The 57007-nt window shown below is 31.7% G+C and overlaps 6 protein-coding genes and 1 long non-coding RNA gene across 9 annotated transcripts; 2 read left to right on the plus strand and 5 right to left on the minus strand.

The window, feature by feature from the left end:
* Nucleotides 1-403: 403 nt before the first annotated feature.
* On the plus strand, nt 404-3852 carry HSF-28 (heat stress transcription factor 28). The gene is made up of 2 exons (XM_003541397.5): nt 404-885; nt 2563-3852. Exons 1-2 carry the CDS (start codon nt 643-645, stop codon nt 3682-3684), a joined length of 1365 nt encoding a protein of 454 aa, XP_003541445.1. The 5' UTR covers nt 404-642; the 3' UTR covers nt 3685-3852.
* Nucleotides 3853-6540: 2688 nt separating this feature from the next.
* On the minus strand, nt 6541-7264 carry LOC121173304 (uncharacterized). The gene is made up of 2 exons (XR_005887854.1): nt 6903-7264; nt 6541-6768 (listed from the first exon to the last, which is right to left on the minus strand). It is a non-coding gene; the product is annotated as an uncharacterized lncRNA (long non-coding RNA).
* Nucleotides 7265-9085: 1821 nt separating this feature from the next.
* LOC100814010 (ribosome production factor 2 homolog) lies at nt 9086-11754 on the minus strand. The gene is made up of 6 exons (XM_003542512.5): nt 11595-11754; nt 11302-11505; nt 9973-10218; nt 9639-9881; nt 9485-9550; nt 9086-9340 (listed from the first exon to the last, which is right to left on the minus strand). The coding sequence occupies exons 1-6, from the start codon at nt 11661-11663 to the stop codon at nt 9224-9226; spliced, it is 945 nt and encodes a 314-aa protein (XP_003542560.1). The 5' UTR covers nt 11664-11754; the 3' UTR covers nt 9086-9223.
* Nucleotides 11755-18858: 7104 nt separating this feature from the next.
* On the minus strand, nt 18859-20248 carry LOC100781363 (putative phytosulfokines 6). Of its 3 annotated transcripts, none has more exons than XM_041008145.1 (4): nt 20080-20248; nt 19877-19906; nt 19702-19760; nt 18859-19213 (listed from the first exon to the last, which is right to left on the minus strand). In XM_041008145.1, exons 1-4 carry the CDS (start codon nt 20135-20137, stop codon nt 19106-19108), a joined length of 255 nt encoding a protein of 84 aa, XP_040864079.1. In that variant the 5' UTR covers nt 20138-20248; the 3' UTR covers nt 18859-19105. The 3 variants fall into 3 exon arrangements, with proteins under 3 accessions (XP_040864079.1, XP_040864078.1, XP_025980699.1); XM_041008144.1 differs by having other exon boundaries at nt 19859-19906; nt 20080-20244; XM_026124914.2 differs by lacking the exon at nt 19877-19906 and having other exon boundaries at nt 20080-20244.
* A 7182-nt stretch (nt 20249-27430) lies between these two features.
* LOC100499884 (60S ribosomal protein L24) lies at nt 27431-29375 on the minus strand. The gene is made up of 5 exons (NM_001250467.3): nt 29319-29375; nt 28793-28868; nt 28530-28631; nt 28151-28299; nt 27431-27766 (listed from the first exon to the last, which is right to left on the minus strand). Exons 1-5 carry the CDS (start codon nt 29327-29329, stop codon nt 27610-27612), a joined length of 495 nt encoding a protein of 164 aa, NP_001237396.2. The 5' UTR covers nt 29330-29375; the 3' UTR covers nt 27431-27609.
* Nucleotides 29376-36481: 7106 nt separating this feature from the next.
* Nucleotides 36482-39845, plus strand: LOC100815070 (fructose-bisphosphate aldolase 6, cytosolic). The gene is made up of 3 exons (XM_003542514.4): nt 36482-36696; nt 37980-38207; nt 38743-39845. The coding sequence occupies exons 1-3, from the start codon at nt 36669-36671 to the stop codon at nt 39561-39563; spliced, it is 1077 nt and encodes a 358-aa protein (XP_003542562.1). The 5' UTR covers nt 36482-36668; the 3' UTR covers nt 39564-39845.
* Nucleotides 39846-55429: 15584 nt separating this feature from the next.
* Nucleotides 55430-56751, minus strand: LOC102662161 (uncharacterized). The gene is made up of 5 exons (XM_041007933.1): nt 56697-56751; nt 56207-56611; nt 55991-56125; nt 55631-55855; nt 55430-55564 (listed from the first exon to the last, which is right to left on the minus strand). Exons 1-5 carry the CDS (start codon nt 56709-56711, stop codon nt 55430-55432), a joined length of 915 nt encoding a protein of 304 aa, XP_040863867.1. The 5' UTR covers nt 56712-56751.
* Between the last annotated feature and the right edge of the window lie 256 nt (nt 56752-57007).

Consider the following 57007-nt stretch of genomic DNA (forward strand, 5'->3'; position numbering starts at 1 on the left):
GTTGGCAAATTTTATTTATTGTCATTTTATTTACCGAGATACTTTATAAATTCCTTTGTTCAATAAACTGATGTAATTTAAAAACCCACTCACAAGCAACTAGCATCACAAAAACCACATAAAAACTAACAAAACTTGCTACTTTCTACTTGTTTTTTCTCACCACAATTATTATTATTATTTTCCAACAAAAGTTTAAAATAAAGTCCCGCGGGCCCAAGAAAAAGACAAGCTGTCTCCGAAAAGCAAAGTTCAGCAGCACGCGATTGGGTGATAGAGTTCGCTTGGGCACTAAGTATTTGACCAGACCACTTATGACACTCTGACACACAACACAAATACTAAACAGCAACAGTCCTAATAAGTGTGACAAAAAAATATCTACCCCAACACGCGGTCCCAACACACAAAGAAGAAGGAACCAACGTAACTGCCAGGAAACTAAACCAAAACCTCAAATTATCAAAACTCGTTCTCACACACACTCTCACTGTGCAATGGCCTTTCTCTTCCACCGCCATCATCTCTCCACCCTCCACCGCCCTCACACCCTTTTAATATCCTCACTCCCCCCACCACCTCCCACTCTTTTCTTTTCACACCCCTCCTCATTCTTCTTCTTCACACTAATTCAGAATCAACATGAACCCAAATGATGCTAACTCTCCTAAGCCGTTGGAGATTCTGCAGATGAACCCTGTTCCTCCGTTTTTGTCCAAGACCTTCGACCTCGTCGACGACCCGACTCTCGACCCCATTATCTCATGGGGCTCCACCGGTTTTAGCTTCGTCGTGTGGGACCCTCTCGAGTTCGCGAGAATCGTCCTTCCTCGGCATTTCAAGCACAACAACTTCTCCAGTTTCGTTCGTCAGCTCAATACTTATGTGGGTATCATCAATTCATCATCATTCATCGCTTTGCTTTTACTTATATGCCACTCATGGCTCCTTTGGTAACTATTTTTTTGGTTTTGGTTTTTGGTTTTTGGGTATGCATGTATGTATGCAATGTTTTCTTTGGGTGTTTTTGTAATTTGGTTTGTAAGTACTTTTTTTTTTTACCGGTAAATTTTAGTTCGTTATGTTAGTTTTTTCATTTTATGGGCAACTTCTCCAAAACCAAAAAAACCAAATGTCATCCTGCGACGTCTTCCTCCTTCTTTCTCCAATGGGTCAATCTTATATGTCCCTTAGTTATATTAGTTTTGTTAGAAGAGAGAATCAAACCTGTGACCGTTCCTTTCTTTCCTTTTCCCATAACCATCCAACCCATCTTATATCTCCGGTATGTATGTATGCATGTACCTTGATTGGATAAGTTGATGTATTGAGTGGGAATGTATATGAATGTAAAAATTTTGAGGCGTTTTGACGGTTTGTACTACTGATTCTTAAATTGGATTATCATATTGTTTCTTTGATTGAACGAATTTTCTGAATGTGTGCGAGTTTGTAATGGTCGGATAGAATGATTCTTAACTTTGTTTAAGGCCTTGTTTGTTTACTTATTTCAAAAATAGCTTTTGTTTTTTTAAATTTGTTTGTCCCAGCCCCTAATCACATTGGGAAGTGTTTGTCCCATGGACATATTTTTTGTTTTTTAAAAGTTTGATTTTATAGTACATGGATAGAGAGTACTTGAAGAAAACAAAAAAGATGGGGAAACATTTCCTAGTTTTTGCCTTTTGATTCTGAAACTCTTGTTTTAGAAACGATTTTCAAAACTTAATGGATTTTGGATGAGAAATTGATTGCTAGCTTGTATCAAATTGATTTAGAAAACAATTTTTAAAACAAATAGTGAGAAGAGAATCAAACAAGCCATAAGATTCTTGGCTTGTGTTTTCTCATTTGTTAAAGGCAGAGTTTTTTAATATTTGAATAAAGATTGTAGGACACCTCCACTCTAGTTGACACCTAGAGAGATAAATAGAGAGAAGAGAGAAAAATGTAGGTATAACAGGAATATGAGATGATTGGAAGAGAGAGATAGAGAGAAATGGTAGATGTTAATAAGGTGTTTGAAATGATAGAGTGTTCACATATCACTACTCTAATTTTGGTCTGTTGAATCTGCTCATTGTAATTGCTATCTTGAGGTGTACTGTTTTGAGTCTCTGGTTTTTTTGGTTATGCTTATTACTATTGTTAATGTGATTGAGTGATAAGAATATGGTATGGATGCTTACTGATTGCATTGTAGTTAGGATTGAGACTTGAGAGACTACTACTACTGCTGGAAGTTGCAACAGGAGAAATATTCCCCTTCCTGTAGAAGGGATTTCATATTCCACAGGTAGTACTCCGGGTTCTGTGGGTTGTTTGTGTCATTTTGACTTTTCCTTATGTCTGTGTAAAGCTTGCTTTGGATTCGCAGATTGCATTATCCAATACAAGCTTGCTCTCTCTATTAGCTCATAGTGCCTAAGTTTTGGTGTACCTAAACCATATATCTTGTTTTGCTTTGCTGATATTCTTCCCTTTTCCCTCCTCCTCATTCTTGTCTTGGGGCCTTCTGCTTCTGCTCAATTCATTCTCAGATAACTTGGTGTTTGTCTCCAGGGATTCCGCAAGATTGACACGGACAAGTGGGAGTTTTTCAACGAAGCTTTCCAGCGAGGGAAGAAGCACTTGCTGAAGAACATCCAAAGGCGCAGGTCATCTCAATCCCAGCAGGTTGGTAGCTATATTGGAATCGAATGTTCTACTGAGGCAGGAAGGTCTGATGTTGAGATTGAGATAGAAAGGCTTAGGAAAGAAAGGACTATGTTGATGGAAGAGGTTGTTGATTTGAAACAAGAGCAGCGAAGAATGGCTCACCGCGCAGGAGAAGTGAATCAAAGGCTCCAATCCACAGAACAAAGGCAGAAACAAATGGTTTCTTTCCTGGTCAAGTTAATCCAGAACCCCGCCTTTTTAGCCCGCCTTAGGCATGAGGAGCAAAAAGAAATAGATTCTCCAAGAGTGGTAAGGAAGTTTGTCAAGCAGCACCAACATGAAACTGGAACAGCAGAAACTCTCCAAGAAGGGCAGATAGTGAGGTACCAACATGATTGGAGAAATATAGGCATGTCTTCCGAAACTCCAAAACTAAGTCCAGTTTCCATTGAACAGTCTCCTCACTACCTTTCACAGGGTTTGGCAGGAGAAGTGAGTGTAGGCGCAGAAGATCTTACTGCTCAAATAGAGAATATTGTATCAAATGACTTGGCTGCAGTGCACGGGATCACAGTGTCTCAGGAAATTATGATTGGAGAAGGATTATCTAGCTTTGGAGCTGAAGACCCCCTTTTCAAAGGGAAAAGTGTCATGAGTCCAATTCTAGAAGTTCCTCCAGAGTATTTTGCTTCCTTCCCAGAGGGTTTGACCAAGGGGAAAGACTTTCAAGATTTTTCTGCTCTTGGAACTGAAGGCATGATAAAGCTAGAAGATATATGGGACTCTGGCCTTAATGTTAGTGGTGCTGCTTCAGGTAGTGGGAATGAGCTGTGGAGCAATCATGTCAACTATGAAGAGTTTCCAGAATTTGGAGTCACAAGTGGTATGTCTGACTCAGACATCTGGGATATTGGCTTAGGAAGTTTGGGAATTGATAAGTGGCCAACTGATGAACCTTCTCTTGGTGAAACAAATGGTCAAGCTGGTCAACCAAAAGAAGATAGGCCTAAGAATTTTGGTCCATAGGGTTTCATTTGCTCCTGCACTTGTTGCCCTTTGGTTACTTGCTATATTTATAGTTCCTAGGAGGCATATTATTGAATCATTTGATTTATAAATAGTATTCATTCACCTGCTTTTATTCATCATTTACTTTCAATTTTTTTATTCTTTTAGATGAATTCTTTAACTGTCCATGTTTTTCTTCGTAAATTCTAATTGTGTAATTATTGATAACTTCCACTCAAGTAAATCATACTTTTCCTTTCACCTGATGAATGATTTAAGTAAAGCACTCACAGGTCTATACCACATAAGGCAGGTATCATCAAACCCCTCTTTGGGACTTGTTTTCTCTGCTATGCTTATGCCCTGTTGCAAATAATCCTGAATTCCTGATATGGGTGATAAGGTATGCTGTTTAAATGAATTGGTTAATTTCTTGTTCTCTCTCCCTTTTATACTTATATATGCTCTCTATTAAGAGATAATTGATTTTATGCTTCTTCTCTATTTGTTATTTTTACTTTTATTTACTTTATGATAGTAATATTCTGCACACGATTATATAAATATGTTTCGTTTGGTTTTTGCTAAAATTAGTATTTTAGCCCATGATAAATATTAAATTTTATGTAATTAAAATTTATAATAAATTAAATATTTGTAATATATAAAGTATATATTATAATTAGTATCTTAATCTATGCAATGCACAAAAAATTATATTTTTTTTATATAACTAAAATTTATAATAAATAAATATTTTTTAATAGAAATTATATTTTAGATTTATGATAAATAACTATTTGATAATCTTTTTTAAAATACGAAGATTTAATTTAGAAATAAAGATGAAAAGACACGCTGAAAGATATATACGATTAAGAAAATCAAGTATATGATAGTGATAACTGGCTTAAGAAAGATTTCTAGAAATGTTGTGTTTCAATTGTTCTATTTTTTGTATAAAGAAGATTAAATGTATAATAAATAAATATATTTAAATATATAAATTTTATGTTAAATTTATATTGAATTATTTGATATAAAGTTATTTTTAATCATATTGATATTTTAAAAAAAATCAAATTTAATTAAAAATTAAGATATAAAAGGGTTGATTGAAAAAGATAGACAATTAATAAAATCAAGGTTAAACGTATAGTTTAGTTCCTATACATAATGCGGATTCATAATTTTGTCTTTATACGTAAAAAAAAAAATTATATTAGGCCTTATATGTGTAAACATTTTCAATTTGATTGCTATCACCGTTAACCCTCTTGCAAATTCTTAATTTGGTTTTTATATATATAGTATTTTCTTAATTTGGTCTCTATATGTATAATATTTTTAATTTGATTCCTCCACATATAGAGACAAAATAAAAAATGCACTGGACCAATTAAAGAAGTTAATGGTCAACGTATAACGGTAAGGACCAAATAGTAATATTTTTTAAATCAATTTAATAACTTTTGCATGTAGGGATGAAATTGAGAATTCATAACATGTATAGGGGTTAAATTGAAAAAAATTGGCTATAACAAAATTCAGTTTAGCCACCTAAAAGTGGGTGGATTCATATAAAATCTAAGATGAAGGGGACATAATTTCTTGTTTCCCTGCATCTATTTTTACTTTAGACGCCAGTTGAAGCCATCCATGGTAGTGGAACGAATAATATATGCATGTTTAGATCAACGTTATTAAAATTATTTTTGTAAAATTGATTTTGAAATTGTTTATATTTTTATTATAAAATCAAGTTAATAATAAAGTTTAATAAAAAGTTTTGAATTTAATATAAAAAGTTACTCAAAATTAGTTCATGTTAGAATCAGTTTGTGTTTGACGTCACCTATACAATGATTCACGTTTACTTTTCATGTTGATGGCAAACAATTTTTTTTTATAAGCAAAGGTATTCATAAAACGGTGCTAGAAGTACAAAAAAATAAAAGGCCATGATACAAACGTGTAACATAGTTACCAGAAAAGAAAGGAATTGTCATATTTCTCTCTTTACCATAACTCGGTACACGGGCCCTAATTACAAGCTGCTATAACACTGACACACAGAGACTAGAGACTGTTATTTTTTTTTTTTTTTATCTTTATCAGAAAAAAAAATCCTCACTAATCCAAAAGTCGATCAAGAAATAAATAAAATTTGATCAAAAAATAAATAAAATTTGATTAAAAATTATTTCTGTTGAAAATCAAATTTGAATGATATCGGATCAATTCACTCTTTAACTTCAATTTATTAATTAGTTATATCTAAGGTTATCAAACTCAAGAGTTTACACAGAATTCGTGAGAGTTTACTCAATTTATAAGTCTATTTCATATAAAAATAATAATAAATATAAAAAAATAATATACTAATTAAACATTTTAACAATATAATAAAGTAAAACAATAAATCATAAAGTTCAAAATATTTAAATAACTAAGTCTAGTAATAATATATCACTTGTAGTAGTGGTAGGTTATAGCAGTGCTAGATCATTCTCATTAAAAGTTTGATACTATTAGAGAACAAGAGTTTGATATTATTAAAGGTAAAAATTTTGTATTTGAGAATAACATGCTAAATGAATATATGTTGAATGCTAAACACACATAAAACAATAAAAAATGACTTACATTTTGATCTAATTTTTTTAATTTGCTAACTTGTTAACTCGGTGGTAAACTCGAGAATATACTGAATTTACTTAGTTTATAGAATTTACTTAGAGTCTAATAAAAAAATTTATTCAAGAGTCAACTCAGAGAAAATAAGTAGATTCCTAAACTCGTAAAAATTAGCGAGTTAACCGAAAAGTTTAATAACGTAGTTATGTCGATTCACTTGTTCGCGAGAGACTGTTATTTACTCCTCCCTGTCAAATGCGCATTTGATTTTCCTTTCCCCGTAATCCTCTGCACTAAATAACCACACCAACTTCTATATCCCCAAAATTCAAATTTATGCACTATAATTATCTTTTTCGAATGCACAAACTCTTTGCCCTTCTCGGAATCTCTGCACAAAACTATCTCACCAAATTCTGACCTTTCCATAACCATTATTGGTTTCATCTCAATAACTCAAGACACCTGCAGCGTGTAATTTGTTATTCTTATAGTCTAATCTTCTACACTTCCATGCCTTTAGTAGTCTCCACATAAACCTATACCCAGATTATGATAATCCTTGAAGACAAAATAGAGAAAGAGAGATCCAATCATACCATGCATATCCAAAGTTTGGTCGCTTAGCTACCAGCCATAGCCACGCTCTGGTTTTGATAAGTTTCCCACACCTTTCCTTCATCCTTCTGCTCATTGTTGAAGATGATTGCATTCCGCTGAATCCATAAGAACCAAACAACTGCAAACCAAGTCACCATCCACGCATCATTGGCTTCCTTACTCAGACCCTCTATGTAGTGTTGTTGAAGATGATTAAGTGGGTCACAAGTTTGGACAACACACATGGACTGTGCAAACCTGCAATTGAAAAATAAATGGTTAGCATTTTCCTCTGCCTGTTGGCAGAAGGAACACAAGTAGTTATCTCCTGAAAGCTGTATCCTTCTTCTTCTTAGATTACTTTGTTTGCACCCTGTTCAACAAAAGTCTCCAGGCAAAGGCTAGAACGCTTGAATGAATGGCAGATTTCCACAAGCTTTTGAAAGTGTTGTCCAAGTCTTCCAAGAACTCCTCTTTGATTAATCTGGAATATGCTTCTTTGACACTGTATAGACCTCAATTACTGGAAATCCATCTCCACAACTTGTTCATCTTCCTTTAATTGCAATCCTTCAATGTTGGCCTTGAAATCACGCCACCAAATTGAATATTTTGTGCTACTTGTAAGTTCTCTATTTAAAAGGGATTTCCCCCATAAATAGAATTTAGCACTCTACACCACATCATATCTTTGCAAAAAAACATCCTCCACCTCCATTTCCCAAGTAGAGCTAAATTAAAAAGATTGATGTTTTTGACTCCCAACCCACCCTCTTCCTTTGGGAGGCAGATTTTCTCCCATTTGACCCATGCTATTTTTCCTCCTTTCCCTCAAAGAAAATCTCTTTGTATTTGAACCAACATCTTTGTCACGCTTGATGGGATTCTAATAAAAGGATAAATAGAAAAGTGGCAAAGAGGATAACACCGAGTTGATGAGAGTGATTCTACCTCCGAAGGATGTGCCTATGTTTCCAATGAGTTTGCTTTCTCCTCAATTAGTTTACGACGAAGTTACTCTCAATAGTTTCTTATTTTCATGTTTTTAACGCAAGTCCAAAAGTTTGAACATGAAATCAAACACCCAGAACTCAAAATCAATTTAGAAGTCTTCTTCCATGTCAAACTAAACATGTAAAAATTTATACAAAATCAAAATCAATTCTTCTAAGACATTTATATCATGCACCTCCCAACTTGTATCTGTACCTCTCATTTTATTTGTGTGAACAAAAATAATCCTTTCACCAGACATTCCTATTCCAAATTGATCTATCCAAAATTTTATCCTATTTTAGAATAGAAATAAGAGTGATAACACTTCTTTCTCCTTTACATTCATGAGAACCCACTCCCCCAAAATCAATAACATCCCAATCTCCATCTTTTATGCCACGAATATAACATTGCCTTTGTTCTCCGTTCTCCTTACATTATTAAATGAAATATATTAATGTGTTAGAGGCACGGTGGTGGTGCGATAGTGTTGGTAGAGGCAGTGGTGACAAAGGAAGATGGTTGATGCAGGTCTGCCATGGTTAAAAAGGAGAGGTAGTGAGCGTAAGCTATTTTGGGATATTTTTATCCATACAAATAAAATGAGAGATGCATGATACAAGTTTGAAGGTGTAGAATTCAAATGCCTTCTTCTAAAAGTGAAACCAAACACACGCGTATGCTCTTATCAATTGGGCTTGTCGGGATGATAGCCATATTGGATATCAAGTATGACGTTTCATTACTTGACTATATCCCCCCTTTTTTCACATTACATTTTTTTTTCTCTTCAACCTTTACCTACTTTCTTACACCTTCAATTTAATCCAAAACAGAGATGGTCCCCCAAAGGAATCAGAAGCTTACATACATCATAATTTTCATAAACGTTAAGTGGGAATGTTTTCCACCAAGTACAACAGCGGGATAATTTGTTAATTAAGATCCAGTATCTCTGGTTCAGTTTGCAAAACTGCTCACGACCATTTAAAATACCAAAGACCACTTGCAAATAAGCCGCAAACAACAAAATGCTATAATCTAACACTACCTAATTAGAAATGAAATGCATCCTTTTGAACTTTGAACTAATATACGAACAGTAGAAGCTAAGACTCATGATTCAAAGGACTGCATTTCAATTTGGCAAAATATGAAGGATAAAAAAATACGCTGAATAAAATGATGACAAAACCCCCCCATATAGGGGAAATCATGAATATTCATGACGCCTAAACAACATGCAGTTTAATATCATATGATCTACAATTGATCATTCTATAATCAGATGCAAGGGAAAGACAACAGGTGTAATTTATAAGTATCAAGAATCTTCCTTCTTCCGTTTTGAAGCACTTCCATCACTCTCATTTTTCCGCTTGGCTTCTTGGCGCTCCCTCTTCACTCCTTTTGCTTTGTAAGGTAAAGGAGTTTCTCCAACCTAAACAATCACATTTTTGTAACTGGTTAGATATCCTTCAGGGAACCGGAAAAGAAAAATTACACATGCAAAGGCAATGTTCATTTAATTTTACTGAAAGGAGCTAATTCAAAACAGTCGATGCTATGAAAATAGTTCTCATACCTTCTGATCTGGGATATAAATACTTCCAATCTTTCCCTGTAATTCGTCCCTTTTAACATTCTTCTCCTGTGAGCAACAGCACAAGTACACAATTCAGATATAATTTCACTTTACATAAACAGATAAACCAAAGAGATTTAGACATGTTGCCAACCTTTTTCTTTGGCTTCTCCCTCGATGTTTTCATTGCTTCCTTCCTCAAACTTTCATTAGGAGGACGATGCCGACGAACAACAAAATCCATGGACGGGCCAACTTCTTCCAATTCCATTCTTGGTACAACAGTGCCTGACTTTTTCAGTCTCAATGCGCAGTGAGTAAAAAACACTCGATTCGGAGACAGGGCAGCACATACATATGCACGATCCACTCCAGCAAGATTTAGATTCTCCACAACCTGCACGATCCATCACATCACTTCTGTTAATATAATCTCAGCCAAAAGCATAAAGGATGTTGCAAGACAACAAAAAACAATGACAACACACCTCACCACGAAGAAGATCGAGCAAAACTTCCTTCAAATGCTTTAGCTCTTCCACAGCCTCAAATCCTTCTCCAATAAAAACAATAAAAGGCTTTGACCCTTCCTTAGGAGCCAACTTCTTATTATAACTAAAAGACTCCATGGGTTTAAAATTTTCAACTCCAACCTCCACTAAATCAAAGATATGATGATCATAAGTTCTCCCTATAACAAGGTTATCAGGCCGCTTCTTCGAGTGAGATCCATACTGCAACAATACAAACACCAAAACAAAAAAACCTTAGTGGTGTGTTTAGATGGGAATTTTAGACAGAAATTCAACTTTTTAAGTAAATTTAAAGCACCATACATCACAATGACTTGTATGAATATCAAATCGAAATAATTTTTATGATGTTGAAATTTTTTAAGGATTGTTTTCAAAGAAAAATAAAGGAATTTCAAACAACACCTAAATGAAAGAATTTTATGAATGTTTGCTTGCACGTTTGAAACATGCATTTCTTGGAATTTTCATATCAAATCCCAAGTTTACACAGACACTAGAGTGTATTCGTTGATCTTGACAGGGATCTACACTTAGTAGATGTTAAACCAAACATCCTGTTAGAAATTCTTCATCTTTTTCATGGTCTCAATGTGAACACTCTCATCCCGAAACTTTGGCACATTCTCTTTCTCTTATGCACCTCCCTTTCTCTCCCCCTTTTTTCTCAATTTAAACTTCTATGAATTATATAAACTATTATTATTTGCTTCTAGTTTATGTTAATCAATATTTCCATAGTTGCAAATTGTGTCAGAAAAGAAAAATTGAGTACAAAACGAAGAATTTGAAAAATTAGAAATTTAAATCCCCTCTTATCCAAACAAAATATTTAAAAAAATTAAGGAATCTAATTAGGCTAATTAAATTCCCATGGACTCGGTCTCCAGTTTGAGTCCTGGTATGCAGCTGCTTTAAATACTGAAAGGGAGAGTTCTGCCGCTGGAACTCGACTCAAGCGGAATTGCCTGCTAAAGAGGATACTTGTCATCTTAACCAAAAAATTCTCATGCACTCTAAATTTCGTTGATTCTTTTTTTAAATCCTTATCAAACACCTAAAGCCATTACTTCGCAAGCAACATACCAATACTCTCTATTACTATCACATAATAATCACATAGAAACATTTTTTATTTATTTATAAAAGGCCTTGTGTTAGCACAACACAAAACTTAGATACACTAATATTACCTCACTAATCACCGCTAACATCTCCATAACTAAAATCCAAGCTATTACATATTCCGATATTCGTAACCCTAGCAGAACAGAGAGCACTTACCACAAATACGCTGCAATCGGTTTTGAGAGAGAAAAACTCGAGCGAAGTCTCGCCGCCGGCCTCGAAAGGCTTGACGTTCTCGTTCTTGCGGCTGTACTTGACGGCGCTGTCCTTCTTCAAATGATAAATCTGCGCGAGCACGGCGTTCAGCACGCCGCTGGTCTTCGTTCCGTGCAGGATCAGCGTCTTCTTCCCCGATTCCACCTGCGTTAACAAAAAAAAAAGATTTTCCCGGAAAATGTAACGATTTTCTGGGAAAACAAACAGACAAAGAGAAAGAGTTGGAGACTCACGAGCTTGGGGGCGCGCTTCTCGAGCTCCCGCTTGCCCTTGCGGGTCTTGGCGGTTTTGATTTCCAACATCGCAACGAAACGCAAAACACGAGCAGAGTATGCTTACTTTCAGGTTTTAGAATTAGGGTTTTGGAGCGGAAGGGGGGTTATTAATATGTATATTTTAAATATTTTGAGTTTAATTATCAATCTATCAGTGTAGAAATATTTTCAATCAATCATAATTATTGTAGATGTGAAATTTAAGATAATAATTATTGTAAAATTAATTTACTCTATATCGTTGATATATATATATATATATATATATATAAATTATAATAATTATCTTGAATAAAAATATTTTTAAATCACAAAATATATTTTTAGGAGTTTTTTATATAAAAATTGAAATTTTTTTAAAATTAATTTTTAATGAGAATGCATTTTTCGATTTTTTTTACAGAACAAAAATACTAAACTATAAAAACTAATAAAAATATTTAAACATAAATTAATAATCTTTCCTTTTCAAACTTTATCCTCCCTTGCACATTTTTATCACCCCCATTAGGGGGGTTTCATGAAGGTAGTATGTTTATGCTTTTAACTATTTTTCTTCCTAGTTTTATTTTTGTTCACACACACAATATCATTAGTGTCTCTCATTTTATATATGTAGTAACATATAGCTAGATCTTTAGTTCATCTAAATTGTTGCATCAAAACACCTCTTGGAGTTGTTCAAATCAATTATATATTTTCTCCACTCCAATTGCTTCATTATTATTGTACAATCTTTTTCTTATATAGGATTTTGAATGGTTCTATTGTTATGCTTGAATTTTTCTAATTTGTTTTATATTTTGAAAATTATTTCCCAGAATACACATTAGTATTATGAAAAGTACTTTATGAAACATATTTTTTATTTTTTTAACACTTCAAAAATACTTTCTCAAATGTTAAAAATAAAATATTATTCTAAAAAGTACATTCTCAAATAATGATTATGTCTAAAAAGGGTATATATGATATTAAAAATAAGAAAATAAACAACTCTTATCTTAGTTAGATTGATTTGAGTTGGATAGTTGATTAAAATTTTATTATGCTATGAAAATTTGAAAAAATCATAAAAAAATCCAAATAAATACAATTCGAAAGATTAAATAAAAGATAACATTTCATATCTAAAATTAAAAAAAATGAAAACGAAAAACCCACTTAACAAATGACACTAACAATATATTGAGCATAATTATTATTTTATTATTAAATGTAAAGTGATATAAATGAGAATTTTTATACGGTATTTTTATATAAATTTTAATTTAATTGATAAAATTATGGAAAATGTATTTTAACTCTTTAGGGTTCATGGGACACAAAAATAACGCAAAACAAAAAGTCCACCATTCTCCATTGACTTGTGTCACCTCCTCTTGGTTCAAAGAAATATAAGAAAGTTGCTAGCTTGAGCCTTTTTAACTCAAAAATCTCCAAACGCCACATCGAGTCTATCATTATAGACCAAGCATCAAGATTTGAAGCAAAAACAAGGAGGGGAAATAAAGAAACATCACACAAACAAGTAGGAGAAGGAAAAAGAAAAAGAAATATATGCTTACCCCTTGATGAGAACTTAAAAATAATGAAGAAACTTGCACACTAAAAACTTAGGATTTCCACGGGCTATAGAGGTTTTGAACTAAAAAAATGGAACAATACAATTTTAGTTATGATCGTCTTAAAAATAAATAAGAGAAGCTAAGCTAAACTTAATCCTAAAAGCAACCTATCAATATAACCAACGCCATAAAGTTCTTAATTAACTTAAGAACAAATGGGAAGCTCCACAATAGAAACATCTCGAATTTCACTAATCTTTTAATTTTTCTGTGGTTGCGTATAAGAAGTTCCTATTTATAAACCAAGCTAAGCAACCTTTTAAGTCCAAAAAGTGAGTTCCCACTAACAACTCCACTAATTTTTTAAGAATGAATAATTATCACTAACCACACCTATCTTCACAAGAAAACTGGTCTTTTTGCTTATAGAAGTCAACATAGTTCTACATGTTTGTCTGCAATACAGTTTAAGTTTAAGGTGAATTAACAATTGAAACTCAATAAAAAAATCACAGTAAATTCAATTAATGAATTTTATGATTTTATTATCATTTCCACTTGTTTAATGATACAAACAAGTTACTTAATAAAGTTGGAAAATCTAGTGTTATAATATCGCTTCCACAATTTCTTGTAGTATTTTGGTCTGACAAATGACAATTATCTATTTGCATAATCTTTGTTGGACTATCATCCATGGTCTAAATGCATCCTCATCCATGCCTGATGTGTATTGTGTCAATGATAAAGGGTGGCGTCGATGATAGAGGGTGTCGCACGCTGATGACAGAGGGAGGTTTTTTTCTAAATTGATTTTTTTTAATTTTTTTTATTTGGTTTTTTATTTTTTGTTATTTATTTTTGTTTTTTTTTAATTTTTTTCCTTACAGTTTTTTTTTAAATTTGAATTTTTTTGTTTTACTGATTTATATATATTAATTTATAAAAAAATATAATTTATCTAGTCCTGTATTTAAAAAAACTATCCTTAAATGAAACTCCACTTAGCTAAAAATTATATCTACTATCATATAATGTATTTAAATTAATTTTTAATATTTATTTCTATATGAATAAGTAAGGTTAAGTACTCATTTATTTAAGTTTTTTGAAAAGTAACTTTATAATATATTTTCAATTATTTAAAGACGTATTAAAATGACTGTTTTTTTCACCAACAAAAAAAGCTTACATCGTTATTATGAATTTCTAAACACATTTGTTCATCAACAAATATTTTTATTCAAGAATAACATGCAAACAAGTCCTAAAACTTAAAATACATTTGATAAACATGTTAAAACTAAATGTAACAAGACGTGTGATTATTTTATTCCATATTTGATATAATTGATTTTATTAAAAGAAATGAAATTAAAGAGACGGTAACAACACCTTTCTATTATATTTCTTCATTTTCACGTATTAAATGTTGTTTATGAGTTTTTTTTTACTGATTATTTATAAGTTGTCATATGAAATTAAATTTAGTTAAATATTTTCTTTGTTATGATTTATCGAGAATAATATTTAAAAAAAAAAATTAATCCTTAAATGAAACCAAATTTATTTAGATTGAAGAACACGAAAAAACAAAAAGAATTAGATAAATAAAGCTTAGGTAAACATCATAATTCTCTTAGACTAACATGATTAAAGTAGAGAACTTAAAAAAAGAAAAAACTAACAATAGAATTCCAATGATGAATTGAAAGTTTATTCTAAAAAAGTAACAAGTAGTTTGTGCAATGACTACATATATTCATCATGCATCAAAGCAATTATCTCATCAGTTGTTCTTGATTTCCTTGGTTTGTGCAATAGTGCAAGAATTTCATCAAGAGAACACCCAAAAATTGCATTAAACTTAATCGGACCTTTGGTACTAAATTCTGAACAGATTAAAAACATTTTTCCCACATCATTGTTGCATTTGAGCTTCATACAGTTGTATTCAAGACAATTGTCACCTACGTAGATTGGTTGACGATAAAAAACATTTATTAAAATTCTACAACCTTTGTTGCCATAAAAAATTGTTTTCCTTAAGGCAGCAAGCGACATGTCCTCACTTGTTGTGATGACTTTAGGATCACTAGAGCATTCAAACATTATCCCTTCATTTGATGGAATTATTACAGCATTACAATACACAATAGTGGATAGACTCTTCATGTTTTAAGCACTAGGGTGAATATTAGACAAATGTGTTTAGTTGCAACAAACCCCTATTGCTATATATATTAAATGATCTACTGTTTTCCCGTGACTTATACCAACGACTGAGATCGCACCAACAATATAAACAGTTTATATTTTTAAGCACTAGGGTGAATATTCGTTAAAGGTGTTGAGTTGCATCAAGCCCCTATTACTATATATTAGACGATCTATTGTTCTCCCGTGACTTATACCAATGGTTAAGATTGCGTCAACAATATAAGTGATTTAGATTAAGTCTTAATTAATTACGTTTGTTTTGCATAATTCGAAAAAGAAAACATTTTCCAGTCACATCATCTTGTAGAAAGCATTGTCCAGTCACATTGTCTCAAAACAAGCAACATGAGGTCAAATCGTATGGGGAAAAATAACATGCCGGCTGTCGACGTACTCGTCCATGTTCTTGTGGTTGAAATTGTTCATCAGGAACAATAGGTTGCTCTTTCTGGACAAAGTCATTAGTGGAAGAACTGTTAGCAATACTTTGGTGAAAGTATGCAAACAAAGGTATGTGCATACTTTGAATGTACGCATAAGCAAACTCTAATGTTTGAAGATTTGTATTGATCAGGTTTCTTATAAAGTCTTCTTCGCTAACACTGACAAATTGCGGATTGTACCCATAATCTTCTTGATGATGATGAGGTTGTGGCGTAAATTCATATGATTGAGCATGTGGTTGTAGTCTTTCATCATGCATCTTGACAATGATTGATGAGCTTTATTATTGAGGATGTTGTTCAGTTTCCATGTCTGGAGCTGAAGGAGATGTGGCGGCAAAGTTTGGATGAGTTGCAAATTGTGCTAGGCAAATTTTTGAATTTGCTCGGTACCAATTCATGTAGTGACTCATATGTTCAATCTTTCCTAGAATTAGTTGTCCGATTAACACATATTTGCGTTTTTCCTTCGAAATTACAATCCACTTTTGATGTTCCTTTGTCCAATTTGTGTCATTATGTCCTCTCATGTCAGTATGATAAAGTTTGTCAAGATTATGTGGTGGATTTGGTATGTCTTGACAAAGTCCAAATTGAAGCATGACCTTGTCAGTTTGCTGTCATATTACCATTGGAAAATAGATTAAAGCGACACAAACACTCCACATACTGGAATCCTTGTATCCATTTTCTGGCAGAAATGATTCCAAACCTCTATAAGGCATCCAATGAAATTGAAAAAATAACTTGTGTTAGTAATTTTAAAAACAATGTAATTGATGTTTGAATAAATAAAACAAAAAACAAATGGTTCAACCTCCTCGTTATGCATGTTGTTGAATCTTGACCTGTAGCCTATAACATCACCGCGTGGGATTTCAGAAAATTGTAGCCCTCTGTCGCTCCATCTAGTGAAAATATAATAGGTTAGTATCAAATACATTATCAAAAATGGACTTTGTTTGACTAAGAAATTTTTATTTACCTAGTTGCAAGTGGATATGACAGCTAGCACTTGACCTTTGGTTGAATGTATGACATGAGATACCATGCCTATGACTGTAACAACACTATACATCCTTCTATTTTTTTGGATGTGATATAAATTGCTCTACACATTTTTCTATACAAATGTGCTAAACATGTTGAACTCCAACTGTATCGGCCAGCTCGATCAAGATCTGCTAATAAGGGTAGATACATCAGGTGAACTCTGTTCCCTGACTTGTTCGACATCAACACCCCACTAGTAACTCCTAAAATGTATGTTCTACAATGGGCTGCTAATTGATGTGGTGTGGGTTCTGTTAGGAGAGTCAACATGTTTTCTTTTAATTATTTTAGTTTAAGTGTTGATCCTATTAGTGCATGCTTTGGGGGAACAACACCTATATATTCTACACACACTTGTTCCCAATCATAATATGTTGGGCCAGTAATTGGTCTTCCATCAACGCGTAAACCCAATTGAAGAGAAACATCCTCCAAGATGATTGTGCATTCACCAACAAAAAGATGAAACGTGTGTGACTCAGGTCTCCACCTTTCAACCAAAATAGTAACTAAAGTGTTGTTGATTTTAACTTGTCCGAACTTTGCAACATCTAAAAACCCACCTTGAACCAACAAAGATTCAATTATGGGATCTGGAGAAGGCATAACCTAAGCATATGACTAGATTACATCGTTTGTTACCTGCATAAATCAAAATAATAACAACATCATTATTTGTAAATCATATCATAATTAACATTCAATTAAACAAAATGTATTACATACTTCTCCAGATCTGTGAAGCTGTTGTTTCCAAAGGAGATGAGGAGTTGTAGATTCCATGGTTTAGACTTTGGTACTAAAGTCAAGAAGAAGTTACAAAGGGATATATGAGAATGAGAGAAAGTGAGGCTGCGAGTTAGTGTAATGATGGCAATAGATGCCTTGTATTTATAGAAAAAATCTAGCAGTAACACAATTCTTTTGTTGGTGATTATGGTTAGTACAAGGCATGCATGTTGCACAATGATGAGGATGTAATGACTATGTTTTCTATGTTCGGGAAAATCTCCAAGCTCACATGCATGAAGTTATATATTATGACCGCAGACATGCCTACACAAACATGTGCACATTCACCACCAATTTCTGCAAGCTCTTTGAATTTGAAGGGTTTGGATAAATACGTTGATGAAGCAATGAACCTTGAATCGAGTTTTGAAGAACCCCCCCTCCCCCAATTTATTTGATTGCTATTTTATTATTTAATAATTTGTAGTCGTCAAGTGCATGTGTTTTTCATTGTTGTATTTTTGAGGTATCGTCATGTGTTTTAATGCCAAAAGTTTGAAGTATGAATTGAAATCTTGAAGCTTGAGGGCCAAGTTGAGACTCGAAAGTTGTCTTAATGACATCATTGACATGGAAACTATCGGAATGAAATCTTATTTTAACCAAAGTAACTGATACAAATAAAAATCTAAACTTTCAAATTTGTCTTCATGGATTGAAATCTTGAAGTTTTAGTAATTTTTCCGTGTTTTTGGCCACTTTGTTAATGTGTTTGAGGGAATCGAGATCCGAAAGTTGTCTTAATAAATTTATTGACATAAAAACAATGAAAATAAAATATTCTTTTAACCAAAATAATTAATACAAATAAGAGTCTAAGTGCTCAAACTTACCCACAATATTCTTTTAATGACTTAATCCAATTCAATTAAAGTTAGATTAAGTTAACAAAATAAAAAAAATAAACTCAATCTAATTCAATCCAATTAAATTTAATTTGATTAGATTAAATAGTAGATAAAACTCAACTAACCCAGACCACTTACACTACTAATGTGATAAACTTCAGAATTGCAAAATATTTCTTCATATAAACACGACCAGATGGACTTACTCGTCATTAAAAATGCATTTACTCATTGCCATGACAGTGCTAACATCGATAAATACTTTTTGTTTGGGCGAAATGTACATGATGCGTATCTACTCACAATTACGTAGGAATTATATAAATAATGTTACACGATTGTGATTTGTGAATAAACCTAGATCATAGTTCACATATATCTCGAAAACCTTATGTGACGATATCAACATAGATAATTCCTTTTTTCATATTTAATGACAGTCACAACTTGAACCGGGAAAAAACAGAACATGGATTTGTTGGTTTTATAAATAGGGACTCATACTTAATACTCTGCCTTTGAACCAAGGTGTAAGTTCAATTAATTCAATGCTTATGGTGTTGGGTGTAGATGTAGTCCAAGTGAGCCTCCACCATCATCCTTCTGCTAGTGCATTCTTCATCCTTCATATAACACTCCTCTGATCCTATTAGCTGTATGAGAGATGGAACCCAATTAGAGAGAGAGAGAGAGAGCAAATAAACTATGAACCATTTAGTTTGAAAAAATGTTTTCTGATTTTATTTTTTTTGTGTTCTGTTCTTAAAAAATGTATAGAAACTATGAATCATTTAGTTTGTAAAAAGTTGTATAGAAACTAGTGAAAATAGAAAATGAAAACAAAAAATTTCTTTTTACTAGTTCTTGAAACAACTTTTGAAAACAGAAAACAAATTATTTAGAAGGAAACAAGACATTTTCAAAATAAAGGTGAAAATAGAAAATATAAACAGAAAATATTTTACAGGCCGTAAAGAAACCGAATCAGGTCAGGGTAAACAATTTCATTTTGATTTTAAAAACTCGATAATGTTTGGAAGGGTTTTGAGAAGCTTATTTGCTCTTTTAATCAGATTATAAACTACTTTGACTAAAAAGTAACATGCAAACAGAGAAGGGTTAAACATTATATGCATCTTACTTCTTCCATATCAGATGACTGAGGAATAGCGTTTTCATTCACCTCCACTTCCTTCTCACCTACATCAAGTTGTTCCAACCTCAGAGGAGGACACAAAGACAAATATAGAAAAAAATAAAAATTTACGTAATAATTTAATACCATGTCATGCAGTTACCTTGTCTTGGACCTTTACCTTTCAGCGGTTCAAGGAGACGGGAAGAAGCTAAGAAAGAGGAAAGAAGGAGAACAAAGAAAAACAAAACAATTGGTTGCTTCATTGGTTGAATATTAAGGGTATGAGAGACCAATGGAGAGGGATCAAAGCAAAAGAAAATAACAACCAAGCATGGTTTGAAAGAAGGGACTAAATAAATGAAAGAACCAATAGAGATTTACCTAAAGGTGTGTTTGAGTCACGTGGAATAGTCCACAAATTAGAAGCACCTTCATGCATGGGACCCTACCCATTTACCATCTTTGTCTTTAAATCAAAACCAACAATGGCACCAACCTTGGTCATGTAGTAGCCTCTCTTCATTCTTTATGTGATAAGAGCATGGCACCATTTCCGTGTACAGAACACCGTTTATCTCAGTATGAAGACACACGAGAACAAGGGTTGTCATTTTCAAAGTGGTCCAAAATGGAGCTACAAAACAAAACTAATTAAAGTGACACCATAGTCAACAATGAAAGACGAGTTAAATTACTCACACACTCTTTCTCCGTATCTTTTAAAATAAAAAAATTCAAAAATCTACCTAGTGTGAAAAGGAGGAGATCACCAATACGTATTTATTATGCATGTAATGTACGTAGTGGATGTTCAGAGAGCACCAATATTCCTGTGTGTCCCTGCCGACAGCTGTTTCCCTCATCATATCATATCATTGTTTTCCATTTTCACATTAAATGTTGACAAAATTGATTTTAAAATAAATTGATTTATGCAAATTATTTTACTCTAAATTCTGAAAACAAGTTTAGGCAAAATTAATGTAGTTTTTTTAATATAAGCAAAAATTAATCACTTCAAGTTAATCGAGCTTTGAAAGTAAACTCAATCCTATTTGATAATATCCAAACAAATGTATTTTTACTAAAATTACATTTGATAGAACACAAAATTAATTTTGATATTTCTCAGTGTGTGAGCATGTTTGGAACCCTAAGGGCTCAAAAGTTGAAAGCTTAAGAGATCTTAACAAATCCTAGAGTGCGTGATATTGGGTGATCAAGGATGGTCATTCTTATTTAATGAATGTCATTAAGCCTAATATTAAAAGTTCAATTGTCGTATGCTCAATTGACTTACGTGTGACTAAACGATCGACGATCCTTTAAGCGTTGAACTTAGAAGCCATGGATGCTTTTAATGCACTAAATTTTTAACTTTCAGTCAACTCTTATTTTATTTTAATTTTATTCCCTTTAAATTCTTTTAATAATAGTCATGTAATTTAAGCTCAAACGTATAAAAACACGACATATATAAACATTTCAAACAAATTAGACAGCATGATTTTTTTTTAAATAGCTAAATACGTATGGTTTGACCAGAAGGGGGTAATTCTATTCGGAATTTACCAAATGAGGGTATTTTTTGAATTAATTCCTAAACAAGGATAAGTCCTAGGAATTTTTATGACTTTTGCATATAAAATCGTAAAAAAATTTACATTGACTTTTTTTTTAATAGTGAAGTCATAAAACATCCGATCACTTTAGTCTTTTTAATTAATTATATAAATTCATAAATATTTCACGACTTTGAAGTCATGATTAATTTTTTATTTTTAAATTAATTTTGAACGAAAATTCACTTTAATTATAATTTATGTTTCATGATTAGTTGTTTAATTCTTTTAAAATTTTAAAAAAATTATAATTAATATTTTTTTTATAATTTATGACTTTAAAGTATTTCAAATAATAATTATAAAATGACTAATTCTTTTATAATCCAATGACTTTTTTTTTCTTAACCATTATTTTTTTACTTAATATTTTCTTAACCAATAATAGTTATATAAAATGAATAAGAAATTATTTTTAGATTATTAATTTATAGGGTTTGGATTCTTTTTGTTTCTAAATTTAAAAAATAATAATAATTTACAAATCACAATATAAAAAATATTAAATAAAATCAAGAAAAAAATGAACTTATACTACACATTTATCTTGCACAACATGACAAAAAAATAGAGTAGTAGAAATATAATTACATGAAATATAAAATTATAAAAGAAAGGCAACAACATTCATTGTTTGTGCAAATACATTTTTTTATATAGATTAAAAAGTATATTAAAAATAAGTATGTTAAAAGAATAAGAGACAGAAGAAAAATGAGCTTATACCATAGATTTATTGTGCACGACCATATGAGAAAAATAGAATAGTAAAAATCTAATAACACGACATATAAAATTATATTTAAAACGACTTTAAAGTTGTTCAAAATTAATTTAAAAATAAAAAAACTAATCATGACTCTTGAAAGTCATGAAAAAATTATGACAAAAAACTAAAGTTATTGGATTTTTTATGACTTAAAAAACAAAGTTGTGAATTTTTTTATGACTTCATACCTAGAAGTTGTAAAAACACTTATAATTTATTCCGTTTGGGAATTAATTAAAAAAAACTCTCATTTTATAAATTTTAAATGAAATTATCCCTTTTGATTTGATCAAAACCCCCTATGGTATCAATAGTGCTATTACTATAGCAATAAATTTGAAGAAAAGAAATCTGTATGTAATGAATCCTTGTTATGATCAACAGACAAGACATTTTTATTTACAATGTCCCAAACAAGTCTTGAGCAGGAATCAGACAGCCACTTCCCAATGATGTGAAGTTTTTGTAATCAAACTAGAAGCAGTAAGAAGAGGACAAAGTGACTTAGAAAAACTGACATGTTGGACCGCCGATTAATTCTTCAATTAGGTTAGGGAGTGTTTCCCTTTATTAAAGTTATATTCTTATCCGCACATAAAAGTAGTGTTATATAATTTCGTTCAGAGGTGAGACGGTACTTAATCATGATTTGGGGTTAATTTTTTTTTTTTTATATATAATTTTGTAATATTTTTTTCAATATTATTTTTATAAATAAATAAATTGAAGTTGTTATTTATTTTATTTCTTTTTTTATTAAAATTAAAATGTGACATGTTATTAAAAAGGATCACTCTATTAATTAATTTTTTCTGTTTTTCAATCATAGGTTTATATATTGAATTTTCAACTCTGTATTAACATATTGAAGAAATATAAAAATAATATAAAGGAAATAAAATTAAAATAAGTTTTTTTCATAAAGAATAAAATATAAAAATGATATTTTGTCAATAATGAAACTAAAGAATTTTTTTTCTGGAATCAAATATAAAGAACAAATTAAATCAGAAATGTATTAATATTTTAAAAACATATATCTATATGAGTTTATCCAAATTCAATAAAATTGAAGGGGAGTGTGAATTGATTTAAAAAATATAATATCCTCTCTTTTAAATTATTTTTACTTTATATGTAAATATTTATGTGTATATAATTTTTTTAGAGATATAAATTAATTAATAGACAATAACATAAGAGTGACTTTAATAATAAAAAAATATGATATATATTTTTTATAATATTAAGTGTTTATTTTTAAATACTTAAATATTAAAAAAATCTTATTTAATATTTGGACATGAACGCATAAAACCAGTCCTCGTCCTATCTATCGAAAAGGCTGTAAAATCATGTGAAACCTGGGATGACATGCATCATCATGTGCAATGTGAATTTCACAAAGATGTTTGCATATTTAATTTTAATTAATTTTAGAATTTCTTACACAATTTTATAAATGTGTTTGTGTAGAAATCAAGTTTTTAACCCCCAGCCCCCAAAGAAAAAAAGTATGCTGGCTAAATATTATACGTATGTATTTCTTTGGCTTAAATGTCTAGTATCATTCTTAAGTCTAAGAAGGTAACATAATAGAAGGTGATTCTGAATCATCTGATTAGACTAGTTAGTTTATTGAAGAATATTAACAAATATTATTCACATCCAAAAAAGGGACCAACTAATTGACTTCACCAATCATTCAGATATGAACTCAATAGCTGCTATGTTATCTATTATATAGTCGTCCGAAGCTCAGCTTAAAAACAAAAACCGTGGAAGACTTGGGAGACCCCACACTAATAAAAGCATAACCTGTACACGTACGGTTATTTGGGGGAGTTCTGATTTTTTCACATACACTTCTATTACATTCACTAAAAAAGTTTTTTTTTCATTCTTAACTTCTTGCTGTTAAAAGTAATTCAACATTTTATAAAGAGTGTAAAGGAGTGCAAAGCAAAAGTGATGTGAATCGAACATTATTCTATTTACTACATATTGAAAATTTAAGAGATGAATCAGTATGGCCACAAAAGGATTAATTCTTGTCATCATAACAAATAAAGTTTTGCTATTTGATGTCACTTGCTCCTACATGAAAGTTATGCAACTTGTGGCAACCCCAGAAGGTCATTCTATTCACAAGGAATGCTAGCAGAATATTTTCTCACATACTCTTTTCTTCTTATAATTGGATGAAATTCATGTCGATTAACAAAATGACCTGAATTGAACTCTATTTAATCGGCCACACTTCTTATTTAGTGGAATTCATATTGATATCACCCAATCATAAAGTTATCAAAGAGTAATTTCTAGCATATCTCTTTACAAAAATACAACATATCATGATTCATGACTATTGACTAGAGTTGGTTCATACTCATTATACATCCTAGTCTTTTGCATTAATGTGCTCAGATTTTTTTATTTTTTTTTGTCTTTAACTCTGATTTATGAGAAAAATGAATTTTGACTAATTAAGAATTTGAAAAAAATATGTAAAATCTGATTAATACTCTAACCACAAGAAAAGAATCTAACATGAAAAATTAGTCCATTAATTAAGGGAATGTTGTAACTAAAGTACAATATTAAGTTTTTTATTTTATTTAATATGAGATTCCTAACATTCTTTTTTAGAACAAGGAGTTAAAAGTTCAATTAAAAGCCACGAAAAAAAGCTAATAGAAGCTAAATCTTCAGCAAGATTCAACTGAACAAAAGAAGGAGCTGATTTGAAGATCTTCAACTTATCTTGAATCAGTTGAATGGAAAGACCATGCTTATACAAGGATTAATCACGAGTTGTGGTAGCACATACCTCAAGATTCTTAATTATAATTTTTAAACACAATACTCGGAAGCCTCTCTCTCTCTCTCTCTCTATATATATATATATATAAAGGAAACTTCACTTAACCTTTCATGGTCATTGGATCAAAATTTTAACTTTTAATAATTATTAATTTAATTTAATTATATAACTTTCAATTCAACATTTTTGAGTCATTATATCGAAATTTAAATTTCTCGATAGTCATTGATATGATTCAATATGATATAATATTAATGGAAAATTATTAATTTTTAAAATTCAACCTTTTATATAATTTTTTTATAAAATATAATTATGATTCAATATCTTTTAATTTGCTATTATTATTATTATTAAATAAAAAAAATTAAAACTAATAGAATAAGAGATATTGTAACTACTACAATATAGTATTCATTCTCACTTCTCACGTTGCTTTACTGCTCTGAGTTCTCTTCTTTCTGTAAAACAACAGATGACAATAAATATAATTTTCATTATACTAAATAAGATAAGAATGTTCTTATGGTGCGAGTGAGTTATTTCAAATCTTTAATAATATCACATAATTAAAATTAATATTTCTAAAATACACTATTTCAACAAAATAAATTTTAATTTTGATAACAAATGCATTTAAAAATTATTACATATTAACATATATCAACAACAAATTTACTATAAATTTATATATTTTTAGATTCTTTTTGAATTTATACTTTTTATATAGAAAAAATAGCTTGAAAATGAAAATAAATATTTGATTGTGCTTTTTTTTTTCTTTCTCCCTTGCTGCATATTGATTATACCAGTGAAAAATTATATAATGTTATAAGTGTGAAATTACTCATTATTATTATGATTTTTTTTTCAAAATGGTTATTATGATTATGTGCTATAAAATTAGACTTATATCTTTAATAATTTTTTCAGAAGAAAAAAAAAACTTTAATGAGGTTAGAGTTAGACTAAATTATCTTTTTTTTTTCGTTTTTCTCTTATTTAAATATTAAATAAATATGATAGGGAAGGTCTATAAGAAAATATTCGATGAGTTACTTTAATAAATTATATATTTGATATATTTTATTATAATAATGTCATGAAAAAAATTCATAATTAGTATTCTTAATTTTCTTTAGAATGTATTTGGATAGAAAATTTTAACTGAGAAAAGTAATCTATTAGAGAATCTGAATTTCTCTAATTTAGAATGCATTGTTTGGATGTTTTTTTATGAAGAATTTAAAATTTTGGAATTTTAAAACAGAATTTTAAACAACTAAAAATCTGAAATTTCAATTTCCTTGAGAAATTGAAATTCTCTTCTTATCGTCTTTTTTCAAGAAACACTTTCTGACCTCCTAAAAGAACACGTATAACTAATACACCAATTATATTTTCTCTTTTTTTTTCATTTATTTTTTTCATCCTCATAATTTTAATTTATTTTATCCAAATACAAAATTTTAAAAATAAAAGAATTTCAATTGAAGTATTTGAAATTCTTAGAATTTAAAATTTCTCAAAATTTTAAATTTCTCCATCCAAACACACTCTTAAAGAAATACACAATACTTAAAAACTTCATTTCCAATTAATTGTGATTTAAATAATTATAAATTTATGTTTACTATTTTTATTTTGAATTTATACATTTCATATGCAATTAATCTTTTTACTCAATTTTAATATAATTTTGTTTAATATACACATAATATATTTTTTAAAATAACAAGTTTATTTATTTAATGTTTTAAACAAATAATACTAAGTACAGTTGTAATGCCCGGGTATAAATTATAGTTTTAACTAGCGTAAATGTGTGGTGCATAATGCTTCAAGGAAAAAAAAAAATAGTAAATGAGAAATAATCCTTGAGTCTTGACCCATGAAAGGAATCTAGAAACCTAAAATAAAATAAAATAAAAACTAATTTCACTAAGAAGGAAACAACACTAATTTTAAGTAGTGCTATAAAGAGAATCATGTTGACAAGGTTGTAATATTTGGTTGCATTGTTTTTATTCCACTCTAATTTCTGCACTTTCCTAGCTTAGGTGCATGCTTCATTTTATTCTTCTCACAAGAGAGCTAACAACTTCTTAAGAAGTCATTTCGTCCTCTATTTCAGATGAATTGCTAAATTTTGCAAAAACAATTGTTCTATAATATTATTTTCTATTTCTGATTATGATACAAAGTTCTTCTTGATATAGTGTCCTGTTAACTTATGCAAATTGCATATTTGTGATATAATAAGACGTGTTGTGGTAAGGTAATCATGAGAAGCAAAGGTAGTTTTCTGCACTAAACTTGAATCTTTACTTATGTTACGTCACCCAAATATCTTTTTTAATATAAACATGCAAAAAAAAAGATAAAAGGCCACAATGTAGGTGATTTTTTTGCTATTCTAAATGGAGAGATTTGAAAGTTGAAAGCATACTGAATGTGAAAAAAGATGATTTTATTGTTGTTAATTTCATCACCTACAATAACTTCGTAAAGAAGATTGGCCCAAGAATATAAACTAGCATGGATGACAGAATTAATTCAATAAAAGGTAACTTCAGAAGCTCCAAACATGGGTTTTTTAATAAAACATATTAATCATGCAAATAAAATATCAGTACAGAAGTTTCAAAACAGCTCTATTTAAATTGTAGCCAAAAATAAGAACAAAACTTAAAAGCTCAGCGTTTCCCACCTCCCCCACCAAGTTTGGGACCTTTGGGCATGGCACCCTTCGAAATACTTCCTTTCCCTTGTGATTTTTGGGACTTAGCTGCAACTTCTGCTTTCTTAGCTTTCTTGTCATCCTTAGTTTTCTTGATCCTCTCCTTAATTTCACTGCATCACATCATAGACTCAGATACACAATATTCCATATTTGCAAGCAAAAAGAACTGTTAAAAATAAGACTCAGAAACATAAATAAGGTTTTGGATGATTAAAGTAAAAAAATAAATATACATATTAGAAATGAGAATTGAAAAAGAGAAATTTTAACTCTTCTAAAGTGAGGGATACACTAGAATAAAGTGCAATTATAACAGTTGATAAGATAAATAGTCGAGATTATAACAACTTTAAAGTTTGTTATAGATGTGTATGTACATTTTCAAAAAATTATTTTCTTATCAACAATTATAATTGTTCTTTATCATCCAAAGTAAGAGCCAAATCCAAGAAAGCAAAGCCAAACATTACACAGACAAAACACCAAAAACACACCGAAGCTGTGCTTCCCTAGCTGCATCTCGAACTTCTGGCTTCTCGGTTCTCTTTTTCTGGATAACTTCTAAAGTAGCACCAACAATAGACCTAGAGTAAGGTTTTTTGGTAGCACGTCTTCTCTTCTTCACAGCTTCTTGAGCAATATCCTATACATCACATGCACACAAACAATCAAATTAAAATGCATGCAACCATTGGATATTTACTTATAGCACAGTCAAGTGTTTATGTGAGGAATAACCAAGTACAAGGAAAAATATATGGGCAAATTCAATTCAAGTAGGAGAGCAACAATACTTTCACTTTCTAGCCAGATTCATTAATGCCTATATTTGCTTATTGTTTCATCCTTGAAGCATTTCAATTAAATAATCACCTTCTTATGCTGCTTTCGGTACATTGCAGTCCACGTGAGCTTTGACGGCTTCAACCTGTTGTGGAAATACCTCTTACATTTTGAGTTAGCAAACAGGAAAACCTGTAAGTTTCAACAAACAAAACCCCTCATATCAGTATCATAACAAATAACAAACAAAACCCCTCATAACTTATAATATGATTGCATCATAGTAAACAGAACATCCAGTTTCAAATGAAACGATACATCAACCCAAAACTCAACGAGAAACATATTGTCACCTGAGAATCACCACGAACAAATCTGATGCCTTTCCCTGGGTAGATCTTGGCACCGCTGAATCGGCACAGCTCGGTTCTGATACAGCAATGCCAAATATTAATATACTTATGTGGCACATAAGAAAAATGATTGTTCATTTAATCAAACATAATGCCAGAAGACACAAATTGGTTTAGAAATAATCATCTTCAACAATCTTAAAAAACACGTTTTCCCTCCAAATTAGGTCAAAATTTCAGACACTGCGCCGCGGAACTGAAATCAAGGTACTACGCAACAAATGTAAGCGCATCGTAAAATGTTGAATACAATTTCAATTTAGATATCATTATGCCCTAGAACGAAACTACAATCGCACAAGAATATACCAATTTAAAAAACGGGAAATAAAAATAACATAACCATTCCGCAGAACAAACAATAAAAGGCAAATCGATTATTGAGTTCAGATGAGTTAATGAATCACAAATCCTACAAAAGGAGTTGATGGAAGAAGAACAAGAAGAAAGTGCCATTAATACATACTTGAGAACCATGACTGCTCCTGAAGGTGTGCCTCCTCAGTGTAAACCCTAAAAACCTAATTTTCCCAGATCCTGCTACCTATATAATAAAACCTCGTAAATGAACTCCTGGGCCGGGCCGAAAGACAATGTTTTAGGAATTGCTTTATGCACCCATAAAACTTGTTGTGCACCCAGCAAATTTTCTAAATTCCAAAAGTACCCCTGATAACTTCTTCCTTTTCCTTCTTCATGCACCATCTTCACGGAAAATTCATTTTGTTCTTTGTTTTCATTCTCAAGAGAGGTGGTCTTCATTCTTGTGTCTGTTTTGGTCGAGACACATTGGTTACGGTAGTTCGTTGGCAAGTGGTGGTTATGATCCTGTTAACCATGGAGGTATATTTAAATTTTTTTGCACTTCGATCTAGTTTTATACGGATTTTTAATTTGTATAAAATATATGAATTGACAATTCATATTTTGTATATAACTTACGGATTAACAATCTGTATAAAATATATGTATATTTCTTATGGATTGTCAATCCATAAGAACATTTTTAAAAAAAAAATATTTTAAAATTTGTTTTATTTTTTTTTAATATAATTAGTTTTATTATTTATAATATGTTTAAATACTTATAGTTTCATAATTTGTAACTTTTAGTTTTTATAATTTGAAAGTGGTATTTATTTTTAAATAATTTACAGTTATATTTTATTTTAGTTGTTTTGTTTTAAAAGTGATTTTTAGTCCTTATATTTTTATGAATTACAATTAACTATAAAAATATTAGCAATTAATTCATAAGTAATTTATCGCAATATAATATGTAATAAAAAAAGTTGATATATATAACTAATTTGTAGGTAATTGTTTATATATATATATATATATATATATATATATATATATATATATATATATATATATATATATATATATATATTTGTAGCAAGAACTAAAAGGTTAGTCCCTAAGAGTTGATTTTTTTTATAGCCAGTACAGGATGAGTATTTAAAGATTTATAATCTTTGTGTAAATATTATTAAATTAACTACTTTATGCAAGTAAAAAAATAAAATAAAATAGTGTCATATATTAGTTTATGCAATTCTAAATTTTAATATATATGTTTATCAATTTAATGTATTATATTATTAATGCAGTAAAATAATTAAAAAAAAAGTGTGATATTATATGGATGATGTCATTAAGGGTCGATTGTTTGTCATTTAATTTTTTAAAATATTTTGTTAAGATAGACGAAAATCAGTGGATGTATATGTCTGAATGAAGAAAATGGAGAGGAACTTGGTGTGTTTCAACATATTGATTTTCTGATGTTTCTGAGGTATTAATATGATTTTTTTTGTTAAAGTAAATAAATGAATGTATCTTGAAGACTAAATATGTATGATCCCTTTTGTAGGTGTTATGTTTTGCATTGGGTCTGTTGCATATTATATTGGTTTTGTAGCGGTGATTATGAGGTTAAACACATATGGACACTTATTGACAGTAGAGAGAAAATGAGGATGTCCCTTTAAGCTACTAGCAAAACATGGTAGTGGGAGGTAAATGATGAATGGTGAAGTTAATATGTGAGAGTTATAATCATGCACGACTAAGTCATTAGTTGAACATCCATATGTTGGTCGACTGATTAAAAATGAGAAGATTTGTTGATAACTTAATATGACAAAGTCAATGGTCAAACAAAAAAATATTCTTCTAACATTGATGGAGCATAATGTCAATCGTTATAAAACAATTCTGCAAGGATACAATGCATATCGTTCTTCTATAAAAGATAACAATACTGAAATCTAACAATTAATGAAACTTCTTGAACATGATCAATATATTCATTGACATAGATAAAAAGATGAACATGTTATACGAGATATATTCATTGAGATATTTTGCAGTTATCCAATGTCTGTAATTTGATATTTCTTATAGATAGTACCTATAAAACAAACAGGTACAAGCTATCGTTTGTTTTTTTCATTGGCTCTGGCAAGGTATGGAAATGGAAGGAAGAAGACTTGACTGAAGATAATTTCAGTACAAATTTCAAAATGGGTTTTGTTATCGTTATTTTATTGCAGATTCAAGTTTTATCTGACATTCTTTTTGTGCACTTGAGTAAAGGAAAATATTTCTGCTGCCTGAAGTCTTAAATTTCGGCTGCGGTCATGGTTTCATTGTGCTCATTGATATTATGAGAAATTATAGACAAACGTGGCCGATGTAGCTACTACCGTAGCAAAAATCCAAGAAACCTTGACATTGCGGCCAAAATGGCAGTCACGGCAAACTTTTAAAGATGTTGATTATGTCGTTTATGTTTTGTGAAACTGTCACTCAAGTTTTTTGTATGGATTGTCAAAATGTGGAACTTCTATATGAATCTTTTATGAAAATTGTTATTAAATTATTTCCTATGTATGTCATATTAAGAAGAGTTGAATCATATCAGAATCGATGCTATGTCCAGGTTATTGCTGGAATTGATGTGGCAGTGAGATCAATGAAAGAAGGAGGTATTCGTAGAGTTATCATACCCCCATCATTTGGGTATCAAAACACATCACAAGAGCCCATCCCACCTAATGTAAGAACCTTTTTCTTCTCCAGACTTATTGCATGTTTGTGCTTGTATACAATGTCTTCAGAGCAAGTTTTTTCGCTTCACACTCTTCTGCTCTTGGACCAAGGTTTGCACTTTGCAGAGAAAACTAGTAAAAATCTATGTCCTAATATTTTTTTGTAATTGCCTGATGATACCGTGTTTTCTATATCCCCTGAAGAATGTAAGCACTAAAAAGCACCTCCCTTAAACATGTAGGACACACAATGTGCCACATGGCTGTCAGAGTTATAGAAGAAAAACAGAAACAACAGAAAAAGGGACACTAGAATGATAATAAAAGGAGTTAATCTAACACAAAAATTATGGAATGTACCATATGGTACATATGTCATGTTATATCTTGTGATTATTTTTCCTTACATTGCCAAGTTATACATGTTAATTAAATGAAGTAATTACTAGTTTCTGTAAAGAAATGTAAATGTTATCCCATTTGGTAGAAATTGTGGTCGACTTTTCTTTTCTCCCTTTTTGTATGATGAACAATTTAATTGGATATTATATTTTGAATCTCTTTTGTTCTTATAGTAATATCTTTTGTGGTATTCCTTCAACCTTCCTCCAAAAAAAATAAAAATAGTTCTTTGATAGGCAGAGACTATTCACTACCATTTTCAATCCAACTCGCCTTGCTAATGAAGAAGGCTCCATTTTAGGCACACTTATATTTGACATTGAACTGGTTAACGTGAGACATCTGTGAAGTCATCAAATTTGATCCAGCTATCCAGAAAAGATAGTAATAGTCTTTTTTCTTTGGGAGGGGGGGGGGGGGGGGGGGGGGGGGGTTGTCAATTAGTAATAATGTAGCATTTATCTGTTTGTAAATTGCAGGGTATTGTTCATGAATCACCATGCATGATCTTTGATTATGCAATGCTGAGATCAGTTTTTTATCTTTGCCAATGATAAGAGTAAAGCTAACCGCCATGTTGTTCGATTTTTGCATTACCATATTGGTTTTGTTTTGGTCTATTATAGTTTGTGAAGTTACATCATGAGGTCTGCTTGGTAATTAGTTTTGAAGTGATGGACCCATAATATTCCCTCAAACACCTTAGTATTTTTTTGGTAGACAAACTCCTCAGTCTTTGAATTACTGTTTGTGTAATAATTCATGAGTGAAAATGGAAAAAAGGTGGGAAATTGAATGGTGGAAACGAGATGTTAGTTAAACTTGGTGCATGTTTGGTTTGAATTAAATGACATGATTATTCACGTCAAATCATCTCAAGCAGCTATTCATAGTTTTCATGTTTTTTGAGACATCTCAAGGATCACGATGAAACTCTGACCACAATTTAAAACCTTGGGTGGAAGGAAGTCCTTTGCCTTTGATAACTTGAACTTAATATGTGAAAGTCGCATTTGACTTTAACGCTTTTAGTTGAATGATTGCCAACTATTCCTATATGTGAATTTTGTAATCATTAAACATTGTAATGTGTTGTTTTTCAGAAACAATATGTTATGTATTTTAAATAAATGGAAGTCTTTATGGTCTTTGGTTTGTAAGTGGGTAAATAGAAGCTCTTCCCGCAAGTTGCAGAAGGTTGCTATGATGGTGTATATTTGGACTCTTCAATCATTCAATGCTCAATTAAAACAAGGTTATGCGAGAAAGCTATAATAAGAATCACTATTGTGTGCGTACTTGGTAGTAAAGCTTATCATTTATTCTTACATAGCATTGTATGGCATAGGAGAATTATTTATTTATTTTTTAAGCAGTATTAGTTGATCGTTACATAAAGTAAAATTGAATAATATATGACATGATTGATGATAACTTTGTCTCTTTTATTTTAAACCCTCAATCAACACCTTTTATTTTTCTCTATTTTTCATTCCTATATTTTTTTTTCTTTTTTTTCACTCTCTAGGTGTCAAAAATTATTTGGGTGTCTAAATATATTTTTTCCAAAACAAAAATGATTAATTTATTTTGGATGACATTTTCTCTAAAAAAAACTCATATATCTAAATTACGACCTCTGTTTACTAGTTTGTATCATAGCATGGAATGGAGTTTGATGATGATGAATGATGATATCGACATCATATTATTTTTAGTTTATTTTAACTTCTTATTTTTTTTTTTTACGAGAACTTCTTATATTTAATAACGAATAATTTTATTATTCCCTGCTGTGGTCGCAGATTAATTATAATGACAAATGCATATATATATATATATATATATATATATATATATATATATATATATATATATATATATATATAAATTATCTTGATATAACTTACACCAACTCTTATCCTATTAATAATTTTTCCCATTTTACTTTTTTTAACCAATATTATTAGGAAATGAGTTAGCATTTGTAATATATGAAAAACTAAAGAATAAAGGTTAGACTTTATATACTTCTTTAGACAGACCGAATAGTTGTTTTCTCCATATGTGCATTTGGTTGTCATCAATGAAAGGTATTGAAAACTATTAAAGCTAAGCATGCATTGATTGTTAAATACGGTGATTAGGCGTGTTTTAGACCGTTATCAGCATTGAATAAATTACAATGTTTTTAAGTCAATGGTTGACGTTATACTATTTTTGATCATTATGTATTAGAATAATAAAAGTGATCGATACAGTCATTCAATAAAAGTGCCAGGCCTTGTGAAAATACCTTCACCATAGGTCCTATAACATTGAAGAATTTTATTCTCAGAACACTAAAATCACACGAAAAGTTTTATCAAAATACCTTCACCATGGGTCCTATAGTTGCATGGACTATTGTATTATATATGATGAACTATTTTTTTTTATGAAAATCAGAGACAATAATTTTTTTTTAAGATATGAATATATTGTGTTTTGCTATATGTTCTGAGGAAGAGGTTGGTAGCTCTGATTCAAAAGGTAGTTCAAAAGCTTTGGACCTTTAAAGGATTAGAGCTTTCAGTTTTGGAGTCTGACCATACTTGAATCTTTTCAGATATATTAAAGCACTCCATGGGTAAACATTAGTACTATATCAGTGAAATTCTAGAAACCTTATTTGTTGGGGCAAGCCATTATTTGACAAACTTGGCATCATCATCTTCTGTCTCTTCCCAAACATCATCATCTTCTGTCTCTTTCCCAAATATCATGCAACTTAACATGTTTGTACAGCGAAGAAGAACAATAATATATTACAAAAAGCGTGGTCGCTGATGGAGAAGAAGACAATGGAAAATAAAAGAACCCTAAGTAAAATGATGACGCTTTGGTAAGACGTTGCCAACTAGCACTCAACTCAATTAACTATGTTAAATACACGTAGGATCCACATAGAATTTTTTTGTTATATTACAAGATGGAAATAAAGAAGAGAAAATAAGTGATACAAAATAAAAGTTAAAGGAATAAAATATTTATAGGACAAAACTAAAACCATACTTTAATTTAGAGGATGAAAATACTATTTTTGGCTAATATATTTAATTATTTAAAGAGCACAATATATATTTTGGCTAATAGTAAATACAAATATAAAGACTAAACTCAGATTAATAAAAAAATATATAAATAAAATTTAATTTAAACCGTCTAACGTTTTTTTTTATAAATATTTTTCTGTATAAGACCAATCTATATTTAGAATGTTGAGAGTTTCGTCGTTTCTCCGCAGTTCTAGAAGATTGAACCATAGGCATCATTAAAAATTCAAAATCCATCAACTTAAGCTTAACTTTTTGGTAAGAACAAAAAAACTTAACTTTAACTTTTTATTATCACATTATTATTAGTGTTCATGTGTTATAGAACCGATCCTATTCTCGATTCAAGAGAAGACCATTATTTTCTAATACTATTTATGAATATTTTGTTTCTAATTTGTTTTATTTTTTTCTAATTCTTTTTTTTATGAAAGTAAATACGAACAACTGCCCTACTGTATAGGTCGTAAGTAACGGAAGGTTCGCACGGGAATCCGAAAAACCAGAAATAGTGTAATGACATTCCAGTCCTCTTCTATCTCCCTTTTGTGAGAAGAAAGAACAAATATCATTGTTCTTTTAAAAAACACAATTTAATAACTTTTAATACATATAAAATATATTAAAAATAATTGTCCTAGACAGTGTATTATTCACGTTTCTCTTTTTATTCTTTTGAAGGCTTGATGAGTGATGGAGATTCACCCTAAAACTCATCACCTTTTATCCCTTTAATCCTTTTTATGATTCTTTCAACTATTAACCAATGATTTAATTTCAAGAATAATATACGAGTACAAATTTTATTCCTTTACTAGGAAAAGATAAATAAAAAAGTGCGAATTAAGAACGTGATGAAGATGGGGAACCCCACGGGTGGAGCGTGAATTGAAGGAAAATGCAATGCAAAGGTCCAACTTATTTTACGGACTTTACAATATGTTCAACTTAAATAAAACTTCAAACATCAAAACCAAAGCCCCCAGTTTGTAGCGATTGTTTTGCCCCTTCTTTTTCCAATTATGCCTTTTTAATTTCTTCCACTTCTATGGTCCATATTTGCCCATTGATTTTGACTTTTCCATTTGTTTATTTATAAATCTTCATACAAGTGCTTTATATAAATAAATCTTCATACAAGTGCTTTCTATAAATCTTCATACATCTCCTTTCCCACTTGTCTTCTCTGCTTTCGAAACAACACTCACAAAACAAAGCCTTCTTTTTCTTGTGTGATCTCACAAGCCCCTAAAAGCCACCATGTCTTCCTTCAAGAGCAAATACCAAGGTTAATAGTATTCACTATGCTGTGTATTTTCTTCATTAGATGCTATATTAATTGTTGTCCCGGCCCGTTACTCCTTATAAGATATGCGTTCATGGTTTTTGGATCGTTTTCATTTTCATTTCCTAGGAAACGTTTTTCTTTCTGCTCCTATTGTGTTGTTCGGTTGTGATGGATCATCTGGTTATGCGGTTTCTACGTAAAAAAAATTGATTTTAAGAATTTTACTTTGATGATCCCTCATGGAAGGAGAAAAATGTTTAGATATGATCCAGATCTTTGTTATAAAATTTTTTGCAATGGAAAGCTTGAAATTCTGTTCATAATATTAATGTTTTGTTCATATGCAAAAACATGTCGATTAAATAATTCTTTTATGGATGTATCTCCTTGAATACTCTTGCTTTTTTCTTTTTCCGTTCAATGATAATATTAAATTGACGTTATACCCTTTGGTTGGTTTTATCTATGTAAAAGTATGAACGAACAAGATAAGCTTTCTATGTACCAATCTGTTCTCGGTTGGACGAACCAGCAATATGTAACACGAGTCAGAAGTCAGATCTGTGTTGTTAGGTAGCCACGTGACACAAACCTCTTCAAAAGATGCATCAATATGCAAGTTAAAAGAATATTTCAAATCAATAATTTTGCATGTAAAAGACAATGTGAACATATTGATGGTTGGTAAAGATTGAAGTCACATCTTAACAGCACACACGTTCGAATGTGAAATACTTTATTGATAGACAATTTATAAATAATTAAGTATTTTTTGTAAGTGTTTAATGAGCTTTAAAACATGTCTTGAAATAAACTTTTGAAATCCAATTCAACTAAATTTTTCCTGTTATAAAAAAAGATTACATGTAAAACCTGAAAATTTAGATAGTTCAGAAAAAAAAATAAAATTATTAAGATGCAGGATGGCGTACAAGGGATACCCACCCAAGAAGCAAGATACATGATAAAAAAAAAAAAACTCTTTACGTGACACATGAAAATTGATTAGATTTATATTCACATGATGATCCCAGATCATGTAATAACATATTTTTGTTCTTGTGGTTAATATATTATGAAGCACGAACACCGACACGAATATTAGATATATAAACATTTGTAATGTTCAACATATAAAACGTAGTAGGAATGTCGTGTCAATGTTAGATACTAACACGGACGTATGTCGGACACTAAACACCATAAGAGACGGAGGTGTCCGTGCTTCATAGTTAATATATAAATTCTTCTAGAGAATAATTGATTTGGCATGATGGTTGCAGATGAGTTGATTGCCAATGCTACTTATATTGGCACCCCAGGAAAGGGTATCCTTGCAGCTGATGAGTCAACCGGCACAATTGGGAAACGTTTGGCGAGCATCAACGTGGAGAATGTTGAAACAAACAGGCGCATTCTTCGTGAGCTCCTATTCACTGCTCCCGGTTGTCTTGAGTGCCTCAGTGGTGTCATCTTGTTTGAGGAAACCCTCTACCAAAAATCAGCTGCAGGTACTCATCACTCACTCATATTCATATATATATTATGTTTGCTTATCATCATAAAAGATACTCTTTTTTAAAATAAATAACTGATTTTATGATAATCATTTCCGATTTTAATAAATTTTAAAAAGATGAAACAAATCAATAGAAAACTAAAAGAAAATTATTATTTTTTGTCCTCTGCCAAGCTTTTTCGCTGTAGTTTAATTTTTATGCACTTTTAATGTAAAAATTCAATTTTAGTGTAAAGATTTAACTTGTGTCCACAATACATATAGTTACTTAAATTGTTTATTTTAATTTTATCAATCTTATGATTTTACATAAATTTAAACACTTTATATAAAAATTAACTCAAATATTAAAATTATTAAAATAAATGTTTAACTTAATTTGATGAGATCTATAATACTTAAAAAACCAATTCCATGCTATCTGTTTCCGTTAACAAAAAATTAAGCAAACTTACTTAAAATTAAACAATAATTTATGTAATTAAGCAACCCATTGTTGAATATCAATATTTCTTCATTGTTTACAGGAGTACCCTTCGTGGACATACTGAAGAAAGGAGGAGTTCTCCCGGGCATCAAGGTAGACAAGGGCACCGTTGAGCTCGCCGGAACAAACGGCGAAACCACCACCCAAGGCCTCGACGACCTCGCCCAGCGCTGCAAGAAGTACTACGAAGCCGGCGCAAGGTTCGCCAAATGGCGCGCAGTGTTAAAGATAGGTCCAAACGAGCCCTCTCCGCTCTCCATCCACGAGAACGCCAACGGGCTTGCTCGCTACGCGGCCATCTGCCAAGAAAACGGCCTTGTACCCATCGTGGAGCCCGAGATCCTCTCCGATGGGCCCCACGACATTGCGAAATGCGCCGACGTAACGGAGCGTGTGCTGGCCGCGTGCTACAAGGCCCTAAACGACCACCACGTGCTCCTCGAAGGCACGCTGTTAAAGCCCAACATGGTAACCCCTGGGTCCGAGGCGGCACGTGTGACGGCTGAGGTCATAGCGGAGCATACGGTGAGGGCGCTGCAGAGGACCGTGCCTCCCGCAGTTCCGGCGATCGTGTTTCTCTCCGGGGGACAGAGTGAGGAAGAGGCGACGGTGAATTTGAACGCGATGAATCAACTGAAGGGGAAGAAGCCGTGGTCGTTGACTTTCTCTTATGGGAGGGCGCTGCAGCAGAGCACGCTGAAGGCGTGGGGTGGAAAGGACGAGAATATCCCCAAGGCGCAGAGCGCGTTGCTTGTGAGGTGCAAGGCGAATTCGGAGGCTACTCTCGGAACTTATAAGGGGGATGCCACGCTTGGGGAAGGGGCTTCTGAGTCACTTCATGTTAAGGATTATAAGTACTGAGAGGTCTGAGATTGTTTTTTTTTTTTGGAATGGAATTGTTTCTTTCTTTCTTTTTTTGAACTGTTTTGTAGGTTTATGGATATTCTCGGTCGTAGGTGGTAATGTGAGAATAATAATGGCTTTAGCTGCTGCTGCTGCATTGGCCTGATCGGCGTTTACTTTTTTTCTTTCTTTTACTATGTTATTTTGTTATTCTATTTTTACACTGCTTAATCTATTTTTTATATTAGAAACCAAGAAAAATGTACTACTTCTAAATTCTGAGTGCACTGTTTCTTCGAATCCGTTCCCCTTCTCTGCCTCTCTAGTCTCTATGTACTGTTTATGTTTATTTTTATTTTTTAAGAAGTGTTTAATTTTAATATGTTACAACTTTTTTTTTGTTATAAACTAATTAAAATTATTTTAAAAACCACCTCTGTCTATGTATATTTATTTAGAGAAAAGTATACAAGTAGCTTGAATCTTGAGAAGGATGAATGAAGTTACTTCACTGTTAATGTACATTTATTTTTTATTTGTAATTAATTTTATCTATTAAATTTTAAAAAAATTAACTATAAAGATAAAAAAATATTTCTTTTAAAATTATTCTTAAAATAATTTGATCACTCCCTCCTCTCTCTATATATACAACTAGAGTGGATGACCTTTGTTGTGCACGCTTAAACATTGTTTATGAATGTTGTTATAAAATATTTTAAATACATAAATATTTTATTAATTTTATATTAGAAACTATTTATAATAAAACTCTTTTTTACTTATAATAAATATTTAACATAATGAAATTAAGTGTCCTACAAATTAGTCTTTCAAAATTTATATCATAATTTAGTTCATCCAAGTCAGAAATATCATTAACAAAATTTTAGCAAACAAATATGTCCAATGAATGTAAGTTTGACCATTTACTAGATGGCAGAATAAATTTGTTGTATTTTTTATAAATTGAAAGACAAAAATTTTATTTTTTATGATTTTATCAGCGCATTACAAATTTAATGACCAAATTTTGTATTTATCCTGAATAAAACTTCAAACATCAAAACCAAAGCCCCTAGTTTGTAGCGATTGTTTTGCCTTCTCTTTTTTCAATTAAGCCTTTTTTAAAAGATTTGATTTGATAATTCAATTCTTAAAAATGCATCATGGTCTCTTAAGTGAAATTGACATTGGCGACATTGGGGATGTAAATTCTGATAGTTTCATTTTCAAATAGCGGTGGCCAAAAAGTTGTTGCTTGTTACTATATTTTTTTTTCTTGGAATATCTCTTCCCCAGGGCACCACACGCTGTTCATTGTTGCATTTAGAAGAAAAAACAACACACCCTCACAAAGGCGGTGCTTTCTTCCCTCTATTAATTATTAATCCTTCCAAAATCATTTGTTCCCAACAAAGTGTTAGAGAGAAAAGAGAGAGAAGAGAAAAAAATATAATATAATGGAAAAGATATAATATGATAAGAAAAAATAGAGACAAAAGAGTGTTAATGAATTTTTTATAGAGTTTAATGGTCGTCTACATATTAAATTATTTTATATTATGAATCAATTACAAATTATGATATATATATATATATATATATATATATATATATATATATATATATATATATATATATATATATATAACTTTTAAGTAATTTTCATGAGTTAGTAAATTTTATACATGTATCACTCCTCCTCCGTTCACTCTATTTTTTTTTTGAGAAAAATGTACAACTAATTGTCATAAATTGTATGTTTTACAAACACGAGTGCTAGCCCCATATTCTTGTAAGGCTATGCTTAATTAAGTTATTTTTTAATTTTTTTATTAGCTAAAAAATTTATTTGACAATTCGATAAACAAATATTTTTTAGTACTAATAAATTCTTGTAGGAAAAGTATTTAAAGATTAATTGAGACAAAATAAAAGTTTAGAACAATTTTATATTACTCATTTTTTTAATATTCCTTTTTCTTATAATTATTATTTCATTTACATTTTCTTTCTATCTTTTTTTTTATATCATATTATTTTTCACATTTATTATCTTCATTGTTTTTTTATTTTATCTTCCATTTTTCTCACCCTCTTCTCTTTATTCACTTCACATCCTTGGATTGTGAAAAAATCATTTTAACTTAATTGTATTTTTAGTCCATATATTTTAATTTATGATAGATAATTATGTTTCTTAAGCATATTAACAAAGGTTTAATTTTCTAACTATACATATAGAGATGACTTTGTTGGGAGAGAAAGATCTATTTCGATGATCTCTACGCCTCAAGAATTAATCTCATGGCTTCCTTCTATGGGGATACCTTGCTTTCAACAAAAACAATATTGGTTAATCTGAAAGATTTCCTATTCAAAGAAGGGGATGAGAACTTGATTGCATTTCAATGGTGGCATATAAAGAAGAATAGGGGAAGAGGGAGAAATTGAGGGTATTTTGGGGTTTTAGCTTTGTTTTAAAATTTTCACTACTTTGTTTATATAGTCAATAGAAAATTTTCACTACCTTGTTCATATAGTCAATAGAATTTTTTTGAAAAAAGAGATAATTTATTCCCAAAAAATTAGAGAGTATGATTTTCTTTTTTTAAAAAAGGATAAGCTATACAAAATATAAAGGAAGAAGAAAATAAGAGAAGAGCTATCAAATAAATCTTTTAACAATTGTGAATAATTATAAAAGTATTTGTCAATGATATTATAAATTTTTCTACAATTTTTTTACTGCAAGATACTTATCTCATTTCATTAATAATTAGAAGCAAAAATACAATCAGAAATGTTATGAAAAGAGTGGACTAGCATAAAATCGAGACGTCCGTGCTGACCTGAGTAACTAGATTGACTTGTTTACGGACTAACTCAATGATGAGTTGTTAAGAAGGGAAAAAATGTAATCTTTTAGGCTTTCAGCTTCATCAACGATGGGCAGGATGATATATCCCAACACCCAGAAGAAAACCAAACCTCTTGAGCAAAGGTGCACCCAAAGAAAATGTGCCAAGATGATTCTGGGTTCGTGTTACACAATGGGCACATAGGACACCCTTTGTTACTAACCTTTCTCGGGTTAGGAGGCAGTTTCGCAAGATTCTCCAAAGGAACATTTTTATTTTTTGAGGGAATAATTGGAGATTCCATAAGGTTTTACAATCACCTGGTATCTGCAAGCTTGTATTATCAATGGGGTTTTCCATGGCTAGAAAAGTAAGCGGACTTGACTGAATATTTTCCATCTTTACTAGCTTTCCATATCAATCTATCCTCATGATCATGGGATTGTATTGGCATAGTTAAAATAAGCTGGTGGTCCCTCTCATTAAACATATATTGGATCATGTCACTGCCCCAAGTGTTTGAGGTGGTGTTAATAAGTTCACACTTCATAGACCCTCATATCCTCCGAACCTCTCCATATGACTCACTTTGATTAATGAAGGGACAATCTTTCCCTCGTAACTAAGGATCCTTCCAAACATTGATATTATTTCCGTTCCCAAAGCCCATCTAATGTCTTGTTTAACGACTAAGTTTTAATGTCTCGTAATTAAGTACATATATTATTCTAAAAAGTAAAATGAAGTTTTAAATATTTTTAGTATTAACTTTAAAAAGTAAATTGAAATAAGGACTTGAAATTATTGATGAAAGAGAAAAATCTCCGGAATTTTTTTTAAGAGTTAAAAAATAGAATTACAAAAACTAATAAAGAACTATTATAAAAAGAAAAAATGCTCACAAAAAAAAAGAAAAAGAAAAAAAAGTATTGCTAAATAAAATATAACGAGCAGAAAATACAGAGAGAAGTAGAAAAGAAAAGAATAACAAAGTGTAGAAATAATAATAATTATGTATATTCTTTCCAAGTGGAATAGTCTATTTATAAGGAGATAGTCAAAGAATTAAATTAATTTTTTCATTAATTTTAAAATTTTACCAATATATTCTTATCATTATTTCAATAAATATTTTTTTGACAAAAAGGCTTATTAAATATGTTAAGCTATTTATTATTTTGATATAAAACAAGGAAAAATCATCAAAGTAATGCTCTCAGTTAGTACTCAAGATTTTAAATTCCTTTTTTGACATCATATATTTGTTAAGATTTGTACTCAATATAATGCATTAAATACATTTCAATAATTAAAAAATATATTTAATTGATTAGAAACAATAAAGAAATTACTAATAAATTGGTAAAGTAAAAAGTAATAAAAAAATAAAATTTATAGTTAATTTATATATTTCTAATAAAAAAAATTTGGTTTCACACAAGTATTTTTTTCATAAATAATAATCTCAAACTATCAGTTTTTCTTATCTTTATCTCTTATATTTCTTTTTATAAGTTCAATTTTAATAATTTAAAAAAACATCAATAATTAAAAGTAATATTATATCGCAATTTAAATTATTTATTACAAATATAAAATATAATTTATCCCACAAGACAAAATACTAGTTATATTAACTATATGATAATTATTTGTAGTAATGCGTATTCACTTGGTTATTTTTTTTCTTACAAAACTTGGCTAACTTTTTAAATAATATCAAATGTGTGCAGACAACAAATTATTAATACTTAAAACTTGAAATAATAAATATTTCAAATCTTTGACAGATTAAATATTTATTTGTATTTAATGTTTTTTTAGAGTTTATTTTTCTGTTAAAACTTTACTTGATGAGCTTTGTCTAAAAAGTGAGAGAAATTAATTCCTAGTCAAAATCCTAGTAACTTAGAAATAAATGCATAAGGCGGGTCCGATTCAAAATTGAAAGAAAATCTTCATTTCTTTTTCTTTCCTTTTCAAGCTTTTGAAAGATAGATTTGATAAATTATCAAGATTTGACTATGACACACGTCAAAAAAAACAAACAGTCACCTCTCATACCTATATTTAATTACACTTCCAAACAACACTACACACACTAAAAAATACTCTCATTTCAATAGGCATTATTTTTTCGTTTTCTTGTAGCATTTGCTTCCGTTTAACATTTTAACTTTTTTCCATGGAGTTCAAATATATCATGTTGAACATAACCAAAGGTCACCATCACTAACACCACGTCTTTTTTCCATTGTCCCCTACTTATCCAAAAACTCGTTAGGAGGTAACACTTGCTTTTCGTCACTTTCCTGCTATTTGTTTTATTTTTTTAAAAGATTTTCTAACATTAATGCACTTATAGGGTTTGTGTTTGTGCCAAGAAATGCTCCAGCACCTAATGTTTTCCCGATGCTGATGTCAATCAATGTAGATGAAGCACTCCAACGAGAGTTGAAAAATGACCAAATATGACAGGAATTAGAGAATGAAGAAATCCAAAGATATATGCCGACCGTACGGGATGAAATTGGAACGATAATGGGAGTTGGAGGAAGAAGTCAGGAGAGAAATGGCACTGAAAATCCCGTTAGAATCTCATTTCGAGAATGAGTTCCTATGTCTTTCAATCAAAGACAAAGCTATCAAGGTAATAACATTAGCATATTTGATGTGCAACATTTCCCATTAGCATCCCAAGTTGGTACCAAACAACCTTTTACACTGAGTTGCAAGGACAAAAATGTGTTAATGTTGGTTGGTATACTTTCTTCAGAGTATATTTGTATTATTGTACCTTTTTTGCCAATAGAACCATGTTGGGCGATCATAATATGCGTGTGCCCGCGCATGTTTATGTGTGCGTTTTATTCAAATGAAGTCAATATATAATGAACGTTGAAGCTCTTATTTGGCCACTAAGCATATACCATTTTATTAATTCCATTGTAGGCTAAGCTAGTTGCCGATCTTTATGGTGCAAAGCGTAGAGCGGTGGCACACTACTACAAAAGCGCTTTTTTAAGACGCTATTTTTAAGATGGTTCTGAAGGACCATCTTAGAATAGGAGGCGGTGGAAATTTTGTAATTCGAGGGAGAAATTTTGTTTTTTAAGTCGCACATTCTAAGGCGATTACAAAGAACCGTCTTAGAATGTAACCTAGTGGCAATTTTGTAATTAACTAATGTAAGACAATGATTGTGAAACCATAAGCTCGTCTTTGTTCCGGCCCTGGCCCGTACGCTTCGACCTACTTTCGAACCACCTGAACCAAACACTCTAGCTAGTTAGCCGCAGCTCCAACATCCATTGTTGTGTCGTAACTTAAACCCCTCTCTCCCTGAAGCTCTGTATCCTAAATCCCTCTCTCCCTCAAACCTCGCTCTCTCTCCCTGATGCACATCATCTACGTGCCGTGACCCGTTATCAGAACCTCGCTCTCTCTCCCTGAAGCTCCAACGTCCATTGTTGAGCTCGCACTGTGAGTACACATAATGAGCTCGCCCATGCCGTGACCTGTGTGCCATCTTAAAGAAGTGTAGCTGTCGTGACCCGTTTGCCCGTGGAAAGCGCGCCTTAGGTCGTCGTACAAGTAACCATACGGATCTCCTATAACATGCCATGATGAAAAATAAAACCTACCGTGACCCGTTATCAGAACAAACCTGCCCTTAGAGAATCTTTCAAATCCTGCCTTATTATGATGTTTACTCCTATCTTTTGGACTGAAGCATTTTTTATTCTTTGCCATGTTGCTACAGGCTTTATATACTCTTAGTGTTACAGGGATGTGTGACATCTGTGCATTCTCAAGTGAGGTGAAGGAAGTGGATGTCTCTAGTGTGTTGTTTTGATTATTGGCTCAATTTTTGCTTCTCTTTTGTTTTTTCTTCTTTCGGATCTCTCAACTTTTTCCTATTTTCTTCCTCCTTTTTTATTTACACAAAATTTTGCATGGGGGTATTTCTAGGTCATGCAAAACTGATGGTTTCATTGTTGCAAGATAAGCAAGCAAATGATCAAAGGTCAACAATGTTGCAATTAGTTGATAAAATGAAAATAAAACAGAAGGAACTAGGTTGGTTTGTACTCTGCTCTATTTATGCTTTATATGTAGCTAGATATATTTTCTATAAAGTATTAAGAGCTTTAGGCCTAATCAGTCTTCTGCTCTGGTTTTTGTAGAAGCAAAGCTTCAAGAATTATTTTGATGATGCCAAGGAATTTCAAAGATCATTCAAGATGAATTTCAAGGATGAAGAAAGCAAGATGTCAAGCAAAACAAAGATCTCAAGATAAGAATTAAGATATACTCTCAGAAAAGTTTTTGAAAAGCACAAATGATTGGCCAAGTGAGTTTCTATCTTAACAAAAACTTTTCCAAGCATTTTACTCTCTAGTAATTGATTACCAGAGGTTGTAATCGATTACCAGTGGCCACAAAGCTTTCTAGAAATGTTTTCAAAGTTATTTTCAAAGCTGTAATCGATTACCAAAACTATGTAATCGATTACCAATGCTTTAAAACGGTCAAAAATGATTTTGTAAGTGTGTAATCGATTACACATGATGTGTAATCGATTACCAGAGCTTTTGAACGTTGGACATTTGAATTTTGAATAAAAATAATTGTGTAATCGATTACGCCAATGTTGTAATTGATTAATAGAGAGGATTTTCAAGAAAATCTACCAACAATCACAACTTTTCATTGGATTTTTGAATGGCCATCAAAAGGCATCTAAATAGGTGACTTGGGCACAAATTTTCTTCAGAGTTTTCACTATTTACAAAAGGCATAATCCTCTCAAACAAAAATCTCTTATCTTAAAAAATTCCTTGGCCAAACACTTGTGTTATTCAATAAGGAATTGAGGGCTTCATTGTAACATTTGTCTCTTTCAAGAGAGATCATTTCTTCTTCTTCTTCTTCTTACTTCTGAAAAAGGGCTAAGAGACTGTAAGTCTCTTGTTGTAAAGCATCTGAGCACAAAGGAAATGTTGTTCTTGTGTGTTTCAGAAGGTATAAAAGATTTGTGAGATAGTGAAACTCCCAAGCGGGTTTCTTGGGGACTGGACGTAGGCAAAGAACTTTGTCGAACCAGTATAAAAACTGTGTTTTCACTTTCTCTTCCCTTAAACTCTTTTATTTATTGTTGCTTATTGTTTCTATTCAGTAAGTTTAATTTGAATTATTATTTAGGAATTCATTTTAAAAGGAATCTTGGGACTTGGGTTAAAATCAAAGTAGAATTTTTAATTGGGGAATAGTTTGTGATATCTTAATTCAACTCCCCTTTCTTAAGATATCTGAGGCCACTTGTTTAACAGTTTTGTCCAGTCACCTAACATGGTTTAACAATAAGAATGGAGGAGTTACATGAGGCATAAAAGTCAAAACCCTTAAACACTGGAATTGATTGCCCTAAGACATGATTAGGGTACCAAAATTGTGCATTGTTATAGTAAAAATGCAACCTAAACATTTTGTTATAAGATAAGAAATTAATAATAGAAGTGTAAACTTGTAGATTCACACTGATGGCATTATTGTAGTTTTATTAGATTTTGGTGATTTCAATTCTTGGTTCATTGAATGATGAGATGTGAATGATTGCACTTGCATTAAACCAAATCCTGTCATATTTGCACAAGTCTTTTTCCTTAGGTTGTAGTCCCTTTTTTTCTCAATGATAAAAAAAACTATCATTTTTTGTCTCCAGTGGCTGGTATAAAAATACACGTTGTATTTGTATCTAAAGCTTTGGGTGAAATACTAATTTTAAATGCTGGGTTGACTAATGTGGAAATATGGACCATTCCAACTTTTGAAAACTCAGCATGGTCTATCATGGCAATTTCATTTATTTCCCTGCTAGCTATGTCTGTGGTGCTGGCCACTTGTTTCTTCGTTCACAGGCATTGCATAAGAAGAGAAAGGCCTCGAGCTCCTCTTGTTCGTGAATTTCATGGTATGAGTAGTCGCCTAGTGAAAGCAATGCCAAGTTTGATATTTACTGTTGTTTTGGAAGATAACTGCACATCAAGAACATGTGCTATATGCCTTGAAGACTATTGTGTTGGTGAGAAGCTCAGGATTCCGCCCTGTTGTCACAGTAAGTGTTCCCATGCCAATTTTTTTTTTTTATAAATTCAGTATATTATTGTGTTGGTTTGATATATTTTCAGTGTATGCCAAATTTTTTTCATAAATTCAATATAAATTCTGCACCTTGCAATTCTATTCCATTGGATTCTAGTGTTAAAAAGTCGAGTGAATTTTCTCCCGGGGAACTTGAGGAAGAACTTTTTAGACTATTCCTCAAAACTCGATTTCAACCAAGGTGTGCTATAGTATTTAAGTATTAATATCTTGCTTTTGTGAGTAAAAAGTTTTGCGCAAACATAATTAGGCCTGTATATGTCATATTTAGCCTGAAAACCTTTAAATGCATTTTAGTATGTGGATGTTGAGTATTTTGATCAATTAAGTGATGTAACACGTCACCTTCTCTATAGCTTTTCTTGTGCCGGTATAGTAGTACGTAATCTGTATCATAGACATCTGCCATCTAAAATTCCATTTCATTACAATGTTTTTACTTTGTATAATCTTTGCTACTAAGAGGGAAAATAACTGTTATGTATAATAAAGATAATCTCCAGTTTTAATTCTATGATCTATACATGAGAACTTGTTTTCTTTCCAGTTACGGAATGGGTGTGTCAGAAAATAGCTGGATGACACTCATGGATCGTCTTTTGACACTAAACAATTACTGCACTAATGAGAATGAGAAGGAACGTGTGAAAGAAAATATGCTCAAATTGATCGATATATACTATGAGGCATTAGATGCTCCTAAAAGTGGAAGAAATGTTAGTTTGTATTATTCCTTGGTTGCTACATACCCTACCTCTTTAGTTGGGACTCAGAAAACTAACATTCTTTTATGATTATTAGTTGGAAGCTAGTTGGGCTAATGTTCCTGTATTTCCTAGGCAAATTTCCCCATCTGGGGTAGTTTTAGAAACTATTTCCCCAGATGGGGTCGTTTCTAAAATAATTACAGCATGGGGCAGTTTTTTACGTGCATGCAAGACCCTAACTGGTGTCAGTGAGCAACCCGCCACACCCAGTGGCGATATGACCGTGCAGAGCCTAAGTCGCCGGTCCTAATGGCGAGACGCAGAAGCAGCTGGGAACCGCCAGTTTGACTGGCGAGTTCCATGGTACAGGCTGCAGGCGCTTTTGCAGGGGTGCAGGAGCTTGCTTTTCAGAAAAGGGAGTTGCAACTGCCATTGGCGAGTTGCCTGCAAGTTGCAACTCCCATTGGCGGGTTGCACAAGAAGAAATAGCCATCACCAATGGCGATTTGTTGGCTATAAATACCAGTGCTCACGTTTTGAACTTGAACTCACGTTTTCAGCTCCAAATTAGAAATAAATCTTTCATTGCTCACGGCTTCAAATTAGAAATTTCTTTCTTCTTTCATTGTATGCTGAGCTCTAGTTGTGTGTGGTCAGTGACTTAGAGTTTTCTGAATACAGAAAGAGCCTTGAGTTTTGTAAGTGTGTAGGGATTTCTGTTTTAAATTTGTTTGGTTGAAGTTAAATATTTGAATTAGGTTTATAATTTTGAAATTAATAATTTGTGTTATAATTTTTGTAACCTATATTTTTATAGCAGTTAGAAGGTATACTTTTTAGTAACTCTTTAATTAAATTAGTTTTATATTTTTATTTCGTAATATCCCATAAAATAATTTGTATTATTTATTTTTAAGTAATTTTTTGTAGCAGTTTCAATGTATAAATTTTATGAAATTTTTAATTAAATTAGTTTTATATTTTATATGATTGTTTGTGTGTATAAAATAGAAGAAATTTGCCATCAAAATTTTAATTGGTTTAAAATTTGGTTCTTGAGAGTTAAATTTGTGAATGAAGTTCGTAAATTTCTGTCAAATAAATTATATTATAAGATATTTTTGAAGTAATTTTTTAGACCAATTTGAAATTATAATTGTTAATAATTTTTTAATTAAATTAATTTTATATTTTATATCCCTTGTTTGTGTGTATAAAAGAGAAGAAATATGTCATGATATTTATTTAAATAAAAAAAATTTGAGTCTTGAAAAAAGTTGGTAAATATGAAAAAAATTATATAACAGTCAAAATAATTGTAATTGATAATAAATTTTTGTTATAATTTTATGTAAGTAATTATTTATAGAAGTAAATATGAAAAAAATTATATATAGGTCAAAAAAATTTGGTTCTTTAATTAGAAGTAGATTTTTGCTTTAAAGTAATTTTTTGAAGTAATTTTTTTATTTCTTAGTTTGCAGTAAAATAATTTATAACATAATTTTCTTGTAATAATTTATAATTAAAACTAGATTTAAGGTTTAAGAAAAAAATTTTAACTAATTTTTTTTATTTCTTAGTTTCCAGTAAAATAATTTGTATTTGTATTATAATTTTTTTAAAGTAATTTTTAATTAAAACTAGATTTTAGCTTTCAAGTTATTTTTTGTAAGTAATTTTTTTTTCTTAGTTTCCAGTAAAATGAATTGTATAATTAATTTTTAAAGTAATTTTTAATTAAAAGTGAATTTCAGCTTTGAAGTCATTTTTTATATTTGTTAGTTTGCAGTAAAATAATTTGTATTATAAATTTTTTAAGTAATTTTTAATTAAAACTACATTTCAACTTTCAAGTAATTTTTTTAAGTAATTTTTTTTATTTCTTAGTTTGCAGTAAAATAATTTGTATTTTGAATTTATTATGAATAATTAATTAAAATATTGTTTTTGTAGGTACACGATGAATTCGGTTATAACAGTGTTGTATTTCAATGGAAGGGTATATGAAGATAATGATGGTGTAATATTTGAAGGCAGTAAAAAAGCGATTCAGATTAAACGTGGAATTAGTTTCAATGCTTTGAAGAAAAAAATTGGAGACAAGGTAAAGTTAGAAAATAATGAAATTATTTCTGCTATCAGTTGTAGATTTTTAGTGTCAGGAAAATATATTGCCTTGCAAATTTGCGATGACGAAGACGTTGAAACGATGCTAGAAAGTTTTAAACAACAACAAGAAATGTCAGTTCTAGAATTGTACATAGAAAAGGATGTGGCTGGTGGTTCAATGTTTCATTCTGCAAATTCCCTTACATCATGTGGAAATTATGTATCTAATGATTACACACAACCGCCAACAAATATGAGCAATTTAAATCTTGACGAAGATGATGATCATGATGATGATGATTATCTTGTGTCTAACTCATACGTTGAAGAGTCGTTAGACGAAGATGACAGTGTTGACGGTATATCAGATACAGACAATGAAGTCCCCGACATGATTCCACCAGTAAGAATTGTTCACCCAGCAGAAGGTATGATTTACTCTTAAAAAATATTTCACTCAATACATTTATTATTTCACGACAATTGTATTTAATGCCAAATAAGTATGATTTGAATTTTTTTTGGACTATAAGGTGTACAAGCAATTGAGAATCCATTTTGGAATGATGCTTTGCATTATAATAATATCAACTGGAGCCATCCTGATGAGGAGGACATTTGTGGTTTGGAGATGCCATCCACTTTTAATGTTGGCCAAGAATTATATGTTGGCATGGAATTTGATAGTAAAGATGCGGTCAAGAATGCGGTCAAACAATATGTTATGAGGGTGCATCAAAGTTTCAAAGTGGTTGAAAGCAAATGGGACAAGTATGTGGTTTGTTGCTTGAATAGAAATGCAGATTGTCCTTGTCCTTTCTACATGAGGGCAATTTTATCTAAAAAGACTGATTCATGGAAAGTCACTCAATGGGGTGGACCGCACACATGTCTCAATATGACCATGACCCAAGATCACGAGAAACTTGATTCAGATTTAATTGCCACTTGTGTAGTAGGTACGTATTTGATGTTCATATTATGTTATTGTTTAGCCTTAATTGTCATTTAAATTCTGTTATTCTATTGACAGGCATGATCAGAGAAGATCCATCGATAAAAATTTCATTGATTCAAGAGAGGATTAACAGTCAATTTGCGTACAAGGTGTCGTACAAAAAAGCTTGGTTGGCGAAACAGAAAGCCATTGCTATTGAATATGGCGATTGGGATGAGTCATATGCGAAACTTTCGTCGTGGCTAACACACATGCAAAATCATTCTCCTGGATCGTATTTTCAAATACTACATGACGATTTTATCGTTGGAAATACGGTTAGTCGCGAACATCGCCAATTTCATAGAGTTTTCTGGACTTTTGGCCAATGTAAAGAGGCTTTCAAGTACTGTAAGCCAATCATACAAGTTGACGGCACACATTTGTACGGAAAATACCGTGGGACCCTCTTAATGGCCACATCACAAGATGGAAATGGTGGCGTCCTTCCTCTAGCATTCGCTGTGGTTGAAGGTGAGACGTTGACAGCGTGGTCATGGTTTTTGGCACACTTGCGTGAACACGTCACTGATAAAAATGGTATTTGTCTCATATCTGATCGACACGCGAGTATAAAGTCCGCTGTCGCTAACGAAGCACTTGGTTGGCAACCTCCCCACGGTTATCATGTCTACTGTGTGCGACACATAGCAAGCAACTTCAATCGAAAATTCAATAATGCCAAACAAAAAGAAATGTTGAAGAAATTGGGTAAGATTTCATATTTGATGGTCACGTTTATTTTACTTTCATTTATACTTAAAATTGTTATTCATAACTAATTTTATGCAGCCTACACTCCATGCAAGCACATTTTTGATCAAAATTTAGAAAAATATCGTGAACTGAGTCCAGCCATAGCAACATGGATAGATCGCATCTCAAAGGAAAAATGGACGATGGCTTACGATAGGGAAGGACGTCGATATGGCCACATGACAACGAACCTCTCAGAATGTATCAATAAGGTTTTAAAGGATTGTCGCAACATTCCCATAACAGCATTGGTGAAATCAACGTACAGTAGGTGTCGAAAGTACTTTGTTGAGCGTGGCCGCCAAGCCCAAAGACAGTTAAATGAAGGCCAACTTATTGTTCTAAGCTTGTTAAAGAACTTAGAAAAAATCAAGAACAAGCTTGTTCGCACATCGTTCGCGTGTATGATATCCACTCCACAAGGTTTGAAGTAGAGGAGACCTTCAATCCTATAACGCAACGTGGCGACAAAAGTGGGCAGTTAACTTGAATGGTCATTATTGTCAATGCGGAAGTATTCTGCGCTTCACTATCCATGTTCACACATTATTGCAGCTTGTGGTTACGTGAGCATGAACTACTACCAATATATAGATGTTGTTTATACAAATGAGCACATCTTAAAAGCTTACTCCGCACAATGGTGGCCTCTTGGGAATGAAGCGGCATTCCTCCTTCTGATGAGCATGGACACTTATCCCTGACCAACTACAATTCGTGCGAAAGGTCGGCCAAAATCAACAAGGATAAGAAATGAGATGGATTGGGTCGAACCATCTGAGCACCGAACAAAATGTAGTAGATGTGGAGCCGAAGGGCATAACAGGCGTCGGTGTCCAATGCAATCTGAGCGTGGGAGTTGTTCAAATCGTTGATTTATGTATGTTAGTTGAGTGACTTGTATTTGTTTACGTTTTGTTCAATGTATTCAATTTCTGGGGTTCTTTGAATTCGGTAGTTAAAACTATGATTACTAACCCATAACCCCTAACCTCTAACCCTAAACCCCAATGAATTCGTTTGATGCGCGACATAAAAATAGTGATTATGATTAGTAACCCATAACCCCTAACCCAAAGTCATAACCCTAACCATAACTCATAAAACTAACCCTAAACCCTTAAACCTAACTACTAACCCTAACCACTAACCCTTAAAATAAACTACTAACCCTAAACCCTAACTACTAACCCTTAAAATAAACCACTAACCCTAAACCCTAACTACTAACCCTAAAAATAACCAACTAACCCTAAACCATAAATACTAACCCTTAAAATAAACTAGTAACCCTAAACCCTAACCACTAACCCTTAAAATAAACCACTAACCCTAAACCCTAACTACTAACCCTAAAAATAACCAACTAACCCTAAAAATAACCAACTAACCCTAAACCAATAAACCACTAACCCTAAAAATAAACCACTAACCCTTAAAATAAACCACTATCCCTTAAAATAAACCACTAACCCTTAAAATAAACCACTAACCCTAAACCCTAACTACTAACCCTAAAAATAACCAACTAACCCTAAACCATAACTACTAACCCTTCAAATAAACAACTAACCCTAAACCATAACTACTAACCCTTCAAATAAACAACTAACCCTAAACCCTAACCACTAACCCTTAAAATAAACCACTAACCCTAAACCCTAACTACTAACCCTAAAAATAACCAACTAACCCTAAACCATAACTACTAACCCTTAAAATAAACAACTAACCCTAAACCCTAACCACTAACCCTAAAAATAAACCACTAACCCTTAAAATAAACAAGTAACCCTAAACCCTAACTACTAACCCTAAAAATAAACCCTAACCACTAACCCTAAAAATAACCAACTAACCCTAAACCAATAAACCACTAACCCTAAAAATAAACCACTAACCCTTAAAATAAACCACTATCCCTTAAAATAAACCACTAACCCTTAAAATAAACCACTAACCCTAAACCCTAACTACTAACCCTAAAAAAAACCACTAACCCTAAACCTAACCCATATACTTACTTTGATGCGCGACATAAAAATAGTCATTATGATTACTACCGTTACTTATTTGATTTGTGTACTTAACTTTTTCTTTATGACTTTATTTATTATTCTAGTTTGATGCGTGACATCAAAATGGTCATTATGGTGTCCGCGATGGTGATTCAATAACAAATGGTGATAAAAAAACGCAATTCCATAACAAATTCAATAACAAGCACAATGAGATACCATAAATTAAGTCTGAAATTCAAATTTCAAAGATACAAAACAAATTTCAAATAGAGACATCAAAATCAGTCATCATGGTGTTCGTGATGGCGCGAGGATGTGCCACATGGTCGATCCCACCTTCGGGCTTGACGATCCGGATTTCTTCTTGCGCGCTGTCTCCGCCCTTGTTCCTCAGCCTCTGCAGAAAACTCGTGACGCAAATCAACACCTAATAAATCACCCATAGGAGGATTGCTCCAGGTACATCCCATTGCTGACCTAATGGGGCATTAGGTGTTGCCATTGGGGCATCATGTTGCTGCGAAGGGGTCATGGTCGGCCATGAAAAATGAGGCTGTGTTTCGGCAACACCACCAAACGAATGTTCGCTTGCAGACATATCAGTGTCATGGCCCTCGAAAGGATACTGATACATCTGCGAAGGATACTGAGCAAATGTTGGTGGCGTGTAATACATTCCATGACCACGCTGCTCCATATGTTGGGAAAAATCTTCCGCTTGAACAATCTCCCTTCGTCTGTCAAAACCTCGAGTTTCAACACTTGACTGAAGCATGTGAAACTCTTGTGGGGGAAATCGACGCTCTGATGCTGGACCATGTGCCACAGGCTCAGTGATCCTCTCTTGCTCTTGGGATAAAATCGCTAACTTTTCCACATATGGCACGAGATCATCAACTGTCCATGTGTTTCGCCCTTGGGGTGACACCATATACTGCAATGTCTCGGTAACTTCACCCTGCAATTATTAGGGTAAGGAAATTAATGTCGATGCTTTAAAAAGTAAATTGAAGTTAAATAATTAAAAAGAAATAAATACCAATGTAGCCGTGTTTGCATTGTTTGGGTCGATAAACATTTTTGTTTTGCGCCTATACCACACCATGTAATCCGAGTTAAAACTCAATAGGCCCTCTTGTCGAGCATAAACGTCGACCCTAAACTCAGCTCGATTATTCCACTGACTGATAAATGGGGCCAACAGCTGGAACCAATTTTCATCCATTTTGCCTTTCAGTGTTAGCCCGTGGACATTCCATGGTTGCGAAGGAGACTCCGGAATAGGTTGTTGCATTCCAAATTGTCGCAACACTCTATCCGGTTGGTGCCACTCTACAACATGGAAACAAATGAGTGGCACCACTGCGCACCACGACATACTGCCAACCAAACAAATGGGAGGCAACATCGACATAACAGTTGCTGTGTAAGGCTCCCACAGAAACTGCATACAATAACACAATTGTTAATTTATCTTAAACCATGACATTTTATTTATTATTTAACGAATATATCATGATTCTTGTTACCTCATGTCGTTTCATGATATCCAATTTGCGACGGAAAACTATTAGATCATCATTGCCAATATGTTGGTTTCCACGTCGCAGCCACCTACAAAAAAAATATGAAATAATTAGTGCGGACGCGTTACATTATTGACTCAAAGCAAGGATTCAATGTTCAAAGCAAATAACTTGGGTCCGGAAAATTTCTTCTATAAAAGGAAGGAGTTCTCTTTGAGCCAAAGTCGCGCAGCGTTCCCATCCCACAATTGGATTAAGATGCACAACCTCCCATGATTTTAGCTGTAATCGGTGGCAGGCAGCTGTCTCTACAT

This window comes from Glycine max, chromosome 13 (genome assembly GCF_000004515.6).
Source record: "Glycine max cultivar Williams 82 chromosome 13, Glycine_max_v4.0, whole genome shotgun sequence".
Classification (NCBI taxonomy): Eukaryota; Viridiplantae; Streptophyta; class Magnoliopsida; order Fabales; family Fabaceae; genus Glycine; species Glycine max.

Excerpts from the sequence above, each read along its gene's own strand:
- HSF-28 (XM_003541397.5), top strand. The coding sequence starts at position 643 with ATGAACCCAAATGATGCTAACTCTCCTAAGCCGTTGGAGATTCTGCAG. Across the intron at positions 886-2,562 it reads TTCGTCAGCTCAATACTTAT|GGATTCCGCAAGATTGACAC; the intron begins GTGGGTATCATC and ends GTTTGTCTCCAG.
- LOC100814010 (XM_003542512.5), bottom strand. The coding sequence starts at position 11,663 with ATGTTGGAAATCAAAACCGCCAAGACCCGCAAGGGCAAGCGGGAGCTC. Across the intron at positions 11,506-11,594 it reads AGAAGCGCGCCCCCAAGCTC|GTGGAATCGGGGAAGAAGAC; the intron begins GTGAGTCTCCAA and ends TTGTTAACGCAG. Across the intron at positions 10,219-11,301 it reads CCGATTGCAGCGTATTTGTG|TATGGATCTCACTCGAAGAA; the intron begins GTAAGTGCTCTC and ends GTATTGTTGCAG.
- LOC100781363 (XM_041008144.1), bottom strand. The coding sequence starts at position 20,137 with ATGCATGAAGGTGCTTCTAATTTGTGGACTATTCCACGTGACTCAAAC. Across the intron at positions 19,761-19,858 it reads AGGTAAAGGTCCAAGACAAG|GTGAGAAGGAAGTGGAGGTG; the intron begins GTAACTGCATGA and ends AACTTGATGTAG. Across the intron at positions 19,214-19,701 it reads AGTCATCTGATATGGAAGAA|CTAATAGGATCAGAGGAGTG; the intron begins GTAAGATGCATA and ends TCTCTCATACAG.
- LOC100499884 (NM_001250467.3), bottom strand. Across the intron at positions 28,300-28,529 it reads ACCGAAAGCAGCATAAGAAG|GATATTGCTCAAGAAGCTGT; the intron begins GTGATTATTTAA and ends TGTGATGTATAG. Across the intron at positions 27,767-28,150 it reads GCTAGGGAAGCACAGCTTCG|TGAAATTAAGGAGAGGATCA; the intron begins GTGTGTTTTTGG and ends GATGTGATGCAG.
- LOC100815070 (XM_003542514.4), top strand. The coding sequence starts at position 36,669 with ATGTCTTCCTTCAAGAGCAAATACCAAG. Across the intron at positions 36,697-37,979 it reads CTTCAAGAGCAAATACCAAG|ATGAGTTGATTGCCAATGCT; the intron begins GTTAATAGTATT and ends TGATGGTTGCAG. Across the intron at positions 38,208-38,742 it reads CTACCAAAAATCAGCTGCAG|GAGTACCCTTCGTGGACATA; the intron begins GTACTCATCACT and ends CATTGTTTACAG.
- LOC102662161 (XM_041007933.1), bottom strand. Across the intron at positions 55,856-55,990 it reads AGAGGATCACTGAGCCTGTG|CGTGGTCATGGAATGTATTA; the intron begins GCACATGGTCCA and ends CATATGGAGCAG. Across the intron at positions 55,565-55,630 it reads CATTAGGTCAGCAATGGGAT|AGGCTGAGGAACAAGGGCGG; the intron begins GTACCTGGAGCA and ends AGTTTTCTGCAG.